General features: G+C 38.7%; 3 protein-coding genes and 2 long non-coding RNA genes across 7 annotated transcripts; 3 read left to right on the forward strand and 2 right to left on the reverse strand.

Moving 5' to 3' along the window:
- Window positions 1–419: 419 nt before the first annotated feature.
- LOC112165179 (G-type lectin S-receptor-like serine/threonine-protein kinase CES101) lies at window positions 420–4,180 on the forward strand. Of its 2 annotated transcripts, XM_040506893.1 has the most exons (8): window positions 420–621; window positions 838–1,680; window positions 2,068–2,172; window positions 2,274–2,476; window positions 2,581–2,791; window positions 2,912–3,155; window positions 3,251–3,401; window positions 3,493–4,180. In XM_040506893.1, the coding sequence occupies exons 1-8, from the start codon at window positions 486–488 to the stop codon at window positions 3,799–3,801; spliced, it is 2,202 nt and encodes a 733-aa protein (XP_040362827.1). In that variant the 5' UTR covers window positions 420–485; the 3' UTR covers window positions 3,802–4,180. The 2 variants fall into 2 exon arrangements, with proteins under 2 accessions (XP_040362827.1, XP_024157383.1); XM_024301615.2 differs by having other exon boundaries at window positions 421–1,680.
- Window positions 4,181–18,302: 14,122 nt separating this feature from the next.
- On the reverse strand, window positions 18,303–20,804 carry LOC121049454. The gene is made up of 3 exons (XR_005800269.1): window positions 20,228–20,804; window positions 19,480–19,556; window positions 18,303–18,592 (listed from the first exon to the last, which is right to left on the reverse strand). It is a non-coding gene; the product is annotated as an uncharacterized LOC121049454 (long non-coding RNA).
- A 1,221-nt stretch (window positions 20,805–22,025) lies between these two features.
- Window positions 22,026–25,239, forward strand: LOC112165180 (G-type lectin S-receptor-like serine/threonine-protein kinase CES101). Of its 2 annotated transcripts, XM_024301617.2 has the most exons (7): window positions 22,026–22,939; window positions 23,340–23,465; window positions 23,565–23,749; window positions 23,863–24,073; window positions 24,175–24,412; window positions 24,567–24,717; window positions 24,816–25,239. In XM_024301617.2, exons 1-7 carry the CDS (start codon window positions 22,117–22,119, stop codon window positions 25,122–25,124), a joined length of 2,043 nt encoding a protein of 680 aa, XP_024157385.1. In that variant the 5' UTR covers window positions 22,026–22,116; the 3' UTR covers window positions 25,125–25,239. The 2 variants fall into 2 exon arrangements, with proteins under 2 accessions (XP_024157385.1, XP_040362828.1); XM_040506894.1 differs by lacking the exons at window positions 23,565–23,749; window positions 23,863–24,073.
- Window positions 25,240–25,774: 535 nt separating this feature from the next.
- Window positions 25,775–33,382, reverse strand: LOC112165177 (G-type lectin S-receptor-like serine/threonine-protein kinase At1g67520). Its single transcript, XM_024301611.2, has 8 exons — window positions 33,229–33,382; window positions 27,869–32,508; window positions 27,585–27,698; window positions 27,293–27,489; window positions 26,953–27,163; window positions 26,615–26,852; window positions 26,363–26,513; window positions 25,775–26,262 (listed from the first exon to the last, which is right to left on the reverse strand). The coding sequence occupies exons 2-8, from the start codon at window positions 29,223–29,225 to the stop codon at window positions 25,951–25,953; spliced, it is 2,580 nt and encodes an 859-aa protein (XP_024157379.1). The 5' UTR covers window positions 29,226–32,508; window positions 33,229–33,382; the 3' UTR covers window positions 25,775–25,950.
- LOC121049453 lies at window positions 25,834–26,613 on the forward strand. Its single transcript, XR_005800268.1, has 2 exons — window positions 25,834–25,975; window positions 26,067–26,613. It is a non-coding gene; the product is annotated as an uncharacterized LOC121049453 (long non-coding RNA).
- Window positions 33,383–55,104: the final 21,722 nt, after the last annotated feature.

Consider the following 55,104-nt stretch of genomic DNA (forward strand, 5'->3'; position numbering starts at 1 on the left):
AAATTTAAAAACAAAAAGTAAACTTTTATTAAATTTTTTTTTTTTTGCCTAGTGCCATTTGGTCTACTGGTATAAATATCTCATTTGTAAATGAGAGGTTTTGAGTTCGACTCATAATAGACTAGTTGTTTATTTGATCAAAAATTTTTTTTTTTAGATCACCCCGTTCTAAAATCACAACTCGGCAATTGACTAGACTCTGTAAAAATTTATAGATTATACTACGAAAAATCTGGTACCATACAAAGATTTTATCATAGACTATAAATTATTAGATATTTCATGGCCGATGGTGGGTGGCCAACTTCCACTCAATCAATATAAAAATCTACTATTAATGGTAGTCTGAAAAGTATAGCATGTTCTCTTTGACAAGAAATCACCTTTTTTCGGATACAGACAAGAATCATAAGTGAGTTGTGAAAGATTCTATTTGAGCTCATGTTTTCATCATTTGGAGAAAGTAGGTGCATTTGTGACCGTTCATGGCTAGTAGTAGCCGCCTGGCGTTAATTTGCTTACTCTTCTTTTCATGCTTGTGGAGATCTCTTGCTGCAAGAAGAGATGCACTGAAACCAGGTGATACGCTCAATTCCTCGAGCTCCTTAGTTTCTGAAACAGGTAAGTTCAGTTTGGGGTTCTTCCAAAATGGAATGTCGAAATCCAGTTATCTAGCAATCTTCCACACCAATACTGGAAATTCTATAAATTATGCATGGATTGCCAACCGAAAAACACCTATTCTATACCCAACAGGAGTTCTTACCTTGGATAAGAACAACACCTTGAAAATTACCCGAAGTGGTGGTGATCCTCTGCTTATTTACTCTGCTTCAGGAAGTACTACCAATAATTCCAATATTGTTGCTACCCTTTTGGATTCTGGCAATTTCATTCTACAGCAAGTGAACTCCGACGGATCAACGAAGAGGGTTTTGTGGCAAAGTTTTGATCATCCCGGAGACACCCTATTGCCAGGTATGAAGTTAGGTGTTGATTATAAAAATGGTCACATTCGGTCACTTTCATCGTGGACTGGTCTGTACAGTGTAGAACCGGGGGCTTTCACTCTCGATTGGGACCCCGGTGAGCACCAGTTGAAGATCAAGGAACGAGGGAAGGTTTGTTGGAGTAGTGGTGTCTTTAGCAATGGAAGATTCAAGTTTGTATTACCTGATGATGATTCCAAGAAGTTGAGATACAATTTTAGCATTGTTTCGAATGAGAATGAAGACTACTTTACTTATACTTATGTTGGTGATCAAAGTGATGCATCACAATGGGTGCTGAACGCCATGGGGCGACTACATGACTTCGATGAAAAGATTGATATTGCGCGAGCAGATTACTGTTACGGCTATAACAGTGATGGAGGGTGCGCGAGATGGGAGCAGCCAAGTTGCAGACATGTGGGTGATAAATTTGTGCTAAAAATTGGTTACTTTCGAGAAATGACCAGCTCTAATTCAATATATACGAGTGATTCAAATACGACTCTGGGATATAGTGATTGTATGACTACTTGTTGGAACACTTGTGGCTGCCTTGGATTCAACTTTCTGCTTAATAATCTGACTGGATGCCAGTACTGGAGTGGAAACTGGGAGTTCATCGAAGAGATCACTGATGACGATTCACGGGTTTTTGTTTATACAACAAAGTCGACTCCCAATATCAAAGGTAAGTCTATTAATCTTTTGAGCTCTCAGAAACTGTTAGCAAGTAGTTATCAATTTCATACGGATATAACATTGTTCCACAGGTTGTACATGGACAGATGACAAAATTTAGTAATTGAATGATCCTAATTAAGTGTAAGAAAATAAATTCGGAGGATTGAGACAAGAGGGTAAAGTTCACATTTCAAATATCTAGTACACCATTTCATTAAAACAAGAATTCACCTCATGATATGATCTAGATTGACAGTCTAGTATATATGTGATATTACATATCTATGGCATTCCGGAATGTTCTGTCTGAAAACATTTGTAGTACTTTAGGGATAGTCAAACTAAGTGCTTGTATTTTGATTATAACTAAATAGCTTATATGTATACTATGCAGTACATGAGTGGAGATGGATTGGCACTGGTCTTGGGTTTGCTGTACTGGTAATGATGTTTTGCATTATCTGTTATCTACTGAAAAGAAGAAAATTTTTAATTTCAGGTATTTTTCTTATGCATTGGGTGCTTGAATTTCACATGTTTGACAATAGTGGTTGCTAAAAATTGACATCTTGATTTTTATTTCATTGATGATCTAAATAGCTGAGAACAGGAGAAAGATTCAGAATGAGTTGCTGAACCTAATGAAATCTAATAGACCTACTGATGTGAACGGAGTTCAAAATGACGGAAAGATGGAACAACAAGATTTAAGTGTCTTTAGCTATGCGTCTTTAATGACTGCCACATGCAACTTCTCTGAGGAAAACAAGCTCGGACAAGGGGGTTTTGGTCCTGTTTATAAGGTACTTGAATAACGAAATTAATTCTCTATGAATGTTAATAGCTGAATAGTATGACAGTGTTTCTTATTGATCATGGTGTGACATATTATAGATTATTGATTCAGGGAAAATTGGTGACAGGACAAGAAATAGCTGTGAAGAGGCTTTCAGAACGTTCACGACAGGGAACAGTGGAGTTTAAAAATGAACTGAGACTCATATATGAACTCCAACATACAAATCTTGCTCAGCTTTTTGGATTTTGCATTCATGGAGATGAGAGGATGTTAATATATGAGTACATGCCAAACAGAAGTTTGGATTACTATTTATTTGGTATGCAAAATCTTGACTTAAGATTAGTTATTCATTTCATTTTCCCTAACTAGCTAAATAGTAATCACACAACAATATAAATATATGCATTGCCCAGCTTAACTGTATATGTTCGAACAGATTCAACCAGAGCTCTGTTTCTAGATTGGAGGACTCGTTTCAGTATAATCGAAGGAATCGCTCAAGGATTGCTTTACTTGCACAAGTACTCAAGAATGCAAGTAATTCATAGAGATTTGAAACCTAGTAACATTCTACTTGATGAAAATATGAATCCCAAGATTTCTGATTTTGGTATGGCAAGGATCTTCACCCATAATGAACGGGAAGCAAATACTAAGACTAAGAGGATTGTTGGGACATAGTAAGTGAACAGTAGTTCTTTTGTTGGTAACCATTATTCACTTGCATTCTCATAGTTTACGACTAAGAACTTTTTCTTTTTGATGTTGTACACAGTGGTTACATGTCTCCAGAGTATGCTATGGGGGGAATTTTTTCCGTAAAATCCGATGTGTATAGTTTTGGAGTGTTGGTGCTTGAAATCATTAGTGGTAGGAGAAACACGAGCTTCTATGATGACGAACGCGTGGTCAATACAGTAGGATATGTATGTGCATTAATTTCACTTATCCAAAATAATTCCAAATACACTGTTTTAATAGCCTGATGATCACATATTGTTCTTGCTTGATCTGCAGGCATGGGAGTTATGGAATGAAGGTGCAGAGTTAGCATTCAAGGATCCAACACTAGGTGATTCATTTCATGAGGATCAATTTTTGAGATGCATTCATGTTGGTCTGCTATGCGTGGAGGAGAATGGAGCCGATCGGCCTACTATGTTAGAAGTCATTTCCATGTTAACAAGTGAAAACATGTCACTACCTACTCCTACAAAGCCTGCATTCTGTAGGGAGAGAAGAGGGGTCAGAACTGGTACGGTTGGAAAAGTTTCAGAAAATGTATCGATAAATACAATGTCCAATTCTGATTATGATGTGCGTTGAAGGTGCTAATGTGTTATGTACCTGAGTTGTACTTGATTTCCACCATTGCTAATTAAGCCTAGTTTTTCTGAATACACATCCATTGTCCCATGAAGAATAAAGACGGACGGTAAGTGCAAGTGCATGTGATGATCTGCAGATGGACGCTTACTGGGTTCCTGTAGGATGAAATTGGCCGATTGCAATAGGTACTGGTACATTATCAAGAGCAAAGCACAAACAAAAAATTCTATTATGCAAGTCTTTTTTTTTTTTTGGTAATTGCAATTGTTTCATACAGAGCTACATAGGAGACAAATTCTAGGAGGATTAGCATCCACCATGTTGGAATTGTTAATTTTTTTGTTGATGTCCAAAATAAGAATTTCGGAATTTCCTATATTATACTTGAAAAGATTATTTTCATAAGAAAATCAACCAAATATGAGAACATTTCTTCATCCAAATATACCAATGTCTTTTGGGATGAAACAGCGCAGTTGGTTATACATGTATAGTTGTTTGAGCCCAAAAGTAATTTTGGTGATATCCTCTAAGAGGATTGAGCATAGCATAGCGGGTAGATACCTATGGCCCAAAAATGAGCATACTTGGGTTTGGGTTACAGTTTCGCCCATTCCAAAGTCTATAAGGAAAAAGAGCCCTTAGAGCATCTCCAACAATAGGAATTACTTTTTAGTTAAATTTAGCTAAAAGGTAATTCCCGCATACCCAAAAATCCTTGGTATTTTTCCCAACTGCCCAACACTTTGGTATTTCACTATTGACAAAAGACAAAGACTAACATGGATAGTTTTAACAAACAAATGCCCTCTGTATCCTATGTTGACCTTAGATTCTTCTACCGTTCTATTCAGTCAAAAGGAAACAATAAAAAACATTAAAACAAAAACAAGACTAGCCTTCAACATGCCACATTTCGCCTAACGACTTCCTGTCTAAACGGCTACTCACAGGGCGGAATCACTGCTGCTTGTCCTAATTTTTCTGTTTTAAAACTGATTCTTTTGGCTGAACAGTAAAGCTTTGGAACTTAAGCTTTCCATGGGATGCATGCATTCGAATATTAAACTTTGACATAGTAACTATGCATGATAAAGATGATTACAAAATGTAAAGATAATGACATAAACATTTTATAAATTAAAGAAGTGGGTGAACATCCATCTGAATTTATTTATTCAAATATACATATAAAACTTTAAACAATCAGAGCCTCATTCTCAGGTAAACAGCAAAAGCTGTTTAGCTATCCATAAGAATGAGACCAGTTACTTACTTGTAATGGAAGCACACTACTTCACACCTAGATAGGAAGGGAAGCACACTGCTATTTTCCTATTTTTATTATCAGAGGAGTTTTTCTGATCTAAACTTCGAATGCCTTCTAAGAGAAGCTGAAGCTCCTTATATAGGGAGCGGAACTCAAACTAGAATTCAAAATACAAAAATGTACAGGACAACTCCGTGACTTCTGCTTTTCGTAGTGCTCCTGCTGGTGGAGGTCGGTCAGGGAAAAGCAAAAGGAAAAAGTGAAATGTTTTTCACTTAACCTTTTCTTTTTGAAAAGGAAAAAGCAAAAGTAGCTTTAGAAAAGTCTAAAGTTCTACAGTTGCTATTTTGGTGCTGATTCTTCACCTGTAGCTTCACATGTTCTCGTCCGTTTCAGAATGGTGGCCAAAGACAAAGGAGTTGTTGTCTGTCTGGGCCATGCGAGTTGTTGTTGCATTATCCTCGACGTCTGTATCAACATACATCTTGTAGTGGTTGTCATTTTCAAGCTTTTCCACCCAACGCATGCATGCCATTGTCGAGTCTATCTCTTTTCTGGTTAGAGATAGGAATATATCGCTGCTGACTACGTCAGGATGATCGTAAGCAGTGATAATTGTCTTTTCTCCTGCTGCCAGGAATGTGTTGTTGATGTCTTCAGAGATGATCTTTTTGATGTAGTCAAGAGCCATGGCCTTCATCCAGGGAATGCTGGAATTTGGTTGGCCGTTGTATGCTACACAGGCTGGTTGAAGATATCTTCTTTGAATAATTCTCACATAATGATATGGAGGAATATATTCAAAGAAGATATCTTCAACCAGCCGTTGTATGCTACACAGCTCTGATACCAGTGATGTGCGGATCTAACCAATGCTCAAATAATTCAGAGGTTTTTGTTCCTCTTCCAGAACATATAGGAGATTTTCTATCTCTTCTTCTATTTTATAGATTCTAGTTTGAAGTCTATAAATAATATCCCAGTAATTGGGAGAAACTCTATCAAGGCTGTCCCGATAGGTTTTTAATTTTCTCAGTTTTTCTCTTTCTGTCTGCAGTTCTTTAGTAGTATGTTTGCATATAGCAACAAGCTCAAGTCTGTCTACAATTGAAATTATGAATAGTAAATTGTACTGTTTACCTTTCGAATTAGAGGATGACTGTCAGCTTCATACATATATTCAAATGAAACAAACTCTGATGGGCCCACCACGTTTCTAAAACAACATATATAAATTTATGAAAGAGACATATGCAGATGCAGACTCTAACAGACCAAAACAACAAAGGGGTACTAATGGTAGGGATTTTGAAAAGACGGGTAGGTAGGAAAGAAAGTGAGAAAAAGTTGTGTAAAAGGGAACAAAAATAATACACTGGGGTGTATGAGAAGTATTTTCCCAAATTTGGGGTGTATGAGCATTAACCCTTTAGCTAAAGATGTGAAATATAGTTATTGATTTTGTTTGGACCCAAAATGAATATTTTGGCCTGACAAGGCACGTCTTGGAAAAATTGAGCTAATATCAGTGGCTCAAGCTATATATTGTCGACAAGCTTGAAATATATATTTAGAGGCTAAATAAAGCCTACTATGGAAGCATGAAAAGTCAACTTCAGCACATTTTCCTACTTCGGCTAGAAGAAACCGAGCTAAACAAGGAAGGAGGGGCGGCAGACTAACCAAATGAAATCGAAATGAGCTAAAACTTTCCAGATTAAATCTAGAAAGCCCAAGGATAATTTCTTATGAAGAGTGCCAGAGCTAGTTTTGAGTGGAAGACCTTCAAACAATCAGTCCAATTTTCTGCAGAAGCAAAACTGGAAAACTGGACCTGTAAGAGATCCAGCAGCATTTCCGGCCCAACCACATGGAAGAAAGCTCTGAAAATTTGCCACAATGATCTACACTCATTATGGATCATTTGATATGAAGAAGTTGAAGGCCCATTTTGAGTTCTTGGTGAAGATATAGCTGCAGCAAAATTGGAGCAGTAAGTGCTTAAACCTAACATTCCATTAGTGTTTTAAGTGCTTAAACCTAACATTCCATTAGTGTTTAAGTGCTTGAACCTAACAATTCCATAATCTCATAAGTGCTCCATCATGATCCCATTAAGTGCTCCATTATAATTTGTTTAAAGGCCAAATAGTGTTGCTTGGAAGCCTATATATAGAGGCAAAAACAAGACAACAAGGACAACAACACATTCACAACAAACATCTCTAAGATGATCTAAGTTCTCTCTAGAGCAACCTCTCTAAGAGCAACTCCTCTCCTTCTCTTTCTCTTACCGGTGGTCACACTCCTAGTCCTAGTCTTCTCAGAAGCCGACTTTCAGTGCCACCAAACCCTCTGTCAACGTACTTCGGTCCTAATCTCCTCGGGAGCAGACTGTAGTGCCGCGACCACAACGGTTACAGACCCAGCCAAGCAAGGGTAACGCCCTAGCAAACCATCCAAGCTAAAGTCAAGGTTTAGCAAGTTCTCCTCACTTCCCAGTGGTTCTCGCTCTGCTCGATCTACAATATCGAGTATCGATTGTGATTTTCAAGAAGTTCAGCAAAAGTCCTTGCCACGAGGCACAAAGAATCCCATGACGAGGTTGGTGCTCTCCTCGTCCACAATCTCTTGAAAGAAGTCAGGTCAAGGGACACCCCCGACGACCGCACCCGAACGGTGCTGGCACGCCCGCGCAAGAAAAGAGACTATTGACCAGCTGCAACAAAATTGGAGCCAAATAGATTTAACAATGTTGCTCTAGCAGTAGTAGCTATTTGTAAATAATATACTAAATTTTATCGAATCATAAACTGACATGTGGACAAAAGAGGAGAGAGAAATATAACTTTTGCTTTAGCTATGCAAGATTCTCTAGCTAAATATAGCTAGCCATTTTAGCTAAAGCTAAATTTAACTTGGGTATAGATAGTCTGTTGGAGTTGATTTTTGCTTTAAAAATAGTTATATATAGCTAAAAATTGAATTTAGCTAGTTTGTTAGAGATGCTCTTATAGGATTCAAGTAGTAGAAACCAATTAGGAATCTTCAATCAATAATCCTTCTATGTCAAGGAACAGTCGAAACCCTAGGTTTAAATATTAGAAAATTACATGTAAGTGTCATTTTGAAACTTATATTAACCATAAGGCCACTTAACTTATCTTGTACACATGAGGCCACTTACATTCACAAATTATTTTTTTCATGACAATTTTACCCTTATGCCTAACAAACCCAAGTGCATCGATATTTCCGTCTTACATCGATCAGATCGATCACGATCTCTCTCTCTCTCTCTCTCTCTCTCTCTCTCTCTCTCTCTCTCTCTCTCTCTCTCTCTGTAGCAACCTTCTTGCTCTTCTCCAGCGGTAAGGATGTTGGTGACGCTGTTTGGACAAGGCGGCAGGCCAGGCTTCTCTCTCTCCTCCCAATTTGAACGAGAGAGCTCCCCTTCTGTTTCTCTGCTGCTCCAATTTGAGCACCACCGCCTTCACGTTGTTGTCTCCACCTCCGATTCCGGCGACCACCTGCACGACGCTATCAGACCTTGCACAACCATCTTCACCTTCGATTTTCCAGAAAATAAAGCTGATCAAAAAATTACAAACCTGACGAAAACGTTGGGAAGTCTGCGGCTACAGTTCGATTCTCTCACTGGAGACGATTCTCTACTCATCTCCGATTCACTCAGATCTCCAATTTCGACTTGAGACACCTCACGAGCCTCGGCTCCGGCAGCTCCCTTCCTCACATCTAGCTCGGCTCCGGCAACACCCTTCCTCTACCACCACCATCGCCTCTTCCTCCACCTCACCTGCATCGGAAACCTAAATGAGCACTGATTCTCCGGCGACGACGACAAGGCCCGCGACCTCTTCATCTCCAACTGAAAAGTCTCTCCAGCTCTTCGACATGGCCTACAGGTTAGACAACGACTACCACTTCAAGGTCATCTTGATCGGCCATGCCGGTATCGACAAATCCGATTTGTTGTCCAGGTTTGCCACCCGAGTTCAACCTCGAGTCTAAGTCCACCATCGGTGTCGAGTTTACCACCCGGAGCATCCATGTCGATGATTAGATTGTCAAGGCCCAGATTTGGGACACCGTCGGCCAAGAAATGTGATAAGCTTTTCAATTCCATTCATTATTGTCATTATATTTGGTTTACTTATTGAGGTTGAGACCAAATCCTTCTGGTATTTTTGTTGAAATTAATTAGACGGCATGATTAGAATTTGTTTAGTTTGGTTTGATTTGATTGTGATTTATTGGAATAAATGGGCTTGGATTTGTTTGAATTCATCTGTTGTGGAATTTTGCAGGGGAGAGAAAGAGAGTTGTGCTCTTGTGTGATGGGGGATGGTTTTGTGGTTGAATTCTGTTTTTTGATGGTGTTGTGATGTATTTTGATTGATGAATAATGAACCATTTATTGTATGTTATTTGTTGCAGTTAGTAACTCTCTATAACTGGTATAGCGGCTTTTCAACATAGCGATAGTATCTTTCTATATCTATGTTAGTATTTTTTCAACATGATGTCAATAACTTCTATTTACATTTTCATTATTTCAAGTTAGCAGCTCCGTGTAATTGTTTTAGTAGCATTTCAATATCATGATAGTAGCTTTATGTGTCTATGTTAGTATATTTTCAAGCTAATGTCAATAGATTTTTTTTTTTTTCAAATCAGTAGCTCTCTGTAACTATTTTGGTGGTTTTCCATCATAGTGATCGTAGCTTTCTGTACCTATATTAGCAGCTCTGTAATGTTAGTGAGAGTAGCTCGTTGGTGTTAGTGACAATAACTTTTGTTGTTGGTAAAAGTAGTTTTTGGTGTTGGTGAGAGTAATTTTCTGGTGTTGGTGAGAGTAACATTTGTTGTTGATGAGAGTAGTTTTTGGTATTGGTGACAGTATCTTTTGTTTGTGAGGATAGTAGCTTTTTGTTTTGAGGAGCAGAGATTTTTTGGGTAAGGAGTAGCTTTTGTTGTTGGTGATAGTAGCTTTTGTTATCTCACCAGAGGTTGTCGGAAATCTCACTAGAGTAGCTTTTGTTACTAGTGACAGTATCTTTTGTTGCTAGTGATAGTAGTTTTTGTGACCTCGCCGGAGGTGGCTAAAACTCTCATAAGAGTAGCTTTTGGTGTCAGTGACAGTAGCTTTTGTGGTCGCCGGAGATCCGCCGGAAGTTGGCCGGAGGTCGGCCGGAGACCCGCCGGAGTTGGTCGGTGACCTCGCCAGATAGGAGAGAGAGAATAATTGTTGATTTTGTACTCTAGTGGCATTTATGTAAATATGTTGGTTTTTAATATCCAAAATATAACAACTTTTTTAGTCTAGTGGCCTTATGAGGGAAAAAAACTAGTTGGTGGCCTTATGGCTAAAAAAACAATCAAATATGCACTTATATGTAATTTACCCTATAAATATCAGGTTTCAAGGGACAATAAGACACAAGAAATCACACCACAAGTCCTTACCCGTAAGGCGAAAGTCCTTTTTCGAAAGGCATATAAAAGAACCTGGTGACGAGGTTGGTGCTCTTCTCGTCCACAGCGTTTGAGAATAAGTCAGGTCAAGGGATGCCCCAACAACTACACCACAAGGTGTTGGTATGCTTGCGCACTCAAAAAAGACAATTTGTTACCCATACTGGTTTTGGAGCCAAACAATAGTAGTTATTAGTTAAGTGATCGGAAACAATATCAATACAATGCAAAATGCCATACCGATGAGCCCTGTCATATGATCCATCATAGGCTACAATAATTATTATGACACAAGATTGCCAAAAGAACAAATTTTTTTATATATTTTGACATAAAAATAATTTCGTGTACGTGACAACCTAATCGGTTAGACAAGGCTTACTTCACCCTTTCAATTAACGTGCGTCTTCGCTTGCGAGTCGATACTAACTTCTGCTGGAAGGAAGGGCAGTGAAAATATGGATTCCGATGCGGCAGCGGCTAGGCAGGAAGCGGTAAGGATGAGTCGTCCGTTTTCCAACATGGAGAGATTGGGAAAAGGAAGATGAAGATGCTTGTTAAATCCATAATATTCGAATCCAATGTTCATGCTATGGGGGGATCCTTGGACTACTTTTTATTTGGGTTTCATCACTGTCACTTTAATCTTAATGCTTCATTTCATTTGATCTAGAAAAGCTTGTATTTATATTTCTATTAGTTTTGAAAAGATATAAATTATCAATCTTTCTTAACTTCATATATTGGACAGATCTGGTTGAGCTACTAGATTGGAATAAGCGTTTCAGCATGGTAGAGGGAATCACTCGAGGATTGCCTTATTTGCACTAATACTCAGGAGTGAGGATAATTCATAGAGATTTGAAAGCTAGTAATATTCTACTCCATGAGAATATGAATCCCAAAACTTCTGATTTTGGCATGGTGCACATTTTCACGCACAATGAACTGGAGGCAAGTAGGGTTGTGGGAACATGGTAAGTAAACTACATTCTTATTCATAATCACTGTTGATTGATAAAGATGCATTTATGTATGCACTGTTTTGTTTGATTCGGTACAACGGTTACATGCATGTTACCTGAGTAGGAGTTTACAGTTTTTGGTGTGATAATTCTTGAAGTAATAAGTGGCAGGAGAAACAACAGTTTCTACAATGAGGATCAAGTGCTAATTACTATAGTAGGATATGTATGTCAAAAATCTCTCTGCAGTTTTGAACTTTTGATTACCCTCGATCATTCTGATATCCTAAACATTCATACATTCTCAGGCGTGGGAATTGTGGAAGGATGGTCATGGGCTAGAAATAATGGATCCCAAACTATCTGATTTATGTATGAAGGGTCAATTCTTAAGCTGCATCCATGTCGGTCTGCTATACGTGGAAGAAAATGCAGTTGATCGGCCCAACTATCTGATGTCATATCTATTTTGACATATGAAAGCATGTTCCTACCTACACCAACAAATTAAGCCAGCATTTTGTAAAGGAAGAAAAGTCATCAAGGCTGGTATTGATGCAAAGGGATCAGAAATTGTATCGATTACTGGTATGTCCAATTAATTCTGAATTTGAAGCACGTTAAGGTTATTAATACATGCATTGTGTATCGATTCTGTTATTGCTCACCACTTGAGCTTTCACCTTATGTAGGTAATCCATGGTATTCTGAATGGACTCAAATTTCATCGACATATATCCTATCATGTCAAATAAATTATGTATTTCTCTATATTCTGACTGTTCGACTTATTTGATGTTTAGGACCAAATAACAGAGAGATTTGAATCCATCTCTCTCCAATTAGGATAAAAAGGGCTGTGTATGAACATAGAGAAAGAAGTGAGACTTTGTCATCTTCCTTGTGGGGTTTTGTATGCAAATAATGCATTTAGAGTCCAAAGTCTTCCAAGAAGTTTCTCATAAGAGAGCAAGAGACGGATATTTGTCTCTGATATTATTCAGCAGGATTTAGAATATATCACATCACATATTATTCTCTTTCTTACCAGTATCCTTCGATTTCTATCATGTTTCACAAGAAAATGTTTGGTTCAATTTAAACACTCATTTCTATCAGTGATTATTCCATTTCTATCTTAGAAAGCATCATTTTTCATTGTTATTTTTGTTAATATAAGGTAAGAAGGAATGCCTCATTAGATGGAAGGAATCAAACAGTATTTTTCTGTCTAATGTTTCGTGGCCATAAGTTGCATACAAGAATATCATTATTAATAGTAGTCTGAGAAGCATAGCCTCTTCTCTTTGACAAGAAATTACTTCAGAGAGATTCATGTAATTCAGTTCATGTCTTCATCATTTGGTGAAACTGTGAAAGTAGGTGCCTTTGTGCCAATTCATGGCCAGCAGTTGCCATCTGGCCTTAATTTTCTTTTTAATTTTTTACATGCTTGTGAACTTCTCCTGCTGCAAGCACAGATACACTGAAACCATGCCATACATTCAATTAAACCATGTAGCTTAATGCTGCTCCACGTGTATATCAATAACACACCCATACATGCTGTTGGCCCTGTAGTTGAATCACTTGAATGTGATCACTTGGGGCTCGAGCTCTTCCCTTGTAACACTGGTTAGGAAGGCTCTCTACATCATTTACTGAGACTTTTCTTGTTTTGGAGCAAGATACTGAGACCTGCTCCTGTATCTCTTGCTAATTAAGGCATTTTTATTCTATGTGAAGTCTCTGTGTGTCTCAAAGTCTTCCATGTGAAAGGGCATTGACTATTAAGCAGTTGGTCGTCTAAGATTGTTCTCATAAGAGACTGACTGAATTCTTTTCTTATATTGCAAGATTTTATCTTGTTAGATTTCAGGAGTCTACTAATGCTGGGTCTACGTATTAATGGTAGTTTGAAAAGCATATCATGTGTGAGACTTTTGTCAATATGATTTCGTATATTTTAACGTTTATCCAGTTCATGTATTCATCATTTGGAGAAATTAAGTGAGTGACTTTGTGCTGATTCATGGCTAGCAGTAGCTGTCTGGCCTTCGTTCTTGTTTTTACTATTTCATGCTTCCAGACTTGTCATGCTGCAAGAAGAAATACACTGAAACCAGGTGATATGCTCAATTCATCGAGCTCCTTGGTCTCCAAAACAGGGAAGTTCACTTTGGGGTTCTTTGAAAATGGAAACTCGAAAACCAGCTATCTATCAATCTATCATATCAATGCTGGAAATTCTATAAATTATGCATGGATTGCCAAACGGAAAACACCCATTTTATACCCAACAGGAGTTCTTACCTTGGACAAGAACAACACATTGAAAGTTACCCAAAATAGTGGTGATCCTCTGCTTCTTTACCCTGCTTTGGAAAGTAGTACCAATAATATCAGTGTTGTTGCTACCCTTTTGGATTCTGGCAATTTCATTCTACAACAAGTAAACTCCGACGGATTAACAAAGAGGGTGTTGTGGCAAAGTTTTGATCATCCTTGAAACACACTTTTGCCAGGTATGAAGTTATGTGTTGACCATAAAAATGGTTACATTTGGACACTTTCATCATGGTTGAGTCTGTACAACACAGAACCGGGGGCTTTCACTCTCGATTGGGACCACACTGTACACCAGTTGAAGATCAGGCAGGGCGGGAAGGTTTGTTGGAGTAGCGGTGTCTTTACTTACCAATGGAAGATTCAAGTTTGTATTACCTGATGATGATTCCAAGAAGATGAGGTACAAGTACAACTATACCATTGTTTCAAATGAGAATGAAGATTACTTTACTTATACTGCAGTAGATGATCAAAGTGATGGATCCCAATGGGTGATGAATGTACTGGGGCGGCTACGTGACTTTGATATAAACATTGATATTGTGCGAGCAGATTACTGTTATGGCCATTACAACGATGGAGGGTGTGAGAGATGGGAGCAGCCTGGTTGCAGACATGTTGGTGATCAATTTGAGCTACAACAAGGTTATTTTCAAGCAATTACCAGCTCTGCTTCATGTACGAGTAATTCAAATACGAGTCAGGGATATAGTGATTGTAAAGCAACTTGTTGGAACTATTGTGGCTGCCTTGGTTTCAACTATCAGTTTAGTAATCAGACTGGATGCCAGTTTTGGACTGGAAACTGGAAGTACATTGAAGACCTCACTGATGATGATTCAAGGATATTTCTTTATAGGACAAAATACTGTTTACTCATTTATAGGGAGTCGACGTTTCAGTCCCTGACCTTTTAATTTCACCTGAAAACTCCCTAAACTCTCAAATTTCACCCAATTGGTCATTGCCGTCAATGATCCGTCAAAATCTCAGTTAAATTGCTAACGTGGCATTTTTTACACGCTGAAATGTCTATTATACCCTCATTTTTTTTCTTTTATATTTTTTTTTCCTCTTTTTGTTTTTTTTGTTTTTTCTTTTTACCTCTTCGACTCTCTCTCTCTCTCTCTCTCTCTCTCTCTCTCTCTCTCTCTCTCTCTCTCTCTTCCCTTAACCATCGTCCATCGTCAACGACCACCCACCACCATCACAACCCTCATTCCTCTCGCATTTGAAATGTTCCACATCTTCCCATTTTTATTGATCATCTGCTGAGGTATCTGCTCTAGGAAATTAGAAAATGCAGAGGTTTCTTTCTCTGAAATTGGCCTCAAACCTCCCAAAAACCCTCTCAAGCTCAATCACCAATACCCATGAGCTATTTGATCCCAAACTTGAAAAATGCAGAGGCTTCTTTCTCTGAAATTGGCCTCAAGCCTTCCTAAACTCTCAAGCTCAACCACCACCAGAAGCTCTCCTCTTTTCCACTTTCAACCTCACAAAATCTTCACTCTCACCAAACCACCACAAACCCAAACCCAAAATCACTTCTTTAGCTCCTTTCCCACACACCCACTTCACCATCAGCACAATCTCACTCACAAAGTTTATGGCTTTTACTCCAACCCATTACTCATAAAGCACTTTTCTTTGAATTAGCAAGAAGCTTTCGGATTGCAGGCTTGCCTTTCTCCAAACCCACTTTCCCAAACAGAAATTTCAGTTCATCCCAACCTCTAATTCTCAGAGAGTGCCCGGCTCCAAGTTATCAAATCCAACCTTCTTTAACGCCGCAATTTTCCCAGAAATTAAGTCTCTAGCTTTATATACATTGCTACAAGTCCCTTGCCCAATCTGAACAGAACATAAAAAGAAAGCACAAATTTTCAGATTAAAAAAAATTAAGCTAAAAATTTGAGATCTTTGAATCGAATTTGGCAACTCCAAGCACCTTAGAAAGCTTCTTGAAAGTGTTGGCCCTCCGCGGCGTCCAACCCCAGATCGCGTCGCCGGCGACGGCCAATAGCCACGACAACCAGCCTTGCTGGTTCACTTGAAACGGCTTCTCGATTCGGACCCCGAAAACTGCAGATATGTGGGCGGATCCGAGGAGGTATTGGAAATTGTGGAGGGGTTGTGGAGGAGGTGGTGGGGTAGAAGCGCCGGTGAGGGGAATGAGGGTTGTGATGGTGGTGGTGGTGGGTGGTCGTTGACAATGGATGAGGGAAGAGAGAGAGAGGGGGGGGGGGGGGGGGGCAGAGAGCGAGTCGAAGGGTTAAAAAGAAAAAACAAAAAAAAGAGAGGAAAAAATAAATATAAAAGAAAAAAAAAGTGAGGGTATAATAGACATTTCAGCATGTAAAAAATGCCACGTCAGCAATTTAACTGAGATTTTGACGGATCATTGACGGCAAGGACCAATTAGGTGAAATTTGAGAGTTTAGGGAGTTTTCAGGTGAAATTGAAAGGTCAGGGACTGAAACGTCGACTCCCTATAAATATAGGGAGCAAACAGTATTTTGTCATTCTTTATAAAACAAAGCCAACTCCTACTATAACGGCAAATCTATTATTTTTCTGAGCTTCAGACACTGTTAACATGTAGTTATCTATTTTATACAAATTTCACATTGTTCCACAGTAGAGTTACAACAAACATTTAGGAATTAAATGAACCCCAACTGTAAGAAAAGAAAGTAAATTTCAAGCATCAATACAAAGAGGGAGTTGTCCCTTGTTAAAGATCTAGCATTAACAAGAATTCACTTCACAACTAATGGTATAGATTTGGTTTAGGGACACTCCAGTAAGTACTTGTATCTTAATTAAATCTAAACAGCCAAGTGTAAATACGCAGAATATGAGTGGAGATGGATTGGCACTGGTATCGCAGTTGCTCTACTTGTAATTATGTTTTTTATTCTCAGCCATCTTCTAAGGAGAAGAAAATTTTTACTTTCAGGTATGTTCATAACGCTTTGTGTGCTAGGAAAAATTTCACATGTTTGACATAGACAGGAAACATTGACATTTTGTTTTTTTCATTGATGATCTAAATAGGTGAGAACAGGAAAAAGATTCAGAATGAGTTGCTGAACTTAATTTACTATATACTAAAGCGCCTGCACTATTCATTTTACTGTTTATCTTGAGGGTGGGAAATGACGCTTTTGCCCTCATTCTAAATTGTTTTACGGCTCTGCCATCGACCTTCCAGACGCTTCCGTCGGTTTCTTCTTTCTTCTTCAGCCGTATAACCAAGATTGCTCTCTCAATTTGGATCTCCGCCTTGAATCCGACTCTCAGCTCTCCCATATCAATATCGTCGACGAACAGGTAATTCGCGCCTTCAATTGCTCCAAAATCTTCCATCAATTTTCAGTTTTGACATATTTCCATATGAACTTTTCAAAAAGTGATAGAGATAGATTGCGAGAGAGAGAGAGAGAGGCGGAGGTTTTCTGTGTCTTTTGGGTCTCACTCTTCTGCGAGAGAGAGAGAGAGAGAGAGAGAGAGAGAGAGAGAGAGAGAGAGAGAGAGAGAGAGAGAGAGAGAGAGAGAGAGAGAGAGAGAGAGAGAGAGAGAGAGAGAGAGAGAGAGAGAGGAAGTGAAGGCCAATTCCAGGGAGAGGAAGAACAGGAAACAGGAAGAGGAAGAAGAATTTGATACACCAAGTGAAATCTAATCGACCTACTGATGTGAATGTGGTTCAAAATGATGGAAAGATGGAACATCATGATTTAAGCATATTTAGCTATGCGCATCTATCACGGCTGCCACATGCAACTTCTCCAAGGAAAACAAACTCGGAGAAGGGGGCTTTGGACCTGTTTATAAGGTAAATTATGTGTTGAATAATGAAGATTCCATTTTCTTATTTATATTAATAGCAAGCTGAATAGTAGAAGAGTTTTTTCTACTGATCATGGTGTGACATGTTAAAGATTATTTATGCAGGGAAAATTGGTGACAGGACAAGAAATAGCTGTGAAGAGGCTTTCAGAATGTTCAGGGCAAGGAACATTAGAGTTTAAAAATGAGCTGATACTTATATATGAGCTCTAACATACGAACCTTTTAGTGAGAGATCATTCTTTTTTTGGCCATTTTAAGAGATCGCTCATTAGATCCACTTTTCGATCACATTTTCACATCTTAACCGTTCTGTTTTTAGGTATATATGAGTAGATTATCTCTACAAATTTGCAGCCAAATTAATAATCATTAAGGCATTAATAACTGCGATTTACAATTATGAACACGAACTATTCAAGTTGGACAGATTCGATTCGTCCATTGATTTAATCTAGTTCGATACCTTTACGATCATCAATTTTGCTGGAAATTTGTAAAAATGATCTATACATTAAGACCTAAAAACTGAATAATCGAGATGCTGAAATGTCACGCCCCGAATTTTGAATAACAAATTCAAATCCGAAACATGAATTAAACAACTACAACAAATAAACGTTCTGAATTTTTTTCTCAGAACAACCACACCACATGCCACTCAAATTTCAAATCTCGAAAACCTCGAGTTAATTATTACAACTCACTCTTACAAAGTAAAATTGTAAAGCTCTAAATGAGCATAACAAACCTCACAATAGAAATTCAGAGTATCACAAGCAGCTACTCTACACAGCTCGATCACCTTCCTGATTCTTCTGTCTTGTAGGATTACCCGCTACACCGTTTGAATAGTCTACCGGGAATTGCAACAACACAAAACCCGGTAAGCTTTTTCCAAAGCTCGTATGAGTAAACAAGAATGAACGGTTGATTTATTATAACACAATACTTTTAACTCAAGTAACAACAAACAATCTCAACATTCACAAAGAAAACGTCAAACCAACTCACAGAAAACAACGAGGAATACATCCCCACAATCCCCTAATCTCAATGTCACCTATGTGGTCTTTCCTACAATTATTCCCCTTGCATGTGGTCTTTCCCACAACCTGCAATTATCCTCACTGCATGTGGTCATTCCCACAACCTACAGTTATCCCCACTGCATGTGGTCATTCCCACAACCTACAGTTATTCCCATCGCATGTGATCTTTCCTACAACCTCAAACACATGCACTCTGGTTTATAGTTAAACCGAAGGACCTTAGACCATTTTGTCTTCAGAACCCCACATCATTGACCTCTATACAACCCATCAAGTCAACTATGACTTTTCGAACATGAATTAATCCATCCAAAATCATCATATATAAATATGGCACAATACATTTCAGTCCATATTATATATAACATCATCACAATTCCACACTCCTCAATGTCACACCATTCCATATATAACCACGTAAATACACACACACACACACACACATATATATATATATATACGTAATTATCCACTCAGGAATAATCACTAATACCAACTATAGTTCAAGCATAAAAATCGTGAAATTCATTTGTATAGTTAAAATTATTTTACTTACCTATGGACTGTAGTTGATCAAGTCCATATGATTTAAAACAAATGTTTATTCCAAAAATATTTTCACACAATTACGACAAAATAAAGTAATTAAATGTACTCGGTTCGTAATATGAACCATGTGAGGTTTACTTACCTCTAAAATCCCGCTGCGTCTTCTTAACAGCTCAAGATACGATTCACAATCGTTCGCCAAATCAATCCGTCAATCACCTAATCCAATACGATCTTAACTTAGCCAACAACTCATAAACATAATTAAACGACGATCCAACGGTCAGATCGAAATTAAACGATGATCCAATGGTCGGATCCTCACAGATCGCCCTTAGGATCATCCTCCTAAATTATCACGAAGATCCAACGGTCGGATCTTCCTTAATCGCCCTTACTAACATCTCCACAAATTTATATGAAAATCCGACGGTCGGATTCTCACGAATCGCCTTCCAAATCACTATTTCACAATTATACTAAGATCCAACGGTCGGATCTTAGCCCATGACCACAAAAAGTCACTGGGACAGTCATAAGATCAACATATCAAAACTACAAGTTGATCGGACGGTCAGATCTTCACAGATCATAAATCGAATTATCGAAATCGATTGAAACGTAAAAATTCATAACTTAATCATACGATATCCAAAAATTTCGTATAATATATCGAAATGATCGTCTTAACATGTAGAACATAAAAATGGGCAGAAACTGCCCTTAAGGTCCCCGGAGGTGGCCGGAAAGGCCGCCAGAGTTAGTGGCAGAGCCGCCGCCGACTACCGCCAATGGTGTCGGAGCCGGGCTGCTCCGCTTCATCTCATCAAGCTTAACAACTTTCCTAACTAGCATGTAAGCTGGAAATGACCGGAAGGGGTCGAAATTACCTGGAATAGTCAAGGTGGCCGGAATTTTTTTCCAGAATCCGGCGAGCTTGAGTTCGACGTAAAAACTTCCACGAATCGCTTTGATCCCTTCTGTAGATTTGTTCAGCAACTCAAGGCGATCTCCCCAGTTCAATAATCACTCAAAACGAAGCTCTACAGCTCGAGATATCCGGATCGAAAGTTTCGTTCGATCTAAGTCGAGGTTGACTTGCAGCCGCCGCCACAGACAACTCCGCCGATCAAGGTTGTTACTGGGAGCCTCAGGAGGTCAAGTCGACGTAGAAGGATAAGTTTGGTGAGGATTGGTGGCCAGAAACACGAGGAGTCGAGCTGGTTTGCCGGACCTTGAGGCTGTGTAGGTAGAGCGGCCCGAGGCGAAGCCAAGGAGAGTGGTCCGACGTCTGGAGGTGGCCTGAGGAGGGAGAGTTTGGCCGGAGAAGCCTTGCTCTGTTTTTTTTTTTTTGGTTCTGTTGTGCAAGAGAGAGAGAGGGAGAGTGAGAAACTGTTATGTTGCTTTGCCTACACCCTCCACCAAAACTCATACAATAAAACAGAACATAGTGCCTCACTTTGCTGCTCAAAACATGGAACCTGCCTCACCTTTTCTTTATTTAAAGAACTCCACTACTTAGTGCCAAGAAAAACAGGTTATTACAATCTTCTTTATTAAAAGAACTCCACTACTTAGTGCCAAGAAAACAGGTTATCACATGAAATATGATGGAAAAGTGGGTCTCATAAAGGATCTCTTACAATTGACAAAAAAAAGGATCTGTTAGTGGAAGGGCCATATATATATAGTTCTTTTATTAGGCCCAGATGCCCAATATATTGGTTCTTTTCTTTGGCCTCGTTTGGCTAAAGGAACTAGGGTCTTGGGAAAATAAACTCAATCATTTCATGTATTTGGGATGCAAAAGAAAATAAAACACTTCACTGAATAGATGAAAAATAGGGAAAAAAGTGGTTCCTTCCATATCCCAAGGGATTCATTTTCTTTTCAATTATTTTCTTACATTTATTACTCATTTTCTATTATTTTACATTTAATTACAAATATCAACAATTTACATGATAACTTTTTTTATATTACCAAACACCGCAAATGAAAGTTTATGAAAAAAAAATTTCATTTTATGTGAAAGACAAAGGAATTTTTTTTGTTTTTCTACAAACTAAGTGGTGTGTTGGTCGAATGGTCTAGTCTGGAACCTCCAGGTCTAGCGTTCGAATCCCAGCTCCATCCCATGGCTAGCAGATTTGAGGGACCCTTTGGGTTCGTGCGTCTGCGGTGCAGTGGATTAGTCTGGCTTTGCTTGACTTTCGCCGCAATATCGGTGCAGGTGTCCTGGCGCTGGAATACTACTGCATGGGTGTGTGCTGGAATACTACTGCATGGGTGTGTGAGTTACTCACAACTAACCTGATCAAAAAAAAAAAGGGTTTTAGTGAAAAGCCCACTCATTTTTTATTTTGCCCTTCGGTTTGCAAAATATTCCGGATTCACCACTGCTTATAAGGCTCTGGCCCTATCAGATACATGACTGATAATGTGTGATTATTGTCTTGTGAGGAAGGAGTGAACATGGAGACTTGGACGTCGTTTAGATATGTGTTAATTTGCTCAACTCACAGAAACGTGGAGAACAGCTTCTCCGTCTCTTCTAGGAAGAAGATGAGGCGGGCGACTGAGGCGTCTGTAAGTGTGTGAACATAGAAAATACCTAGCGAAACGACAGGCATGAAAGAGACACATAATTGTATATAGACTCTGAGTCAAAGTCTTCGCTGTGTAAAGTCACGCAATGATTTTTATTCCACGAAAAAAATCAGACAAATCAAACAATCAGCAAACAAAATTGCCAATGCAACCTTGAGTGACAATATCCATGGCTAGAAGTCTCACCTTGATTTTCATTCTCATCACCCTGTTGGACTCCGGCACCTTTAACCTTATTCAGAGAGTGAAGTCCGATGATGATTCGGCTCCTCCAGGAACATTTCTGCCAGGCAAGAAGCTAGGTGTGAACCATAGAACCGGCTACATCTGGTCACTTTCATCATCACCAAGTCCTTTGGGTTCTTTCACACTTTCTTGGGAGCACAAACGACGCCAATTGCATATTAGCCTAGGTGAGGTGGTTTATTGGAGTAGTGGAGTCTTTAAAGATGGGAGGTTCGAATATATATCATCATCCAGGTACAATTTCACCATCGTTTCAAATAAAAGAGAAGACTCCATCACCTACAGCACCGTGGATCATACTGATAAAGTGTCAGCATGGCTGCTGACGGACACGGGGGATCTGTATGATACTTATACAGGAGATGACATTGCGCGAGCAGACTGCGACGGCTATAGCACCGAGAAAGGGTGCCGTAGAAGACTCCGGCCAAGTAGTTGCATGGCGACATTTGGGGTTGAGTTTCAGCTGAGAAAAGCTTACTGTCATTCAACTAGTGAAAGAACCCCATATTATTTTAGGAATGTAAGTAATGGCGCTAGTGAGTGCAAGGCCGCTTGTTGGCAAGATTGTGAATGCCTTGGCTTTGACATTGCGATTAATCAAACAGCTGGATGCCGTTTTTGGAGTGCAGACTGTCAATTTGATAAAGTCAGTGGATTCAGTTCTGGATCTAGTTTCGGTTCTGGATCTAGTTTTGTGCTGTCAAGATTAATCCCTTCACAACCATCGTCTCCCGGAAGTATTAGTAAGTCTATTGACAATCTTTTTATTGCCATTTGGAATTTTTCTCACCTCCAAAGGGATTTGGGTTTCATTCGCATGTTTCCTTGGTTGTTATCCTCTTCGCTAATCAATTTTTCTTCTTCAGGATTAATTAAATTATTTTTTTATAACTGACTCAGAAAATTGTGCTTAGTCTAAAGGATGAAGAACTAATTGTGAAAAATAAAACAATTCAACTTAAAATTAATTTTTTCTACCATTAGATTTACATCGAAGTATGGTTGAGGAAAAAAAATTGCTTGAGCATTTTCTGACTCAATTAATGACCAGGGGAACATTATTGGTTGTCCTAGACCACTTTCCCTCTATTATTATTTTTTTTTTTTTGGGGTGGGGGTCTGACTACGCTTGTCTTCTCTTAGAACAAGATCCAGCACGTAGGTTGATCTGGATTGGCACTGCAGTTGTCTCTGCTCTACTGGTAATGGTGAGTTTGTTCGCCTGCTATCTACTAATAAGAAGAATAGGAAGGAAATTAGTACATTCAGGTATATTCTTTAAACATTATGTGTGCAGCCTGTTAATAAAGATTTCAATATTTCATATAGTGTCGAATGTTAATTATCTGCACATATCTACATATACAGACCGAAATGGGGCAAAGGTTCAGGAAATTCTTACCTTGATGAAACCTAATATACCTACTCATGAAAATGATGGAAAGATAGGAAATGATATAAGCGTTTTTAGCTACACATCTGTTCTGGCTGCTACACGCAACTTCTCAAACGAAAACAAGCTCGGTGAAGGGGGGTTTGGATCTGTTTATCAGGTGATCTAGATCTTAAGGCCCTTTGCATTCTATATATTCTAACTATAATAGGAGCTGAAATGTAATAGTGATAGTTGATAGCGTGACATATCATTGTTCATCAATTAATTCAGGGAAAATTGGTGACGGGACAAGAAATAGCCGTAAAGAAGCTTTCCAAAAATTCAGAGCAAGGCGCTCTAGAGTTTAAGAATGAATTGATACTCGTATATGAACTCCAGCATACCAACCTTGTTCGACTTTTTGGATTTTGCATTCGTGGTGAAGAGAGGATGTTGATATATGAGTACATGCCAAACAAAAGTCTGGACAACTTTTTGTTTGGTAGGCATGACTATCACTAAAATTTTTATGTATATGTAAGAAAATTAAGTTTGTACAATATTTGCCAATTTGATAATTTGTTAACTCGACATATTTGACAGATTCAACCAGAGGTGTGCTACTCAATTGGAAAAGGCGTTTCAACATAATTGAAGGAGTCGCTCAAGGATTGCTTTACTTGCACAAATACTCCAGAATGAGAGTGATTCATAGAGATTTGAAGGCCAGTAATATTCTACTCGATGAAAGCATGAATCCAAGAATTTCTGATTTTGGTATGGCAAGGACTTTTACACAAAATGAACTAGAAGCAAATACTAAGAGGATTGTCGGGACATAGTAAGTAAAACACCACATTTTTATCATAGTTAACATCTTTCAATTTTAGTTGTTAGAACGACTCACAAGGGGTTGTTGACTCTTTAGAAAGTTTCTTTTTTAGTAGAGAATAATATGCCACTTAAAAAAAAAATTTACTGTCCATTTGGTGCAGTGGTTACATGTCACCTGAGTATGTCTTCGGGGGGAACTTCTCTATAAAGTCCGATGTGTACAGTTTTGGAGTCTTAATGCTTGAAATCATCAGTGGTAGGAGAAACAACAGCTTCTACAATGATGATCGCGTGCTCACTTTAGCAGGATATGTATGTCACCTTATTATAATCTTTGTAGTGATATATGCTTCTCTCTTCTTTTTTTTTTCTCTTTTTCTGATATGTCAATATTACTTTCGCTTCTGCAGACATGGGAGCTATGGAAAAAAGATGCAGCGCTGGAACTAATGGATCCAACACTAGGCAATTCCTGTGATGAGGACCAATTGTTAAGATGCATGCATGTCGGTCTGCTCTGTGTGGAAGAGAATGCAACCGATCGGCCGAACATGTCAGATCTCATATCTATGTTGACAAATGAAAGCGTGCCTTTACCTAAACCAACAAAGCCAGCATTTTGTACAAGGAGAAATGTGATCACGTCTGGTATAGATAGGAAGGGGCCAGAACTTGAATCTATAAATGGTCTGTCCATTTCTGATTTTGCTGCCCGTTAAAGCTACTAATCAACACACATCCTCTGCTGACTGTATTTTATGTAATTGGCATCTAATATGTACTTACAACAAAGTGGGTCAGCGATAATATGTACAGGCATATACGTTTTGGGGATTATCAAAGCATTCCACTTTGTAAAATTTTTTCACACTCCACTCTAAGCAATAAAAAGTGGAGTGTAAGTGAAAACAAAGTGTCAAAATCACTATATTATGAAGCTAGTGTCTCTAAATTCTCGAGTCCATTAATACCACTCAATGTTTTTTTTTCCTTCCCTTTGTCAATGGGCTCAAATGGATAAAACCCAAATCAGCATGCAACAGGCCCAGTATGAATCTAAAAACTGACATACAATTGAAGCTTTTGTTGTAAATACTATAATTATATGGTTGTCCACTTAATTATTTTGGGACAACATGTAATACTCAATTGAGGAAACTTGAGATTGATCACCAAGAAATCATAAGAGTGGTCACCAAGTAACCTTGGGAGTGATTACCAAGTCATCTTATGAGTGATCACCAAGTTACTATATGAGTGATCACCAAGTTAGTGTGATCATCAAGTAATTCTACCCCTATTTAAAGGGAACAAATGAGAATGAGAAGACACACCACTTTCCCCCATCTATTCTTCTCTTTTCATACTCTTCACTGTCTAACAAGCAAGTTATCTCATTTTATAATAGTTTCTGCATTGTTCTTATTTATTTGTTTATATTTTTCAGAAACTATGAGATGCAATCTTAAGACCTACCACATTCTCATCCATCTGAATCTCACTTGAGCTAGAACTCATAAACAATGTACTAGAGCCTCTAAGGCTTTAACGTCCATCACAAGCGGAAATGGTAAGATCATTTACAGATAAAGTTTGTGGTTCCTTTTCCACTACAGTACTGGAGACCGCATGTCTATCTGTAGAAAATGCTGGCTTTGTAGGTGCAGGTAACGGTGAGCTTTCATTTGTCAACCCGGAGAGCACATCTGACATGGTAGGTCGATTCGCTGCACTATCCTCCACGCATAGAAGACCAACTTGAACGCATCTTAACAGTTGATCTTTGTTAGTACACGAATCAGCTAGTGTTGGATCCATGAGTTGTAGCCCTGCGCCTTCTTTCCACAACTCCCATGCCTGAAATTATCCAGATAATATCAGTTAATTTAGGATGACAGAATGATGGAATATCATAGCTATATAATGACATAAGTATGGTGAGATTTGTTTGACATACATATCCTACTAAATTGATGGCGCGATCATCATTATAGAAGCTATTGTTTCTCCTACCACTTATGATTTCAAGCACTAACACTCCAAAACTGTATGCATCGGATTTTGTAGAGAAAATTCCTTCCATTGCGTACTCAGGAGGCATGTAACCACTACACCATATAGAAATGAATTCTTACTTTATCTGCATAAATCTTCATATATCCATGGCTAGCTACCAAAAGCAAAATATAAGCATATATTGTTGACTTACCGTGTCCCAACAATCCTACTAGTATTTGCTTCCAGTTCATTAATGGAGAAAATCCTAGCCATACCAAAATCTGAAATTTTGGGGTTCATATTTTCATCAAGTAGTACGTTACTGGCTTTTAAATCTCTATGAATTACTCTTGTTCTTGAGAATTTGTGCAAATAAAGCAATCCTTGAGCAATTCCTTCAATTATACTGAAACGCTTGCTCCAATCTAGAAAAACACCTCTGACTGAATCTGGTCAATATTTAGAGGTTCAAAATTAGATGACACAAACATATGTAGAAAAATAGATGTATATATGTACTAAGAGTGAACTCATAGTCTACTGAATTACCAAATAAAAAGTAGTCCAGACTTTTGTTTGGCATGTACTCATATATCAACATCCTCTCTTCACCGTGAATGCAAAATCCAAAAAGCTGAACAAGGTTTGTGTGTTGAAGTTCATATATGAGGATCAATTCATTCTTAAACTCTAATGTTCCTTGCCCTGAACATTTTGAAAGCCTCTTCACAGCTACTTCTTCTCCCGTTGCCAATTTCCCCTGATAAATTAATCATATATCCATCAGATGTGTTACCGGATCATCAAAAATCATATTTATAATGACTTTAATAGATAAAAAAGACTACTACAAGTCTTAAGCTTCTATAATAGACAGAAAATAGATTACCTTATAGACAGGTCCAAAGCCGCCTTCTCCAAGCTTGTTTTCTTCAGCGAAGTTGATTGTGGCAGCCATCACAGATGCATAGCTAAATATGCTCAAATCATGGCCCATCTTTCCAACATTTTGAAGTCCATTCAAATCAGTAGGCCTCTTAGAATTCCTGAAGTTCAGCAATTCATTCTGGTCGATCTCACCCTCACCTATTAAGAGGATTAAAATTTCAATTTGCAATCGCCAAAGATGTGAGGTTGGACCTGCCTAACAGGCACACATCATGCTTAACTAGAGTATATACCTGAAAGTTTAGATTGTCTTCTTCTTCTTCGTAGACAGCACAAGATGGAAAAGGCCATCATCACTAGAGCAGCACTAATAGCAACCCCAATCCAAATCCATTTATGCGTTGCACCTAGAGAGTAACCAATAATATTCTATTGTTAAACAAAAAGTGACAATTAATCAATTAGCTATGTATTTAATTTTGACAAAGATTTAATTTCACTATATTCCATTTATATGCAAATATGCTAACCAAACATGCATCAAGCTCAATTAAAAGACAGAATTAGTGGGGATTACCACTTTTGCTTGGCCGTGACTTTGGCGCTGGTGATTTTGCTGTTGGCATTAGCTTTGTTAAAACCAAACTGCTTGCATTACCAGGTTGAGTGCGGTCTTCAACGAATTCACAGTCCACACTCCAAAATCGGCATCCTGTCTGATTATCAAATAGAAAGTCGAATCCAAGGCAGTCACAGTTTTGCAAACAAGTATTCTTACAATCAATACTAATACCACTGTAACTTCTGTTTGATACAAAGTTGAGCGAGTATGGGCATCTTGAAGTTGAACTCGAGGTGATTGGTTGAAAATAACCTTTTTTTGGCACAAATGGACTGCCGAAATCTGCCATACAAGTAGTTGGCCGGCCACTTGTGTGGCACCCTAGTCCATCTGTGCTGTAGCCTCCACACTGATCTGCTCGTGCAATATCAATTCCCGCTCCATAATAATTAGAAAGCCTCCCATCGAAATTTAGAAACCATTCTGGTAAGTCATATGCACCATCTTCAGAACTGTAAGTGAGGTAGTCTTCATTCTCATTTGAAACAATGCTAAACTTGAAGCTAACCTTCGCATTCGGCAAAATGTTTTGGAATCTGTTGGTTGTAGCACTATAGTTTCCGCTTCTCCAATAAACCACCCCTTCTCTCCGAATTTCCAATTGGCGGGCAGTTGGGTCCCAATCTAGAGTGAAAGGCCCCGGCGGTGGGTAGTAAGCGGATGTCCATGATGTAAGAGACCAAATGTGGCCATTGCTATGGTTGACACCTAACTTCATGCCTGGTAAAAAGGTGTCTGTTGGATAATCAAAGCTTTGCCACCACACCTGCTTCATTGATCCATCGGAGTTCAGCTCTTGTAGGATAAAATTGCCAGAATCCGACAGAGTAGCCGCAACATTACTACTACTTTTTGGCGCGGAGCCAAGCACTATAGGAGGATCGCCACCGCCACCTTCGTTGTTTGTAATGATTTTTAATGTGTTGTTGGAGTCCAAGGTAAGAACTCCAAGAGGGTATAAAACGGGTGAGTCTCGGTTCCCAACCCAAGCCTTATTCGCACCACTTACATTGTACCGCCTAATATATAGATAGCTGTAGTTGGAACTTGAACCGTTTGGCAAGAAAAGCAAAGTGAACTTCCCAGAGGCAGAAACCAAAGCACTTGAGGAATTGACACTGTCGCCAATTTTGAGTGTGTCCCGAATATTGTCTGCTGCAGCAGCAACACGACAACTCCACAAGCTTGAAACAATGATCAGGAAGAAAATTAAGAGTTGATTAAACCTAAACCCATGGTTAATGATCAGACGGTACTTTGCTTTCTCCTGATGATCTTGAAAACGAGCAAACATGATCATCACATTAACCATGGTTAAGGTCAAGTACTGTCTACTGCCCCAAAATGCCTTTTGATTTAATACCCATTACAGAAATGAAACCAATCTTCTACTTTCATGACGTGACATACAAGAAAAATAAATTTTAGTCAGACAATAAAAAATAGGACAAATAATAAAGGAGACAGGTTGTCTTTTGGATTAGTTAGATTAGAATATTCCCAGAAGACGACTGACTCACTCTAGATCCCATGGAATAAAAGAAAAGTTTATGATGAGGAACAGAAGATAAAATATACCCTATTCTTGAAACCTGGTACCGATGATTGATCCTTGGATGTCATTGGGAAGTTTTATGATACAACTTTTCTTTATAAGTCTGGCAGTGTTCAAGTTTTCAACTCTTGGTGCAATAAACAATAGGATGATGCCATTGCTTATGAAAGATTGGATAGGATCATACCGTCATTTGCGGGTAATAATTCTCAACATATTGTTTATGCACACTAAACAAAACAATTGAGATTCTCGACATTTCAATAATGTCATCTCTCTTGAACATGTCACTATATACATCGATTTTATTAGCTTCTTTGAAGGATGCAGACCCTGTTTCTATGCCCTTTACTGGTGTTGCCTTTACTTGGCGCAATAGCATCAAGATGATACCATTGAATACCAGCACTGACCTGGATAGAACTCCCTTGACGCCTCCTCCTGGACAGGAAACAGCTATTGTTTAAACTTTTGTGGGGGGCTTAAGTCAACTCTACCAAGGAAGGAAAAAACAACTGCGAAATCGTAGTCAGCTCCTCCACAATACAACTTGGAGTGACCAAGAGTCAACCTCTAGTAACAAATAATGCAGGCCCAGCAATATTGTTTAGTGCAGGCAGGACTCAGGTATCCAGCATTTCCAGCCTATGGCCTTTATGCTTCCCCCATATAGAACTTCAAAGTCGTAAATGGGTTTGCATTTGCAATCCCTTAAACTTGATAGAAGGCTTTTAATAATTCCGCTCCAGATCAAATAGTCTATAATATATAACATGATGTGATAGAGATGAAGATCCATGCATCTTGCAATATGTATCCTAAATTCAAATGACAGGACTACTCTGCTCAAAATTATATGAAGTTAACAAAATGAGCATTCGAAAGACTCAGTAAAGGATGCTATTGGTAAAAGTTCCTATAATATAATGATGCAGTTGAAATATTCTTGTATGCAATGACAAAGAGAAAATGCAGAGCATTAGTTCTAACAAAAATAAGCTATGATCATGATAGATTGGAATAAAAAATAATTATTTGGCCTGCAGACATTAAAAAGTAGCAATTTTCAATTATCCCCAAGTCACAGAATATTATAAGAACTTTTATTGAGATGATATACTCAGAATATTTTGTATGCATCATTAATATTCCTAGCATCCAAAATTTATGTCAAGAAAATATTTGAAGTCAGATATTAAGAACATGACACTTGTATTCAAAGATAAACTTGGTCTGGGAGGCTTTGGTTCTGTTTAGAACAGAGCTGTTAAATTGCCATCTTGCTGTAGATTAAGATGTTGTGCGGTCCAAAGATAAGGGTTATTCATTAATTAAGTTTTTGCAATAGGAAAAATTCATCATGTCAATGTGGTGCAAATAATCAAGTTTGATTCCGAGGGATCAAAGAGACCTCTTGTTCCTGATTTCATGCCTAATGGGATATTACATCTCTAGACAGCCATTTCCAGAGAGAGAAAAAACTGTTACTCAGTAGGGATAGGATGAATACACAAGTGGTATCAGATGCTAAAATCTAGAATTTTAATCATAAACCCCACACAATCTTCTTCACAGAAATTTTACTTCAAGATTCAGACTCTAGGCTTGCAAGCTTTTACCTGAAGATTAAAACACTATTTCTCTTACTGTGGCAAGAGGCAAAATATAGGTTTTATATAGCTCCCACACTATTCCAAAAACCATTCATGTTTATAGTTTCGGAATGTTGTTTCATGAAATGGCAGGACTGAGGGGGAACTTGAATGAAAAATTCAAGCCATATATACTTCCCTTCCTGGATTTATGAGAAAACATAAAATGATTCATTATTGAAACTGTGTGTGCATATGAGTATCATAAAGTAATAGCCAAGAAGGTCATTGTGCTCTATGGTGAAGTTGAAGACTTGAAAATGCCACCATTAACCTCTCTTCTGTCCACAGGAGAAGCCAATGGAGGATCAACCCAATGAGACTGATGATCAAGAGATATTTACCCAGCCACATGTTAGTACAGATACCGCATTCATGGTACAAGGGTAATGTAGTGCCTATTTAATCTTGTACAGTCCCATAAGAAGAACCAGATCTACCGTAACAGATACTGCTCAAGGCTCTATGTGTTGAAAATCATATAGTTACTGTAGGAGGAAGTGTAGAGGAAGTTCATCAAAGCAGTGATTATATTCAGTAAGAATACATAGAAGTTCAATTGCAAACATATTTAGCACATCAATAACTGCTGATTCTAGCTAAAGAGGAAGCATACCTTTTACTTGATAGCAGTAAATTTTAAAGTGACGAAAAAAGATTATATCTCTGACTTGGTTCCTTTCAGTTTCAACTACTGGCTGATCTTCACAGCATTGTTCTGGATTCCATCTTCTGATCGGCACTCTTCAATAGTATACCTCTCCAAACATGGTGGAGAGTCTGCACTATGATCGTTTCAGCTGATATGAAGAACTAGTAATGTCTTCACGACACCTCCACAAAATATTGCAATGTATATCAGACCACACCCCCCTCATTTGCTTGTCTGCATCACCATCCTCCTCAGATAACACAACCACTGCATATTCAGAGTGAACCAGAGCTGGATGATGACGATACGCAACAAAGCCCACACCAAATGTAATTTCTGGCGTGACAACCCAACTTCTCAATCTGAGATGAGAATTGATCTTACAAGAATAGGGAAACAACGGGTCTTCTGCATCTCATGCTCTACCAAGCTGGTTATCACTCTTGGGACACTTATCTTCAACTTTCGTTAGCCATTTTACACAGTACAATAGCATAAATAAAAGCCCTCCTCCATACTCAACTAAAACAACTGCTCATCTTTTGCCATTGTAAATTTGCAATAACGGTTCTCAAAAGCAGACTCGATTAATCTCATTAGTTTGTTCTGCTTCCACTGTGAAAAGTACACTGCACAGACATAGAATCCCTTAAGAACCCGATCGGCTTAGGGAAGCCTGAAGCTAATACTGTCTTCGACATGTGGTCTTCTCTTTACATCTAGAACCCATTAGACTCTACAAGAACATCAAAATGCTAGAACATTTCAGACCCACAACTTCGCTTTTCTTTAGTTCTTTATAAGATGAGAATAAGTCTTATAAGAATACAGAAACAACGCTCTTCTGAGTCTCATGCTCTACCAAGCTGGTTATCACTCTTGGGACACTCATCTTCAACTTTCTTTAGCCATTTTACACAATACAATAGCATAAATAAAAGCCCTCCACCGTACTCAACTAAAACCACTGCTTATCTTTTGCCATTGTAAATTTGCAATAACGGTTTTCAAAAGCACACTCGATTAATTAATCGAGTACACTGCACAGACATAGAATTCCTTAAGAACCCGATCGGCTCAGGGAAGACATCAAAATGCTAGAACATTTCAGACCTTCCTTTTTCTTTATTTCTTTAAGAGTAGAGCAAATTGAAACAAATGTAATTGATTCAAAATCAAACAACCAGCAACCCCTTTTTCATATTCCAATCAATAACACCGAATAAACAGAGTTGACCAAAGATAGAACAGAGGAAACTGGACACAGTAGCACATCACTCAATTCGAGAACTCATAACTGATATCAAGATTATTCATTTCTCAAAGTTCTGAACTTAGCATTTACAATCAGCTGTGAACAAAGAGGCATCAAAGTTAAGAGCTTTAGGCCGAAATCGTTCAAAGATTGAAACTTGATTTGTTAATTTAGTTTTTCTCTTGGGTTTATATTTGATACCTGGTCGGGTTGGGATAGGACAGGATGCGGGTGACTCCAGTGAGGGTAGCAGAGGCGGTGAGACTGTCCGGCGTCTCAAATGTTCAGAAAATCTGAATTTACTTCACCGACTCTGTTGCAAGAATCTGTACTATACTTGAAAAGTCGAGCTTTGTTTGACCAAAATAATGGATATTTCATTTTAATCAAGTAGGGGTAGTTTTATAGTACAATAAAAAAATAGATAAATTTGATTGGTTTGACGTACTACGTGACTGATATTTCTATTTTAATAAAGAATTTTTCTTGAAAAAAAAAAAAAATTATTGATCGATATATGCCCATATGCTCATATTTACAATTCTTTGTTGATGTGCTCAACAAAGTAAAACATTTTTTTTCTATATTTATTGTTCATCTCAAATCCTTTTTTTTTTTTTTTTGATAGAGTAACAGAAATTTCATTTAATCCCAAAGCCAGAACGGCACATACAGAATAAGCATATAGGGTTTGTACCCTAAATCAGTAGTCAAGCAGATAAGGGAATACGGGTACCATCCATTAATACAATGATGCTCATTTGAATTTTACGAGCCTACACAACTACAAATCTCAGCATACACAAAGAAAACTATCTTGAATCTCCCTTCGTTAATACACTCAATTGTGGTACTCCAGGAGATTCATTAACTTAGTATAAAAAGAAACCATAGCTATGCAGACTAAAGCTCACTAAAAAAGGAGCATAGGTTCCTATAAAGGAGATTATTATAAATAGATAAACTGAAAACATAGAAATGGCCCTAGGGCAAAACACCCCAGCCCAAAATAAAAGCCTAAGAGGGCAGCTCCAAGAGAGAGGAAGTCCAGCTCGCAGCCCAACAGGGAAGGCTGCTCCAAGCCCAGCCCAAAATAAAAGCCCAAGAGGGCAGCTCCAAGAGAGAGGAAGTCCAGCTCGCAGCCCAGCAGGGAAGGGTGCTTCAAGCCCAGCCCAAATACCATCACCCAACCAAAATCTGTGGACAGCTCGGAGCAGCGCCGCCGACCACCATCACCCAGAACTTCGCCGCTGCTACCACCCCACAAAACTGCCCAGAACCACCAAGCCACGTCGGCCATCACGATCCGGCCAGACCCTCCATAGCCACGCCGCCACAGCAATCCATCCAGATCACCAAAGCCACGCCTCCACGACCCAATCTGCTCCGACTCCTCCATAGCCACAGCCACCTCCAGTTTTGGAAATCCCATGACGAAGACACCGCCGCAGGTCCTGGAAGCCCTTGACAACCCACCGTATCTGTCCAGTTCGATCTCGAATAAGAAAAAGGCATCCGGATTCCACCTCTACCTATTCCGACAAACCTGCAAGCCAAACCTCCCACACATGAAGCCACCGAGGCAATAGCAATCTCGCCCGGCAGCAAAGCCCCGCGGCTTTGGCGAAGCCAAATGGCCAGCCTAGGCCAAGGCCGCCGCCAGACGAGAAAAGTCTCAAGGTCGTGAAGCCTTCTTAGGGTTTTCTCAGAGAGAGATTGGATAGATTAAGAAAAAAATTGTTCATCTCAAATCCTAAAATTTATTTAGCATGATTTAAGATTCTTTCAATTTCCATATTAGTACAAAAATATTACACTTCAATTTTTTATACTAATATGTATTTTTTTTTATCAAAGGAATTATTCATTCATTAATCATCAAGTATGTTTTGTAAGATGTGTTATTATATATATATATATATATATATATATATATTGTAAAAGTAAAATTGGGATTGGATTTGTTTACTCATTTCATTTCATAGTCCCTTTATATAGGGATAGAATTACAACGGAAATATCTATTACATTAATGATACTAAATGCCGATTGATCCGTAATTGCGCTGATTTGATGGTAATCACTGATTCCTTCATTCCCTCTCCGTCAGTCGCTTTGACGAAGGCACACAATGTGTTTTTCCTTTAACACTCCCCCTTGTGCCAAGTGAAAGACGAAATGGTGCATGAATTGTTGCCTCACTAAAAACCTTGCCAAGTAACAATAAAAACCCTGTGGGACAAAAAATAAACCTTGGTCGAAGGAAAAGAGCACAACGCACATTTTACATTTGAGAATGACATGTATGTGTTAGACTCTCCCTGACGTCTACGCCCCCCCTGATACTTACATTAATCAAGGGAACTTGGAAAGTCTTTGCATTCTTATGCTTTTCACATGTTTCTCAAATGTGGCCTTAGGAAGTGATTTGGTGAACAAATCTGCCATATTCTCCTCAGACATTTCTTGATTCACTTGAATCTTGAGGAGGGCTTGTTGTTGCTGATTGTAGGAAAACTTTCGCGATATGTGTTTTGTATTATCACCGTTGATATATTCTAGCTTCATCTGTTCGATGTAAGTTGCATTATCTTCATAAATGCAAGTAGGCTCTTCAGAGGTAGAACTCGAACCACTCGTTCCTCGAATATGTGTAATGATAGCTCTTAACCATATACACTCACGAACCACCTTATGTGGAGTAATGATCTCTGAGTGGTTCGAGGAGGTAGCCACAAGGGTTTGTATAGTTGATCTCTAAGATATCGCCGTGTTCCCAATGGTAAGTACATAACCTAGTTTGGGAACGACCTTTATATGGGTCAGAGAGGTACCCAACATCAGCAAAACCGAGCAAAACGTCATTTGGCGTTTTAGTATAGTGAGTGGCGTTTTCGCCATCAATATTTTCTTTAAGGATTGCAGTGCCATCTGCGGTCCCTCTGGTCTCTCTGTAGGGAAAGAATAGTCCCAAGTCAATGGTTCCTTTTAGGTATCGAAAAATGTTCTTGATACCATTCCAGTGATGCTGCATTGGCACTGAGCTAAATCTAGTTAACAAGTTCACTGAGAATGCAATGTTTGGTCGAGTAAATTGGGCTAAGTACAATAATGCGCCTATTGCACTTAGATAGGGAATTTCAGCTCCCAACACCTTTTCGTCATCTTCCTTTGGACGAAATGGATCTTTCCTTGCATCCAAACTTCGACCGATCATGGGAGTACTAGCAGGATGCGCTTTGTCCATGTTATATCGCCTGACTTTTGGACATACGTAGACTGGTGGATTAGTATTCCACTAACTCGGTGTTGTAGTTCAAGGTCTAGACAGAATTGAGTTTTCCCAAGATCCTTCATCTCAAATTCGGATTTCAAGTAGCTCGCGGTTTCTCTTATTTCATCAAGAGTACCTATTATGTTCATATCATCGACATATACAACTACAGTTGCAAATCCGGAACTTGTTTTCTTTATGAATACGCATGGGCATAATTCATCGTTCTTATATCCCTTCCCAATCAAGTAGTCACTTCGATAGGTATACCACATCAGCCAGGATTATTTTAATCCGTAAAGTGAGCGTTTCAACCTAATTGCAAACACACTCTGTGGTTTAGAGTCACTTGACTTGGGTAATGTAAGGCCATCAGGCACTTTCATATATATCTCTGAATCTATATCCCTATAGAGATATGCAGTAACCATATCCATGAGCTGCATTTCCAGTCCTTCGGAAACTACCAAGCTAACTAAGTAGCGGAACGTTATAACGTCCATTACGGGAGAGTATGTCTCCTCGTAGTCAATTCCAGCGCGTTGTGAGAAACCTTGCGCCACAAGGCGAACCTTGTACCTCAGGACTTGATTCTTCTCATTACGCTTTCTGACAAAGACCCATTTATGTCCTACAGGCTTTACATTTGGTGGGGTTAGCACTACCAGACCAAATACCTGTCTCTTTGTCAGATAATCTAATTCTGCCTGGATTGCTTCTTCCCATTTAGGCCAATCTGCTCTTTGTTGACATTTTACAACAGAGCGTGGTTCGATATCATCGTGCTCTATGATTCCTTGAGCAACAGTATATATCATCAATATATGGAGAATCTTTCTATCAACTCATACGCACTCTCATAATCCTTTGAGATTTCTTTGTTCTCTGGAATCATTTTAAACATCTGAGCGTCCTCCAGTATTTGATTCATGGACATAACTATAATCAGAGACAATCTCATGAGAGGAATTCTATACATTGATGATTGGTTTGTGCCTTACTCGCCCTCTTCTTCCTTAGGTGAGTGTCAATCGAACCAAGTGGCCTCCCCCTCTTCCTTTGGGGAGCCACGGCCTCAACCACACCTCCACTAAGTGTGGTTGCAGTGCCTCTATCTGCGGCACCGTGCCCCTTGTTAGGGACTTCTAACCTTGCAGGCACATTTGCAGCTAGTATATGTGATCTCGTCACTTTTACGATATTAGTAAACGCATTAGGCATCGAATCTGCTACGTTCTGAAAATCGATTATTCTTTTCACTTCACTTTCACTTTGTGAAGTGCAGGATCAAAATGAGACAGAGTGGATGTTGAGTCACAAATTACTTATGCAATTGTGCCCCATAATTATGAAAATTGATTTGTCTTCCACTCCATTTTACCCTTTTTAATCAATTTCCTTTTATTTGTAGGAAACCTTGCATTGAGAATAAAATGACCATTTGAGGCTTGAAATGCGGAGATTTGAAGCTAGGAGAAGAAGACACGGAGATTAGAAGAAAATTGCAAATTGACTTTTCCGGCGATTTTTCCGGCAAACTTTCCGGCGACTTTTCCGGCGAGCCGCCACTCATGGAGGGTCTTTTCTCCAGCAAAGGAGGACCATGGTTGTGAAAATATCCCATCACTTGAAATTCAAATATCTCCCTACACCTTGTCCTTTTGTCACCTTGCCTATTTGGGACCATTTGGGGGACAAGGTGTAAGAGCATCTCTTGCACACTTTGGGACCAAGGAGGACACACATAGCTGATCAAGGAGAGGCCAAAGGGAATTATTTCAGAATTTTTGACTCCATTCAATCATCTTCATCCTATCCAAGATCCATTTTTCTCTCTAGAGAAGAGACCACCATCTCCACCACAAAAACCACCATCTCCACCTCTAAAACCTCCATTTCCACCACTACATCCTCCATTTCCTTCAGCACTCAACACCACAACTCATCTTAGAGATCTCAAATTTCACTATTCTCACCAATATCAAGAGCTTGGAGCAAGGAGAAGGAGGTGACTACCACCACATCATGTTCTTGGAGACCCATCTCCACCACCTCTTCCGGCATCATCAATAGTCACCCTTTACTCCCTATCTCTTTATGTATTTGATGTTTAATAGAATGTTGAAGCTTGTGTATCTAGCTATGTGTGAGTAGTGAACTAGTTGGGGCTAGGGTTGAAAGCCCTAGCCAAACTTGCTTGGATTGATGCTTTTGTTTATAAATTGATGCAAATTCATGTTGTCATTCTCACATGCTAAGTCAATAGTTGAATGCATTACTTAGACCTAATCAATTTGAGTTATGTGTTTGCCATGACATGAAGTTTTTCCTAGAGATTGATTACCTTTAGGCAAAAAGGGAGCATGAAAGCACACCATGTGTGCATGTGAGGGTAGTGAGCTAAAATCACCTAGAGATAGGATTGGTTTGCTTGCTTGGTTACCTAAACTCTAAGCTTTATGCATTTAGGGGCAAAGGATTGAGACCTATCCGGTAATTGAATTTGTCTCTAGGTAGTTAGCTCGAGACTTATCCGGTTAGAGTTAATAAAATGAAAGGGGTTTAAGCCTTAGTAGTCCTATCCGGATGCTAAGAGGGTAGTTGGACAATTAGCTTTGCATCATTCATATTCAATTGCTTTAATGCTTGCAAGGGAGGCAAAAGGTGAAACCCGATGCCCTAACTCCCATCCATTTGATAACAACTTGTTTTGTTTAGCTTAGTTTATATTACTTGCTTTCATTGTTTCAATTTGAATAGAAACCAATCTCAAAATCAAAATCAAATCTCTACACACCATCTTGCACATACTCACCATGAACTTTGGTTCACTTGTGAGCCTTTGTTTGTGATTGTATATTTGCATATTCTTCTAGTTTTTCCTTAGGTTTTCCCTAGCTAGGAAAGGATTTACCAATCCTCGTGGGTTCGACATCCTTACTTAATCCCCTATTCTATAACTTGTACCTCTTGCACTTGAGGGTGGCTTTAATGCTAACAGTGGAGACAAACCACAACAATTCCTGTCGTTCCCTTGGAAAATCCTTTTTCCTATCTCCCCGTAACGACGGGAAGACTGTCTCATCAAAGTGACAATCCACAAATCTAGCGGTAAAGAGATCGCCTGTCAAGGGTTACAAGTACTGGATAATTGTTGAGGATTCGTATCCAACATCAATACTTAATCGTCTTTGAGGACCCATTTTAGTGCGCTGTGAGGGCGCAATAGACACATATACTGCACAACCAAATATACGTAAGTGTGAAATGTCAGGCTCTTATCCAGTTACCAACTGGTACGCAAAAAAATGGTTGGCAAGTAGTGGGTCTGAAACGAATAAGTAAAGCTGCGTGCAATATTGCATAACCCCATGCAGATATAGGCAGGTTAGTGCGCATAACCAATGCCCTAGCCACCATCTGTAGCCTTTTTATGGTGGCTTCTGCGAGACCATTTTGTGTATGCACATGGGGTACAGGATGCTCTACAACGATCCCGATAGACATGCAATAATCATCAAATGCTTCTGATGTAAACTCTCCAGCATTATCAAGCCTTATAGACTTGATAGGGTGATCAGGGTGGTGAGCCCTTAAACGTATAATCTGTGCTAGGAGTTTTGCAGCATTTCTTGTGGACAATAAAATGACATGTGACCAGTGTGTCGAAGCATCCACCAGAACCATAAAGTACTTGGATGGATAGGTCCACATATATCTCTTTGTATCCTTTGTAAGAATGGAATGTTTTGTTTTGTGTCTTTAGCATAGGAAGGTCTCGATCCTATTTGTGCTAAAGAGCAGGCTTTGCAAAATGAGTGATGTGCCTTTGAAATAGTCAATGAGGCATAATGGGAGGTAGTGCTTCTGGTACTTCAGAAAGCAATGACTGCATTTTGAGCAGTACTAGGACCGACACCTTGCAGTGTGACAGATTTTTCTCCCACTTTATTTTTCACTCGAAAGAAGGGATGTCCATATGAGTTCTTTAAAATATTGATCATCATGTCACGACCTCGGTGCCCTAGGCGGTCATGCCAAAGCCTGTATGAGTCAGTGTCCCACATTTAATTATTGGTGCCAGTATAGGATTCAATGATTCGAATCGTAGTGAGGTACAGTCTACTAGATTGACTCATAATTTTCTCTAAGATGCGTTTCCTTCCACATTCATTAGAGGTAATATAAAGATATGCAGTTCCATTCTCACGGTGTGTTTTTGCATGATAACCATTGGCACGAATATCTTTGAAACTTAACAAGGTTCAATTAGCTCTTGGTGCATACAGAGCATATCTCATATTCTTTAGAGTATTTCTATTTTAGTAGAATGATAATCTTTACATTCTAATAATTTTCTTTTTCTAGATGTAGTACTTTACATCTATATAATGTTATTTCGAACTATGTAAATATGTGTATAGGAAATAAATTTGAATAAATTTAGTGCTTCAGAATAAAATTTGAAATTTATTAATAAACCAACGATAATCAAATCAAGGTCTTGTTCTAATTCATCAAACCATTATTGAAATAAACTTTAAGACCAAGCAATAGTCTAATTAAAAATGAGGCATTATGCCTTCACATCTGTCTTTAGAAAATAAATAAAGCAGATCAGTCAAAGTCTGAAGCATCCTTTGACGGAGCAAGTTCCTGGTTGCCATTGAAGTCTAGTGAGGTTGACATCTGGGTCATAACCTTCTTATTCCATATAGTGGGCCTCTTGTTCTTTAGACTCCCTATACCTCTTGTAAGTGGCTGCAACTATGTTGCTTACTTGGCAATTCTTGTACCAATGCCCAATGACTCCACACCTATAGCATGGTTCATTGCCAACTCCATCCTGTTTGACTGAACGGTTCTTAGGTGCCCTTTGCACCTTGTTTCCATGACCACTAGGGCCAGCACCACCATCTCTGCTCCATACATTGGGAGGGCCTCCACGGCCCATATCACGACCCCCAAGTCCCTTGCCACGTGGTGCATTGTGGCCACGTGGGTAGGGATCAACACGTCCAACCCCCTTTGCATTGAGGTTCTTTCCACCTTTCACTTTACCATAATTAGCTTCAGGAATTTTCTTTGTCCCAACAGGCCTGACATTGTTGTTCAAAAGAACCTCATTATGCCTCTCAGCCACTTGCAGTAGGTTGATCAACTTATTGAATGTTGTGATTCTTTTGTTGTCATACTCCAACCTATACTGGTTCGCTAGTATAATTGCTGAAGTAGGAAAAGTAGAAAGAGTCTTCTGGATCATATCATCCTCTGTGAGTTCCTTTCCACAGAAATTTAGACATGCCTTTAGGCGCAACATATCCTTGTTAAAGTTATTGACCCTTTTGTAGTCAAGCAAGTGGATTTCATTCCACTGAAAGGTCAGTTCTAGGAGCAAGGTGTCATGAATGTTCCCAAAACGTCCCTTAAAGGCATCCCACAATTCTTTGGGTGTCTTCAACTGAAGGTACTCCTAGCGTAGGCTAGGATCAATATGTCTCCTCAGAAACATTAAGGCATTTGCTTTCACCTTATTAGATAGTTCATCATCTTTGGGGTTGGTAATGGTGGTAGTGTAGTCTTTTGCCACAAAAGCAGTTTCTACATCGGAAACCCAACGGTGGTACTCAAGTCCGTCTGAGTCCAAAATGTCAAATTCAGGTCGAGTTGGATCAGCCATCTACATAAACAAGAGAGAAGATATAAATTACGCAGTCATAAAGACATCCACGTGAATTATTTTCCAAAAATATGAATTAGATTTCAAGATCAAGATTCGTAATGGTCACTTTTTTTTCGATGCTATATGAAAATACTTTATCACGGTAATGTTGTGTGTATAATACGCATGAATTTTCATTATCATGGCAAAGCGGATTGTATATGTTGCATTCCAGAAATAACAATAGCACATTTAATAATAGCATATATAAAAATAAATTACATGGCATGCTCAAATTTCACAAATATACAACAAAATATATGCTACACATAATATATCATGCGTAAAAAATATAAACAATAACATAATATAAAGGCATGCTTAGAAATAATTAGATAAGAGTAAATAAAATTCACAAAACATGCTCAAAATTTCATAATAAAAAACATAAGCAATAAAACATAAAGCATGCTTAAACATAATTATAAATCATATAAAACATAAATAATAAGGCATGCTTAAAATGATCAAAATTATCTAACTAAACATGCTTAATAACAAACTATAAGCATAAACAATAAAGTATAAAACATGTTTAAAAATAGAAAACATAAATAAAATTCACATTCTTGGTTAAAATAGTAAAATAAAAATAAAGAAAACATACTTGATTTTGAAAAAATAAAACAATCCTAGCGCACGCGCGTGTTGATGCAGGCGTGCGTAGCGATGTTTTTGGACTTGAGAAAAAACTGAGCCGCTTCCTCTTTCTTTTCAGCAGTGGGCCTTGTTCTTGTTTTTTTTTTCTTTGTTCTGGGCCTTTTTTTTTTTCGTTGCTTCTCTTTTTTTTCTTGGGCCTCAGGCCTGTTTCTTTTCTTTCGGGCCGGCTCTTTACTTTGGGCCGAGTCCCAGTTTTTTCTGTTCTTTTCTCCTTTTTTTTCTTTTCTCTTTCTCTCTCTCTCTCTTCTCCGCATCTTCTTCTTCTTTTGGTTCTCTATTCTTCTTCTGGGCCAAAGGATGGAGGCTGGGCGTGTGAGCGGATCGGTGCGATCGGTGCTGCAGAGACGCTCCGGTGAAGGGGAGCAGGTGAGGCTCTGGTGCAAGGCGGAGGCAGTTGGGATCAGTGCTGCAGATGAGGTTTCGGTCTGTGCGGGCAGATGCAGGGCTCAGTTTGTGCGGGCAGATGTAGGGCTCGGTCTGACCGGCCGTGGAACTTTGCTGCAGGTGAAGGGGAGAGGCCGGTGCAGGCAGGGAGGTCGCACGGGCTGTGCAGCCTAGGCTGGAGACCGCACAGCAGCAGGTGGACGAGCGCGGGGATGGGTTGCAGTGTGTTCGCTAGAGGAAGATGGGTGCCAAGAGAAAATTGCTCTAGGCTGGGATCGAGACAGAAATTTTTTTTTTTGACGGCAGGAAGAAGGAAACTAGAAAACAAAGTTTTTTTTTTTTCTCTTGGCTATTTGCTCTGAGCGTGCTGATAACGTGTAAAAGTAAAATTGGGATTGGATTGGTCTACTCATTTCATTTCATAGTCCCTTTATATAGGGATAAAATTACAATGGAAATATCGATTACATTAATGATACTAATGATTGATCCGTAATTGCGCTGATTCCTTCATTCCCTCTCCATCAGTCGCTTTGACGAAGACACACAATGTGTTTTTCCTTTAACATATATATATATATATATATATATATATGGAAAAAGATTGTGTTATTCCTAGAAGATTAATGAAATGAGTTTAATTTCTTAGTTAATAAAATTTGACCCTCCTAAATAAGATTTTTGGCTACGTCACTGTCTACTAATACGAAGAATAGGAAGGAAATTACTACTTTTAGGTATATTCTTTAAACATTATGTATGCAGCCATTTATTAATAGGGGTGTGCAAAACATGGTACAAACTGGCCAAAACCAACTGATAAATATGGTTTGGTTAAGGTTTTTTAACTTTAAAAATTGAAAATCAGTTCAATACCGAACCAAACCATGTATGAGCTAGGTTGGTTTGGTTTCTCTTGTACTTAAACTGCGGAACCCGAACCGACCGGTATGTTTGAAATAATAGAAAAAAAGTCTTTATATCTACACACACACACACACACATAATAAATATATATTCATTTGTCCGGTTTGTTCTAAGTAAGTTCTAAATCTCAGTTATAACTTTATTCTCAAATGATATATTATCATATTGAATTCAAGGCCCAAAGGCCTAAAATCTTACTATATAATCGCTGCAATTTTTTTTATCATTTCATATCACATCCCTAATATTCTGTCAATTTCTCATTCTTTGACCTTTAATACTATCATATTAAGCTAGTATTGATGGCTAAGTCGTTAAATAAGTGAATCATTTTAAATCTAATTTAGGTTTTAGTTTTGAACTATATATTTTGGATTTTAATTATTGAATTTTAAATTTAGATAATTTAACATAATTTCAATTCTTGAGATTGAATTTTTACTATGAATTTTTTCATAAATAGCATGTTAATAATTTAATATTATATAGGTGAAAACCGCCTAACCGACCAAACCAAACCATCTTGAATTGGATTGGATTGGGTCAGATTGAGTTTTTTTTATTTTTTTATTTTTTTTTTATGACCGGTTTTCCAAAATGCCTAAACCGCTCACTTTGGCATAGAGACGGTTTGGAGTCAAAACCGATCCAACCCAATATATGTGCAGCCCTAGTTATTAAAGATTTCAATATTTCATATATTGTGTCAAATGTCAATTATCTGCACTACATATACGTACCGCCGAAATGGGGCAAGGGTTCAGGAAATTCTTACATTGTTGAAACCTAATATACACACTCATGAGAATGGACTTGAAAACGATGGAAAGATGGAACATGATATAAGCGTTTTCAGCTACACATTTGTTCTGGTTGCAACAAGCAACTTCTCCGATGAAAACAAGCTCGATGAATGGGGGTTTAGATAAACAGGATCTAGATCTTAAGGCCCTTTGTAGTTTATATATTCTACCTATAATAGGAGCTGAAAACTATATATACATAGTGATTTTTTTCACTCTGAGATAAGAAATGTACATAGTGATAGTTGATAGGGTGACATATTATGCATGGTTTATCCATTCAGGGAAAATTGGTGACGGCACAAGAAATAGCTGTGAAGAAGGTTTCAAAAAATTCAAAGCAAGGAGCCTTAGAGTTTGAGAATGAATTGATACTCGTATATGAACTCCAACATACTAACCTTGTTCGGCTTTTTGGATTTTGCATTCATGGTGAAGAGAGGATGTTGATATATGAGTACATGCCAAACAAAAGTCTAGACTACTTTTTATTTGATAGGCAAGACTACTATCACTCAAATGTATATGTATTCTAGAAAATTAATTTCGTACATTACTTACCAATCTGATAATTTGTTAAATCTACATATTTGACAGATTCAAACAAAAGTGTACTACTAGATTGGAAAAAGCGCTTCAACATAATTGAAAGAGTTGCTCAAGGATTGCTTTACTTTCACAAATAATCCGGAATGAGGTGGAGTGATTCATAGAGATTTGAAAGCCAGTAATATTCTACTCGATGAAAGTATGAATCCAAGAATTTTTGAACATATATAATTGAAGGAGTTTCTCAAGATTGCTTTCCTTGCACAAATACTCCAGAATGAGAGTGATTCATAGCTAGAGAGTTGAAAGCCAACAATATTCTACTCAATGAAAGCATGAATCCAAGAATTTCTGATTTTGGTATGGCGAGGACTTTTACACAAAATGAATTGGAAGCAAATACTAAGAGGATTGTTAGGACATAGAAAGTAAAACACCACTTTCTTATCATAGTTAATATCTTTCGATTTTTTGTTGTTAGAAGGGGGTTTTTGACTCTTAGAAAGTTTCTTTTTGAGTAGAGAATGATATGACACTTAATGAAATTTTTACTGTTCAATATTTGGTGCAGTAGTTACAGTAGAAAAGAATATTTCAATTTAGGGTTAATTCGATGATTCTATTCATCCCACAATGAGGGTATATATACAAGTACAAATGAGTAGTCTAACTCTAATTGGAAACAATTTTTCCATATTACAGGATATCCTCATTAAATAAAATCATAATTACATACAAATTTACAACGATTCTACACTCCCCCTCAAGTTGGTGCATAGATGTCTATCATGCCTAACTTGCCAACCAAGCTGTCAAATATCTTCCTGGACACTCCTTTAGTAAGAACATCAGCTAATTGGTCCTCTGAGTTTACAAATGGAAAGCGAATAAACTTTCTGTCAAGATTTTCTTTAATAAAATGAAGGTCAACCTCCGCATGCTTTGTTCTATCATGCTGAATTGGATTATGTGCAATCTCAATGGCAGCTGTATTATCCCAATGCAAATCCATAGGCTTTTTAAGCTTGTAACCCAGGTCTTTCAAGACATTACGAATCCACAACATTTCATAGACTCCATGTTTGGAATTCAACTTCTACACTTGATCTGGCAACGACTTTGTACTTTTTGCTACGCCAAGTGACAAGGTTCCCTCCAACAAAAGTAAAGTACCCAGATGTAGAACGTCTGTCAGTTTTATCACCAGCCCAATCTACATATGTGTACCCAACAACTTCCAATTCATCTTTTTTCTGAAATAGTAACCCTTTGCCTGGCGCCATCTTTAAGCACCTCAAAATACGAAAGACTGCATCCATATGCTCTTTACTAGGACAATGCATAAATTGACTAACAACACTCACAACATAAGCAATATCAGGTCTAGTATGTGAAAGATAAATCAACCTTCCTACAAGACGTTGATACCTCCCTTTATCAGTTGGAACTTGATTAGGATAGATAGCAAGTCCGTGATTCATCTCAATGGGTGTCTCGATGGGTCTGCAATCCAGAATCCCCATTTTAGCAAGTAAATCAAGAACATATTTCCTCTGTGAAAGTGAAATCCCTTTCTTAGATCTTGCAACTTCAATACCCAAAAAATACTTCAGTTGTCCCAGATCCTTCATTTCAAACTCCTTTGACAAATACTTTTGCAATTCATTTATCTCTTTCGGATTATCCCCCGTAACAATCATGTCATCAACATACACAATAAGAGCTGTAATCTTACCATTCTTGCATTTGATAAACAAGGTATGGTCAGAATTGCTCTGTCTGTATCCAAAGGCTTTCATGGACTTTGAAAATCTTCCAAACCAAGCTCTTGGAGACTGCTTCAGGCCATACAAAAAATTCTTCAATTTACACACCTTGCCAACGTCACTTGGGTAATTCTTAACACCTGGGGCACCTGGGGGCACATCCATGTACACTTCTTCCTTCAAATTCCCATTAAGAAACTCATTCTTCTCTTCAAACTGGTTCAAGGGCCAATCTTTGTTTGCTGCAAGTGAGATTAGAATCCGGACAGTATTAATCTTTGCCACAGGGGCAAAAGTCTCCTCATAATCAATCCTATAGCGTTGTGTATATCCCTTAGCAACCAACCTCGCCTTGTATCTATTAATAGTTCCATCTGCATTAAGCTTCACAGTAAATACCCAACAACATCCTACATTCTTCTTTCCAACCGGCATAGGTACTAGCTCCCATGTTGCATTCTTTTGACGACCTTCCAATTCTTAATTCATCGCCTTTGTCCATTTTGGATCCGTCAATACATCCTGCACGTTACTAGCTAGGAATAGATATAGTAGATAATTGATCAACAACAAGTGCATGTGACCCAGAAATCCTATGGTTAGACATAAAATTAGCTATAGGGTATTTAGCTTTGGCTTTGATATCTGGTTCATATTATTTCTTAGGAATTCCCTTGGTAACCGTTTGTGATTTCCTAGGTTCAACACTTTCTAACCTAGAAGTCTCATTAATGTTTAGGGGTACCTGAGGTGGATCATTCTGACCAAGATCTTCAATTGGTGATGCAAAATGGGGAATATCTTGTGTGTGAGCTTCAGATACGTCTTGATTTTGATTCAAACTATCCAGAAAAGTCGTCTCAGGAAATGATTGATAATTAGGGACTAAAGGATCAATCGTTCGGCAACTGAAAATTTATGCCTGTTGAAGCGATCAATCGCTAAGTTCAAGCGATCTATCATTTTGTCCACTGGAAGCTTCTGTCTCTCGAAACGATTGATCGTCAGGTTCAAACGAACGATCGTTTTTGGCTGTTTCAAAATTTCTACCTTCAAATCGTTCCTGCAAATTTTTCAAGTCTTCAAAGACATCAAAATCAATAATAGAACGAGGATTCCCTTCACAACCTCTCTCCCCCTGAAGGGAAGACTGAGAATCTCCCCCTGAGTAATGTGGCTCAGATTCACGGAATGAGACATCAAGAGATATATGTATGATTACATGCATTTATATACACATAATTGCATTCAAAATATGTGAATTAAGCTAATCCTTCAGTTAATTAACATGTAATTAATTTATTTTTATTAATTTTTTTAGAAAATAAGCGGAGTTGCAGAAATCAAGTGGAAATGGTGCAAAATTGTGCAAATTGAAGCTTTCGACAAAAAGACGAAATTGGTGACATCGGTCAACTGAGGTGTCTTGAGATTGTGGGACGTGAAAAAGAAAACAAACAAACAAAAAATGAAGAAAAGAGGAAAAGAAATGTTGCTTAGTTAATTAATCAAATGATTAATAACTTAATTAATCAAGCTAACAATGCACTAGCACCCACATGTAGCATGTAGTTTTGCTTTCTTTGACCAATTATGCATTTCTGTCCTTACTCTCTCAACACGTGCAGCTAGCCTATTCCATTTTGTTTCTCTTGCATTCATAGCCACTGATCCATCCTAATCCTCTTTTCTCAGCCTTTAGATCACATCACCACAACCCCATAAATATAGAGGACCAACCCTATTCACTAGAGAGGGAGACGAACAGTAGCCGCACCACCAAAAATAGAGGCAGCTCTTTGGGCTGCTCTCTTTCCTATTCTTCCCCTCCATTTTTCCTCTTCTCTTTCTATTTTATTTTGAGATTTGAAGGACTACTCACACAAAAGTTCAAGGATCCATCAAGGGGCTCAACCTATACAAGATTCAATATTTGGGTATTTTGTGGGAGTTGTAATTTAAGGCTAGTCATGCTAGCTTTTTAGCTATTTGTGACTATCATTGTTTTCTCTTACACTTCTCTACTCTTTGCTATTTGAATTTTGTAATCTTGATGTCTATGCTTATGGGTTGTGAGTAATTCCCTTGTTGAGGGTTAGGGTTGTGTGCCCTAAGCCCCTAACCAAAATCTTGTGTAAAAGATGTTTAATTTAATGTAATGATGCAATTTTCATATGATGGATACTTATATCAATTATTGTTGGGTTAAAATGCATGTCTAGGAGCCTATTCAACTCTAGGGTTTATATTTTGATCATGTCTAGGACGGAGTTAGGGGCTTGACCCCCTCTAATTCCTAAGCTAGAAACCTTCAATTTCGTATTCGAGGGGTTATAATCATGGTAATTTACACCCGTTGCATGATTGCGCGGGCGGGTCGCTTAGTAGTCTAATTCTTCGATCTCTAGGCCTCCATGATGTGAATTAGTACCTTGAATATACTCTAATTCATGCCAAGTGAGTTCCTACGACCCTTGAACCGGAGTAGAAATACCATGAAAGGGAATTTCGGTCATTGAGCCTTGAGCCGCCTTGGATACAACTACCGCCAAAGTAGGAAATTTGCATCTACATTAGATTAGCGTCCAACACATAAGATTTGGGTGAATGAGCCTCCCTAGCACCTGACATTCCTATTTATTTGGTTACACTTTTATTAATTTCTTTGCATTTTTATTAATTTCTTTACATTTTATTAATCTAAAATTCTCTCTCAAAATATTGAAACTTCGACTCATTGTAAATAACCACCACTAGGCTCTTTGTTTTGATTAGGCTTTGGTGAAAACCAAGGCCGAGCATTACTAAGGCTTGGTGCCTTAGAGTAGAACTTTTGTTTATTTGTTCTTCTTTTGCATGCTAAGTGACTTTAGTTCCGACTACCCAAGGATTGTGATTAGCCACTAATCCCCGTGGGACGATAACTTTGGGCATAATATTTTCCTATCTTGACAACGATACATACGCTTGCGTAAATGTGTAACAAGTCAATGTACTATATTGGTGAGTGGATCATAACATATGTAGTCCTTTTAAAACTTTACATAACCCACAAAAATACACTTCTTTGCACGGGGATCAAGTTTGCTCCATTGTGGATTTGGTATGTGGACGTAAGCTGTACATCCAGACACTCGGGGCTCCAAATTAGGCATAGAGGGGATGGTTAAAAATGATGAAGCTTTTGATAAGGATTTTGAAACTCAATTACCCGTGAAGGAGTACGGTTGATGAGATATGCTGCTGATTTCACTGCTTCTCCCCAATAGGACCGAGGTACATTCATGCCAAATAAGGAAGCACGAACAACTTCCATCAACTGCCCGTTCTTCCGTTCTACTAAACCATTTTGTTGAGGAGTATAAGAATTAGAGGTTTGATGACAAATTTCACGTGACCGGCAAAACTCAATCATAGGGCCATTCACAAACTCTCCACCATTGTCAAACTGAAACACTCTGATGGATTTTTGATACTAAGTTGCCACCATTTTGTGAAATTCAATAAACATCCTAAATACATCACTCTTATTCTTCAGTAATGATACCCATGTCATGTAAGTACAATCATCAATAAACGTTACATAATATCGAGCTCCAGAAAGAGAAGGAATTTTCGTAGGACCCTAGACATCAGAGTGAATTTTCATAAAAAGAACATGACTTTTATTAAGACTTGGTGAATATGAAACACGGTGGCTCTTGGCCAGTTCACAAATGTCACAATGGAAATCCAAATCATTGACAACAGAAAAGAAATGAGGTTACAACTTCTTAAGATAACTAAAAGATAGATGACCTAAACGGCGATGCCATAACCATATTGCTTCCTTGTCATTCTCTACCCCATTGATCTGATTACCTAGCCCCAAAAGATGCTTATGGTTCTCTCCAGTCTCTGTCAGATCCAGGTAGTACAATTTTCCCCTTCTAACACCATAATTAAGAATCCGCCAAGTCAGAATTATGTCCTGAAACACACAGAAAGATGGATAAAAGGTCACAATACATGCAAGAGCTAAAATAATTTGACCAACAGATAGGAGATTATAAGCTAGTGATGGAACAACTAAGACATATTCAAGGGTTAAGGTATCAAATAAAGCAATAGAACCTTCTCCGGTGACCCAAGTTGGAGTACCATTAACAGTAGAGACAACATTTTGAGGGGAATGTCTAGGGTTTTTCACAAGATTAGGGTCATTGGTCATATGATCAGATGCGTGCACCTGTATCAATTATCCGTGTATTATTCAAAGTAACCTTACTCTTCATACTTGATTGCGCTACATTAGCGGAGGCATTGTCTAGATGCTCTTCTTTTGTAGTGGCAATGGCGACCTTGCCTAGATTCTTTCGCGGTTTCTTGGTGAAGTCCCACAAATCAGGGTAAACAATCACTTCATAGCACCGCTCCTTGCTATGAGCTAGTTCCCCACAAATAATGCACTTTCTGTTTGCATATGGATTTGGTTTACTTAGAGGACGACATGGAGAAGGACTTGAGAAGCCTGGACGAGGACTTGGTTTGCGTTGGACAGCCATAACAGAAGATTCGGTAGGTATCGAATGCCCCATAGCCTGTTTCTCTGATTGCACCTTGCAAATGTAAGCATAGCTTTACTCCAAAAAGAATTTAGGTTCCTTGCAGGATTTCTCCACACACCTGATCATAATCTGGGTCAAGTCCACTAAAAAACATGTGAACACGCATCCGAGACATCGTTGAGGTCTCTTGAAGTATAGATGCAACATTATCATTTTGAGAGGCCACCCTTTGATCAATCTCTTGGAACATCGCCACTAACTCATTATAGTAGGTAGGAATGGGCCATCCATTTTGCTTTGCTTCAAAACACTTCTTGTTCAATTCAAAGATCCGGGTTTTATTAGAATCATCATAAAAAGTTTTCTTTACATCTTCCCAAATATCTTTTGCAGTAGGTAGACGAATATACAGGTTCATAAGAGAGGACTCTATGGAGTCAATGAGCCAACTTTTCACCTTTTCATTGTCCATGGCCCAAGCTTCATACTCTGCAAAATTCATGGCGGGTTCAGCCTTCACTCCGGTCAGATAACCAACCTTCCCCTTGTGCTCCAATGCGCATCCGCATGAGAGGAGCCCGTATAGTGTAGTTGGATTCATTCAAGACAACACTTGTTGGGAACGCAGAGTTGTCTTGTTGGGTGGTGTAGTGGTGATGGATGACTTGTGAGGATGGCACCATTACCTTCTCGAGATTTGACTGTTCGCCTTCAATTACAGGTCCGGCCATTAAGGAATTGGGGATTTTTGCAGGACTGGGTTTTCTAGGGTTTCAAGATGGATCTGAAATTTTTTTTTTTTCAAAAAAAAAAAAGGTAGGGTTATGGTGGTTTGAAATTCAGAGATTGTTTGATTTCAATGGTGGTGGTACGCAGAGGTTTGTGGTTTTTTTTTTTTTTTTTTTTTCGGGATTCAGGATTCAAAGAATGCAGTGCAAGTTTAAAGGATTGAACCTCCTCTGATACCAAGTTGAAAAGAATATTTCAATTCAGGGTTAATTCGATGATTCTATTCATCCCACAATGAGGGTATATATACAAGTACAAAGGAGTAGTCTAACTCTAATAGGAAACAATCTTTCCATAATTACATGATATCCTAATTAAATAAAATCCTAATTACATACAGATTTACAGCGATTCTACAGTTACATGTCACCTGAGTATGTCTTTGGAGGGAACTTCTCCATAAAGTTCGATGTGTAAAGTTTTGGAGTCTTAATGCAGGAAATCATAAGTGGTAGGAGAAACAACAAAAGCTTCCACAATGATGATTGCATGCTCACTTTAGCAGGATATGTATGTCCCTTATTAAAAAAAATTTGTGATATACTGATATATGCTTCTTCTTTTTTGCCCTTTTTTTTATATGTCAATATTATTTTTGCTTCTGTAGACAACGGAGCTATGGAAAAAAGGTGCAGCGCTAGAGCTGATCGATCCAATACTAGGCAATTCCTGTGATGAGGATCAATTGTTAAGATGCATCCATGCCGGTCTGCTCTGTGTGGAAGAGAATGCAACCGATCGGTCGAACATGTCGGATCTCATATCTATGTTGACAAATAAAAGCGTGCCTTTACCTAAACCAACAAAGCCACCATTTTGTACAAAGAGAAATGTCTGATTTTGCAACCCGTTAAAGCTACGTACTAATTAACACACATCATCTGCTGATCAGGGCCGGCCCTGAGCCTGGGCGAAGCAGGCCCAGGCCTAGGGCCTTAAGTTTCAAGGGGCCTAAAAAAAATTTTATGTAAGCTTGCAAAAAAAAAAAACAATTTAAGGGATTAAGCGTCTTCCACATCGGAGTATCGAAGTCAAACAGATTGCGTGTGAGAGACGATGGAGGCATGGAGCCACCAACCAAGCACCACATCAAGCGCTTCAAGTTCATTCGGCAAGTCCTCTTGATCTCCAATCTCGCTCTTGGAGGTTAGCCTCGTTTTAATTCAATTCTGGGTTCTCGGTTTTGTAAAAACACTAGGGTTTTGACTAAAGTTTAAATCTTTGAGCAATGTTGGTTAGGGCGTTTTGGTTGTTTAAGCACAAGCTTCAATTTTGTGATGTGGGATGTGTTTCTTTCAATACTGAACTTTTTGTTTGATCAATTTACCCATAGCTGAGATTTAACTGTTACTGTAAGCTATGCATGTTTGATGGGCTCTCTCTCTCTCTCTCTCTCTCTCTCGCTTAATTCAAGTTTTTGAAGGATCTCTTTCTCAATCGAAGACAAAAATCCAATTGTGATTGGACATCCCAGAAGGTAATTCTATTTCCCAATGGTGGCTGAAGACGAAAAGTCGAAAACCCAGAAGGAGAAGGAGAGTGGGAGACTATATATGAGAGGATCAGAAGAAAAAAAAAGTTGAATTCAGGAATTGAAGAGTAGATTTTATCTCCCAAAAAAGCAAAAAAGTAAGATCTTTGAAGCTCTTTCTTTTCTGTTTTGAAGAAATTTTGGTTATTTCCTTCTCTACTTTGTGTTTCTGATGCTCTTGTTGGTTTGGAGCATGTAATTATTAAATGGATTAAATACTTATTACTCCTCAAATTTTTGCCTGAAAAACAGTTTAGTCCCTCGCCTTTCAAATTAAACTGGATAGTCCTTATTCTTTCTAATTCTCACACAACAGGTCCAAAACAGGTATAAAATGACTATTCTGCCCCCAATTTTCTATTTTTATTATTATTTTTATTTTTTCTATTTTTTTAATTTTTCTCCCCTTTTTTTTGTACTCTCTCTCTCTCTCTCTCTCTCTCTCTCTCTCTCTCTCTCTCTCTCTCTCTCTCTCTCTCTCTCTCTCTCTCTCTCTCTCTCTCTCTCTCTCTCTCTCTCCCTCTCCCCCACCCTCCCTCCCTCCCTCCCTCCCTCCCTTCGTCAAGAAAACAGCGACGATTCCTCCAGTCACTTGGTCACCGTCGAAATCAGCAGCCCTGGCGCCGATCGGATCGTCGGCAAAGACCTCACCCGGAGCGCCCGCCAGCTCTCCTGGCTTTGGCTCTTAAAACTCCAACAAATCGCCGCCTCCTTCACCTCCGTCACCAATTCCTTCGTCGGCCTCGTCCGACCGCCAACAGCCGCATCGCCTCGCCCCATTCGCCGGCCGACTCCGCCTCGTCGCGGCTCTACCGAGTCATCAAGGGGTTCCTGATCTTCGTGCTCTTGCTGCTTTGCGTTGAGCTCGTCGCTTACTTTAAGGGCTGGCATTTCAGTCCGCCGCCGGTGGGGTCCGCCGAGGTCATCAGAATCATATATGCGAATTGGCTCCACGTCAGAGTCAATTATAGTCGGTGGACCTCGTCATTCTGGTTCTCGGATGCTTCTGGATCAAGTTCCGGCGAGTCAAGCCCAAGGCCGCCATGGAGTACAAAACGACGCCGTCCAGTGAGGAGGAGGGTGGGACTGAGAATGTGGAGGATTATCCCATGGTGTTGTTGCAGA

Source organism: Rosa chinensis, chromosome 5 (genome assembly GCF_002994745.2).
Source record: "Rosa chinensis cultivar Old Blush chromosome 5, RchiOBHm-V2, whole genome shotgun sequence".
NCBI lineage: Eukaryota > Viridiplantae > Streptophyta > Magnoliopsida > Rosales > Rosaceae > Rosa > Rosa chinensis.

Bases quoted from the DNA above. Each gene is read 5' to 3' on its own strand.
- LOC112165179 (XM_024301615.2), top strand. From the start codon at position 486: ATGGCTAGTAGTAGCCGCCTGGCGTTAATTTGCTTACTCTTCTTTTCA. The intron at 3,156-3,250 runs GTAAGTGAACAG...TGTTGTACACAG, and splicing joins AAGAGGATTGTTGGGACATA to TGGTTACATGTCTCCAGAGT. The intron at 3,402-3,492 runs GTATGTGCATTA...CTTGATCTGCAG, and splicing joins TGGTCAATACAGTAGGATAT to GCATGGGAGTTATGGAATGA.
- LOC112165180 (XM_024301617.2), top strand. From the start codon at position 22,117: ATGGCTAGAAGTCTCACCTTGATTTTCATTCTCATCACCCTGTTGGAC. The intron at 22,940-23,339 runs GTAAGTCTATTG...GTCTTCTCTTAG, and splicing joins ATCGTCTCCCGGAAGTATTA to AACAAGATCCAGCACGTAGG. The intron at 24,718-24,815 runs GTATGTCACCTT...TCGCTTCTGCAG, and splicing joins TGCTCACTTTAGCAGGATAT to ACATGGGAGCTATGGAAAAA.
- LOC112165177 (XM_024301611.2), bottom strand. From the start codon at position 29,225: ATGGTTAATGTGATGATCATGTTTGCTCGTTTTCAAGATCATCAGGAG. The intron at 27,164-27,292 runs GTAATCTATTTT...TTAATTTATCAG, and splicing joins GCTTTGGACCTGTCTATAAG to GGGAAATTGGCAACGGGAGA. The intron at 26,514-26,614 runs GTAAGTCAACAA...TATATGGTGTAG, and splicing joins AGTAGGATTGTTGGGACACG to TGGTTACATGCCTCCTGAGT.